The following is a 72,089-nucleotide window of genomic DNA, read 5'->3' on the forward strand; positions in this document are numbered from 1 at the left end:
ATGGGCTAATCTGAGTTCTTATAAGGCTCTGAGTGGGCTGATATGCGGTCTGATGAAAAAATAAATATATTTTCCTATCTGGGGTGCGTCTTATCATCGGGTGCGTCTTATAATACGAAAAATTATAAATATTTTCCCAAATACATTTCTTAGCTATAATAGCTTGTTTTATCTGGGGAACAATTATTATGAGAAATAAAATGGCCGCCGTCCTATTAGTACATACAAAACCTGTCCTAATTACACAGGAGGACAAGTTACTTCACAACACTAAGCTAAAGAGCTGCCTCATCCTCCTCTCTGCTCTGCTTGTCAAGGATTATGATCCTGAATACAGTTTAATATGATCTTCAGCTAAATCTTTGTAGGGATAGAGTTCATGAGGCGACATGAAGTACGGAGAGGAGGTGGAGATGTGATAATGAGCAGCAGCACTTGTAAACAGTCTCCATTACCACAGCCCAACATTACCACAGTCTGTCCTGTCCATCATCTCTGTACTTCATGTCTCCTCATAAACTTTATTCCTACAGATTCAACTAAAGATCTTATCGGCTATATCATAATCCCTGACAAGTAGAGCAGAGAGGAGGATGAAGCAGCTCTTTACCTCAGTTTTGTGAAGTAACTTGTTCTGCTGTGTGCTTAGGACAGGTTCCGTGTGTACTAATAGGACGACGGACATTTTATTTCTCCTAATTATTGCTCCCTATAAAAAACAAGCCACTATAACTGATGAAAGGTATTTGGGAATATATTTATAATAAAGTAATATTTAAGTATTTTCATTTTCTTAATTCCTGGAGAACATTTAACATCACGGGCCTCCTAACTACCATCAGGCAGGAGCTTCCAGAACCAGGGTGTTCCCTGGGGGAAGAAAGGGTGTGCCTATTTTTTCTGCATGGTCCTAGTCTGAGGGAAGCCATTGTAATCAATAGTGATAGCCAGAACCACCACCACTCCCGCAATCTGTTTCAGCTCCTCAGGGGCTCGCTGAATATGGTCCATCTCTGCATGTGAATTAGTGAGAAAAAAATCATAACATAGCGGCGGTGCTGGGACCAGCACGCTCCCATTCACTTCTATGGGAGAGGCGGGGTTTAACGCTTGATGGTGGACGGACCCCGGGAAATCTGGGGTCCTCCAGCCACAGCGCTCCTTGCTCTGTTCTTGATATAGGTGCGGGTCCCAGCGGTGGGACCCGCACCTATCAGAAAATGGGGGCATATCCTAGGGATATGCCCCCATTGTCTAAGATGGGAATACCCCTTTAAGACAGAGACACAAGGTATCCCACTGATATGACTGGGGTCCAGAGGCTGCTTTCATGCACAAACCCTCTTCTCTCGACTGCTCAGCCTTCTTAGGGGTGATGACCTTCACACTCTCTGCAGAATGCTCCCTGGCATCTCCCCCAGATCCTTATATGTGGACTTTAGCTGCCACAGGACTGACAATGCTATAGCTGCTCACACCTCAGCGGCCAGCTCTCGACTCTTTAAAGGGGTTATCCAATAATATATATATGCCAGGCCCCTCACAGTGAATATACTTACCCCGCTCTCTGCGATGCTAGGGAGTCTCGTCCCCATCCTTGCCTGCCATTGGCTGCTCCCCCCGTCCCCCGACACCAGATGTTTTCATCCGCGCACGGAAAGAAGCAGCAGCGGCGGTGCGGGGACCAGGAGCGGCACAGGGAGCGGGAAGCCAGATAAGTATATTCACTGTGGGGGACATTTTTATAGTATTGGATAACCCCTTTAACTATTTACAGGAAAGAAGAAAGCCCCCCCCCCCCCTTCCTAATATAATGTCTAGTGTATAAAAAAGTAACCTTGTAAACCAGCTGTAAAGTAAACAGCATAAAACAGTTTGCAATGAAATATAACCATAAAACATATGAAACATCACAAATCTATCAAATTGCATCTCTGCTTCTCCATTAGCAGTGACACACTGGGGGACATTTATCACCTTGACCTCCTGCTCTGGAGTAATATGTGCCTAATTTATTAAGAGGCAGATGCCTCTTAATAAATTAGTCGCATCTCTGGCATCCGAATCTGCGCCAGCCAGGAGCTGGCATAGACTTGAGCTATAACTTATGCCAATTTCTGGTGCAAGTTATAGTAAATCTGGTGGGTGTCGGGAAGCCCTGTCCCTCCCACTAAGCCCCACACCTCAAATTATGTTGCAGGTATGGCTTTTTTATGTCACAATAGTAGCGTGAAAGCTTTAATAAAAGCCCCCGACTGGGTCACCGCAATTTTCCAAGTGACAAATTGCCTTTAAATGCGAGATTTTCACCTAAAATGGCTTATCTTATCGACAGTACTTCTCTGACACTTAAAAAAAATTCTGATTGTGCTTTTCCTAATTTCCTTCAGCAGCGCCTCCTATAATAAATGTACATCCGGCATTGTATATCTCCCCTGTAGAACGATTTTTATTGTTCATCATATCTGATCACTATAATTCATATTGACTCCTAAACTCATCTCCATACATCATTCACTGTAAAATGGAGTGAGCCGAGATTCCAATTAACCTTTCCAGGATAATATTAACTGTCCTTTTCCGAAGATTCGAGAGTTTGAGAAATTTCCAAATGTATCCTTAGTTTGAGCCGATATTTCTTGTAAATGCATTTCTGTAAACAGTGAAGTGGCGGAGGGCGGAATTATTCTCTGAACACACAGGAATCGTTCCAAGACAAGAATTCCATTAAGATAAGACTTATTTATCCGTGCAGGAGAACTCCCCTTTAACCTCTGCCGCGCTGACAGGATTAATAACGCCAGCCTGAAATGATATCAGCCCCAATAATTGAATAAAGTCAGATTTAGTTGCGGTTTTAGTTTTCTCTCAGGTTATTTATTCCTGGGCTCTACTCGCCTGCCTCCTGACAGCTACTGAGAAGATGGATTAGCTCCAAGCCAAAAGCGCCATGAATAAAATAAAAATACATGCATCTAGCAGTTTGTTCCACGGTCTCCCCGCTTTCCCATTCTGAGCCCTAAACATCTGTTCTATGAGTAGACTTATTGTACAGCATTGATTTCTGAGACACCTAATGATCTGACATCATGATACCACCTCCTCTATCACTTATATATGCTGAGACACCTAATGATCTCACATCATGATACCACCTCCTCTATCACTTATATATGCTGAGACACCTAATGATCTGACATCATGATACCACCTCCCCTATCACTCATATATGCTGAGACACCTAATGATCTCACATCATGATACCACCTCCCCTATCACTTATATATGCCGAGACACTTTATGATCTCACATCATGATACCACCTCCCCTATCACTCATATATGCTGAGACACTTAATGATCTCACATCATGATACCACCTCCCCTATCACTTATATATGCTGAGACACTTAATGATCTCACATCATGATACCACCTCCCCTATCACTTATATATGCTGAGACACCTAATGATCTCACATCATGATACCACCTCTCCTATCACTTATATATGCTGAGACACCTAATGAACTCACATCATGATATCACCTCCCCTATCACTTATATATGCTGAGAAACCTAATGATCTCACATCATGATACCACCTCCCCTATCACTTATATATGCTGAGAAACCTAATGAACTCACATCATGATACCACCTCCCCTATCACTTATATATGCAGAGACACCTAATGATCTCACATAATGATACCACCTCCCCTATCACTTTTATATGCTGAGACACCTAATGAACTCACATCATGATACCACCTCCCCTATCACTTATATATGCTGAGAAACCTAATGATCTCACATCATGATACCACCTCCCCTATCACTTATATATGCTGAGAAACCTAATGATCTCACATCATGATACCACCTCCCCAATCACTTATATATGCTGAGACACCTAATGATCTCACATCATGATACCACCTCCCCTATCACTCATTTATGCCGAGACACTTAATGATCTCACATCATGATACCACCTCCCCTATCACTTATATATGCTGAGACACCTAATGATCTCACATCATGATACCACCTCCCCTATTACTCACATACTGATATTAGGTTTATTCCACAAAGGTTTATTTCATGAAGGTAGCCACATCCGTTTCCACTGGAAGAAAATCAGTTACCAATCCTCAATAAGCAAAGTAACAAGCAATTTGTAACCTGTTCGGTATATAGAACAAGTGCTTAATTTTCACAGAGCAGAGATTTAAGTGCACAGTTTGAAGGTATTGTTGTTCTGCTCTCCTTTTAACGCCTGGAGGTTAAGAGAACAAATTGTGTAATAAATTGAGCCATGCCAATGTTTCTCAGCTCATATGCCAAGACTTCTCCAGCTAAGGATTTTTCCCAGCAAGTACTGATTTGAAGGGGTTTTGAGGGAGTACAATTTTGGTAGCCTATCTTCAGATCATTAATGTCAGATTGAAGGGGGGGGGGGGGGTATGACTCTCGGCAACCCCATTGATCAGCTGTTTGAAAGGGATGAGCGCTATACCCACCTGACAGCATACCAAGCAAAGCGTTGTACATTGTATCACAACTGTGCTTGCTCTTGATGTCAAGGCTCATTCACTTGAATGGTACGGAGCTGCACATAGGCCATGTGACCAATTGACATGATGTCACTGGCCTAGGAAGAGGCTGAAAGACTCACCAAACTGCTGATTGCCAGGGGTGCTTGGGAGTCAGACCATTCACAGATCAGATATTGATATGTCAGGTCACTTAAATTCCCAGAATATGAGGTACTGGTCCGCTGAAAATCCCCATTTAACTCATGACACACCACTTCATGACTAAAAAAATGGTGCTTGGTGCGGAAGTGTCAGGAACACGAATAGTGGGCCCAATTTTCTTCAAATCAGCTGTGAATACCGCACTTTACCTGGACATCTTTGAACAGTTTTACAACCAACTAACACCAGAAAAATTTCCTGCTTTTTCCAACAAGATGGGGAACATGCCGCACCTCACTGACACAGAGGAGCGAACTGTGAGCAAGGGGCTATGGCCACCACTTTCCCCAGACTTTTCCACATTAGATTTTTGTCTGTGGGGAAATTTAAAACAAAAAAGTGTGTAGTGTCCCACTAGGTAAAGGTGGGCACTACACAAAAAGGGGTTAATGTGTTTTATTGCATTAAATGTCATGTGCATGTGTTTCCCTATGTTAACTGGGTGTCAGGCCTGTCAGGGTGCAGTTTAGCCTCCCAGATGTTAGAGGGAGCTAGAGAGCCCTAGTTATATATAGGACAGCCCAGGCAGGAGAGTAGTAGTGTATTCCAGGGGACTAGAGGAGTTACCCCGCCAGCCTGAAGCTCCTGAGGCTAAGCTTAGCTCAGTTGAGATACCCCAGTAGTAGGAGAGCACCTCCTGGGAGCAACCTGCAGTTTCCCTACCAAGAGAGGAGAATACAAGCAAGTACAGATAAGTAACCTGATGGACAGAAACACTATACAGTGAAGAGCAAGGGTCTATACTGGAGGAAGGAATTTATACCAAGGATTTAGGCCAGCACTTAGGCATCCGGGCCTTGGGATCCAGCCAGCTAGAATAGCTGAGGGGATAGAGCAGCATTGCACTGCAAAGCATTAACTGTTTGCCCTCCAAGTATCTTGCATGATTTATACCTGCCATCATTGTGAAGTAAGCCTGCTTGGGACATTGTGTTCAAGGGACTGCATCATCATCTGTAACTTTTGTAATAGACTGTACAAAGTTGGACTGTTTAACGTTTACCAAGTAAAGCAACGTTTGGTTCACCATACAATCTGTGTACCTCAATTTCTATCCCTACCAACCGGTGTGCCACCGTTACAGGCACTGGCGTCACGATCCTTAAAGGGACCTTGCCTCAGGCACTCTAAACACCTGCAACAACCAGGGCACCTCACCCAACATCAGGCCAGGTCTCTACACCCAGAGTGTGCCCCAGAGGAACTAGTGTCTGCCTCTCATTCACTGCTGCAAGCCTGCCCAGGGTCCTCCAAAAAGTGAGTAACCCTCGATTGCCCATAACTGTGACCTCACTATCGCTATACCCTACAGGTCTGGCGTGCTGCATAAATTGGCGTCACGAACAGGATACGATCATTCCTGCGCTATTGCGGATACAGAAACTGTGTGCTGTTAATTGCCTTAATGTGACAAGCCCTAATTGTTTTATTGAAAATTGTTGGGCCAAAGTGAACTGTGATAATTGCGGTGTGAAGATTATATTGTATGGACTGTTTGCTGCCGATTTAAGCCACCGCTTGCTGTCAGTGAATAGACAGCGATTTTGCCCACTTAAACTTATTGGATTACAAGTGCGCCTTGTGGAACTGTTTGGCGCGAAAAAGAGGACTTTGGCGCGAAAAGAACCAGGCGGAGTCATCGCCCAGCCAACAAGGAGGAAGAACGCCGCCCTGTCTGGAGGAAAAGGTGCCGCCTACCTGAGTCCCGGAGCTACGAGAGGCCGCGCCCACCTGCTGACGCGGTACGCAGGACGCTCAACACCCGTAGCTGCGCATCTCGCGAGACCTGGAGCGAGCACCACCGGAGTAAGTTTAGACTTTAAACTTTTGCCGGCTTCTCCGTTTACCTTACCGGAAACTTCCCGACCCCTGCCAGGGCACCGGAGGGACCCCCGTGAGTGACCAAAGACTTTCCTGAAAAAAAAAAAATATGAAAAAGTTGTTACCATTGCCGCTCCGGTCCACTCCGCTACATTTAAAGGGCCATACCCACCTAGCAACGCCATGTCCGCATCTGAGGAAATCGGACAGGCGGCCCCAGTCGTGCCTGCTGAAGTACCCACAGCCGACTCTAGGGCCCCAGCTGCCGCGGCACCGCCAAGCCTGATGCCGCTAACCATGCCGTACTATTTTGGGGCCCCCTGGTTCCCACGTTATTCAGGGGAGGCCCACAAGTTAAAGGACTTTAGGGAGCAGATACTGGCCTTGTTCCGGCTTTATCCCATAACTGCTGAACAACAAATGGAGATCCTCCTAGCTCAGTTAGAAGGGGCCGCCCGCAGGGAAGTCATGTCCTGGCCCCGTTCTGAGAAAAGTAGCCTGGAACAGATCTTTGACCGCTTGGGCACAAGATTTGAGGCCAGGACGGTGTCGGAAGTTAAAATGCGTTTCTTCAGCAGAAAGCAACAGCCTGGAGAGTCGCTCCGCGATTTTGCCCTGTCCTTACAAGAGACGCTGAGAGCTGTAGTCCAAGTGGATCCCAAAGAAGCTGAGGACCAGGACCGGACTCTTAGAGAGCAGTTCATTGCGGGCATAGGTACTGAGCATTTAAAGGGCCAGCTACGCATGTTGTCAGCTCAACACCCCCACTGTACCTTTTTGGACTTCAAGGAATTGGCCATCAGTATATTAGGCCAGAACCCTGCTCCAGGGCCAGCAGCCTTCCCGGAACCTCAGGCTTGTCAGCCAAAGACTGTTAATGTGGGGTCTGCAGGAGTCGGTCAGGCCACCCAAGCTCCAGTCACGGATGTAGTGGCAGCACTAATGGAGCAAGTGAACTATTTTACTCTAAGTCTAGAGAAGGTGTGCAAGGAGATAGAGGAGTGGGAGAGACCATTGCTACTAGAAGATGAAGGTCCTTTTCCTCCAAGGCTCCCACCTGCATACGGAGATGTATATCCAAAAGAACCTGATGGGCGACTGAGGTACCGGCCCAGAAGTAGAAAACAGCCTGTCTGCCACCACTGTAAGAAATATGGACATACTGAATCAATGTGCTGGCAGTTAAACGGGCAACCCCTGAGGCAGAGGACCGCTCCTCGGGAGGTAGAACAGTAGGTCCAAAGGATCCAAGATGGATGCCTAAGTATGTAGGATCCCGTCCGAAAATTAATATAAGTATCAACGGGATACCCTTTGAAGCCCTGTTGGACACTGGGTCACAGGTCAACACCATTCAACGGCCTGCCTTTGACAAATTCTGGGATCCAAGTCTCCTCACCCAGCCACCAGAGTCCTGGCTAGATATCATTGCCAGCAACGGTAAGCCAGTGAAAGTGCATGGGTATTGGGAACCTACCCTTCAGGTGGGAGAAGCCACCCTGCCACAGCAAGGCGTAATTGTGGTACAAGCAGGAGATAAAGGAGGACAGACACCCTGTGATCTTAGGGACTAACGTTCTTAACAAATTGTTACTCTGAAGTGCTTGAAGCATTGAATCATATCTTCAGCCTCACCTGCTTCCAGAAGATTTATTCAAAAGATTATTAGTGTGCTGTGTGCTCAACAAAGGTTTGCCAACAAGAAAGGAGAAATTTGTACTGTCCGGATCCGGGATAACCGGCCGGTAATTCTGCCTCCAAATTCCCAGATCATCCTGTGGTGCCGTGCTGTATTAGGGATCCAGGGCCAGGACTACCAAGCCCTAGTGGAACCTATTCCCATTGAAGATCATCCCTTCATACGAACAGCCAAGAGCCTGGTGACCGTGTCTCAAGGTAAAGTGCCTGTCCGTTTAATTAACTTTGGTGATCATCCCGTTACTCTCCTTAAACACTGCCCCGTTGCTCAGCTTTTCCAGGTGTCTTTCCAGGATGTGATCCGTCTGCCTACCACGGAGGCGTTTCAGACCACACAGAGCAGCAGCACCCCTACAGCATCCTGGTGGGAAGAACTACATGTGGGGAACGAATCCACCCCAAAGGAGCAAATAGAGGGAGTCCTGAAGCTGGTGAAGGAGCACCACCAGGCTTTCATCAAACACTCCACGGACTACGGAGAGGTCAGTGTAATCAAACACACTATACCCACTGGCTCTCATCCTCCTATTAAGGAGAGGCACAGACCCATACCACCTACTACCTATCAGTCTGTGAAAGAGATGATACAAGAGATGAAAGACTCTAATATAATCCGGGACAGTCATAGTCCCTGGGCTGCGCCCCTAGTACTCGTCCGGAAAAAAGATGGCAGCATAAGGTTCTGCGTGGATTACAGGAAAATTAATCAAATCACCCACAAAGATGCATATCCCTTGCCACGCATTGAAGAGTCCTTGACTGCCCTGGGGTCATCAGCCTATTTCTCCACCTTGGACTTAACCAGTGGGTACTGGCAGGTACCCATGGCCCCAGAAGATCGAGAAAAGACTGCTTTCACTACACCTATGGGCATGTTTGAATTCAATTATATGCCGTTTGGACTGTGTAACGCTCCGGGAACGTTCCAGAGGCTGATGGAACGTTGTTTAGGCCATAGGAATTTTGAGACTGTACTATTATACCTGGATGACGTCATTATATACTCCAAGACGTATGAGGACAATTTAAAGCACCTGGGTGAGGTGTTTCAAGTTCTTACTAAGTATGGCCTCAAAATCAAGCCATCCAAGTGCCACCTGCTGAAACCAGCAGTCAAATATCTCGGGCACGTTGTCAGTGCCCAAGGAGTACAGCCTGATCCTGATAAACTTGCTGCTGTCCGTAACTGGCCTACTCCTACGACCGTGAAAGAAGTGAGAAGCTTTCTCAGTTTTGCAGGGTATTACAGGCGTTTCATCCCGCATTTCGCACAAATTGAGGATCCCATCCAGAAACTCTTGAGGGGGCATCCAAAGAAGAGCCAAAAGACTCCTATCCCTGTTGAATGGAATGAAGAGCGGGAAATTGCCTTCCAACTCCTAAAGAAGAAGTTGACTGAACCCCCTGTTCTGGGTTACCCAGATTATCAGAAGCCATTCCACCTCTACACCGATGCCAGCAAAAGATGCCTGGGGGCTGTGTTGGCTCAAGTGCAAGATAACAAAGAAAGGGTAATTGCTTACGCCAGCAGATCCCTGAAGGGAGCTGAGAAGAACGACCAGAAGAATAGCAATGTAGCGGGGGCGCAGACCTAGCGGAATGCGTATTGACTTGGGGGGAGACTGCAGGCAAAGGAAGGGTTAAGAGTTTGGGAACGTGTAAGAGGGAAGGTAGGTAAGGGGTGGAGCTGTAGGACGGTTTGGCGGGCATTATAAAAAGGAAGTGAGGGGAGGGGCTCGGGGTAGTTGCAGAGAGCGAGGAAGTTCCCTCCCACCCGCCCTGGTTTAGGAGTTATTTCTTAGCATGCTTGTTCAGGGGTGCGTTTTGAGTTTGGCCGGGGCAGTTTCTGATGGGGGATCCTGGGGGGCAATTCATGGTTAAGAGATGCGCTAGATGGTGGAATGCGCGTCTATTGGAGTTAAAATAAGCTGGTTAATGCGCTTCCTGTTCGGCCTAAGTTGGCCTAGGGGAGTTGTATACTTGGAATTGGTGGATCTGGTGTCCTTGGGTCGGTGAATGCGGCCAAGGGCAAGGAAAGTCAGGAAAAAGGAGATCGGGAAAAAGACGTGTTTTGGGGTTGCCTCCCAGGATCTCTTGGAGGGTTAACAGCGGAAAATGTTAAGATAATGTGTTGATATTATGGTTAAATAATATGCATGTTTGGAAAAGTTGTAAGTTATATGTTAATTTAATAAAGGTGGCCTGGTACGGCCATATTTTACCAACAAGATTGTGGTTGAGTATTATTAACGAAGGAGGGGGTCGTGGTAAGGGGTACGGGGTAGCCGGAAAAGGTTCTTCCATCCCATTAAGTCATTACAGTTCTTTCAAGCTGGAGTTTCTTGCCTTGGTGTGGGCTGTGACCGAAAAGTTTAAAGACTATCTCGCTGCCACACCATTTGTCGCCTTCACGGACAATAACCCCTTGGCGCATCTGAATACAGCCAAGTTAGGGGCACTGGAGCAAAGATGGGCCTCCCGCCTTGCCAACTATGACTTTACTGTGAAATACCGGGCAGGCCGCTCCAACGATAACGCTGATGCTCTGTCACAGCTCCCCACTACAGAAGCCCCAGATGAATCAAAAGATGCCTGGGAAGAGGTGGAGATGCCAGCGTTCTACAATAAATTTACCCAGCAGGATAATATCCGTACTGAAGATTCCCCTGCTGCTGATCCTTCCTCATCAGATGGTCCTGAGTCCAGAGGCGATCAAGAAAGATGGATTAAGCTCCAGTCCGAAAGTAGAGTCCTCGGTGAACTGCTTGACTTCCTTACCAGTGGGAAAATCCCTGAGAGGATCCGCAGGAAGAGTGCAGACCCAGAACTAGCGAGACTGTGGAGACATCGCCACCAACTATTCCTTCAAAGAGGCCTGTTGCTCAGAAGGAGTCTGGATCCAGTGTCCTATGATAGAGTGTACCAAATTCTCCTGCCACGTCGGGATGCCAGCCTGGTGCTGGATATGTATCACGACCAGTCCGGACACTTCGGTGTGCAAAAGACTGAGGCTACCATTCGCAGAAGATTCTATTGGATTGGGATGAGAGAAGACATCGAGAAATGGTGCCGAGAATGCACTGCCTGTGCTGTTGGGCGAACAGAACGCCATGACCAGAGGGCGCCCCTCCATCCTATCGTAAGTAAGACTCCGTTAGAACTTGTTGCTATTGATCACGTAAAGTTGGAGCCGAGTCGCTCAGGGTATACGTATGCCATGACTATAATTGATCACTTCACCAAGTTTGTCGTAGCAGTGCCTGTGAAAGACCTGACAGCTAAGACCACAGCGGAGGCGTTCTGGAAGCATTTCCTGCTGCCCTACGGCTGCCCAGAAAGGATCCTCACCGACCAAGGGTCTGCGTTTGAGTCGCAGTTGTTCCATGAGATGTGCCTGCTACACAACTGCCAGAAAGTCCGGACCACCGCCTATCATCCGCAAGGTAACGGACTCTGTGAAAAAATGAATAAGACTCTCATTGAAATGCCGAGAGCGGTACCCCCTGAGACAAGGGGTGATTGGCCTACTCTGTTGCCGCAGCTCATGTACACCTATAACAATACCATCCATTGTTCCACCGGTTACACCCCGTTCTATCTGATGTTTGGACGACAAGGGAGATTACCTGCGGATCACTCCCTGGGGGTACAAGTGCCGGATGTGATCAACCCACTGCCCAGGACTGATTGGGTAGTGGAACACCAAAGGCGTCTCCTCAATGCTAAGGAGATCGTCCAGGGACGTATGGAGATTGTTCGGGAGAGGCAGCAAAAGGACTATGATCAGGCCGCCCATGCAGAACCCCTGGCCCTTGGAGACAAGGTGTGGTTAAAAAACAACCACCGGACCAGCAAGTTGGACAGCAAATGGGAAAGGATTCCCTATGTCATTACTGCCATCCCCAATGCCATCCCCACATTTACCAAGTCTCCAGGGAAGGAAAAGGTTCCCAAATCGTTCACAGGAACCGTCTCAAGCCTTATATCGAAGGAGAACCAGCGGCAGAGGAGATGGAACCTGAGCCTTCTGAAGAGGAGTTGCCGGCTCCACCTATGGACCCTATGCAGGCTGTGGAGAACTTGATCCATGATAAAGAGCCGCTCCACTGGGCCCTCACGCCTTGGTTGAATTTACTGGTTCCTGCTCCTGTTCCTGTTAGCCCTCAACCTCAGGACACCTTACCCCAGAGAGCTCCTGAAGAAGAGCTCCAGGCGGCGGGCTCCTCTGACTTTCCTGAGTCCCGGCAGGAAGAAGCCCTGCCAGTAAGGAGGTCCACCCGTTCTACCAGGGGGCACCCACCTGTGAGGTTTGGAGACTACGTTTATAGGCCCAGGTAGTCTCTCACGGGAAACCCCTGTTTAACCCTGTTTTCCAGCCGGGGTACGGACTCATGATATCCTTTGAGCCTCCCAGGACTTTTGTTTGTTTACATTTGTTATGGACAATTTGCTCATAATGGACTATCCTGGTATTTACTGATACGCTGCACCAGGTCAGCGCCCCTGTTCCCTTATGTTATCCTCAGAGAAGAGAACAACGCCCCCTGTCACCACTCCTTTCAGTGACACTATTTGTCGAATGTCATATTGTTAATGTGGTGATTGCTGTATATGCAGGTTCTCATCTGTCTTTCAGGTTGCCGCTTCCAGATGGGCGGACCCTCCATGTTGCGCCGAGGACGGGCAACGTCATAGCGTGGGGTATGTAGTGTCCCACTAGGTAAAGGTGGGCACTACACAAAAAGGGGTTAATGTGTTTTATTGCATTAAATGTCATGTGCATGTGTTTCCCTGTGTTAACTGGGTGTCAGGCCTGTCAGGGTGCAGTTTAGCCTCCCAGACGTTAGAGGGAGCTAGAGAGCCCTAGTTATATATAGGACAGCCCAGGCAGGAGAGTAGTAGTGTATTCCAGGGGACTAGAGGAGTTACCTCATCAGCCTGAAGCTCCTGAGGCTAAGCTTAGCTAGTTGAGATACCCCAGTAGTAGGAGAGTACCTCCTGGGAGCAACCTGTAGTTTCCCTACCAAGAGAGGAGAACACAACCAAGTACAGATAAGTAACCTGATGGACAGAAACACTATACAGTGAAGAGCAAGGGTCTATACTGGAGGAAGGAATTTATACCAAGGATTTAGGCCAGCACTTAGGCATCCGGGCCTTGGGATCCAGCCAGCTAGAATAGCTGAGGGGATAGAGCAGCATTGCACTGCAAAGCATTAACTGTTTGCCCTCCAAGTATCTTGCATGATTTATACCTGCCATCATTGTGAAGTAAGCCTGCTTGGGACATTGTGTTCAAGGGATTGCATCATCATCTGTAACTTCTGTAATAGACTGTACAAAGTTGGACTGCTTACCGCTTACCAAGTAAAGCAACGTTTGGTTCACCATACAATCTGTGTACCTCAATTTCTATCCCTACCAACCGGTGTGCCACCGTTACAGGCACTGACGTCACGATCCTTAAAGGGACCTTGCCTCAGGCACTCTAAACACCTGCAACAACCAGGGCACCTCACCCAACATCAGGCCAGGTCTCTACACCCAGAGTGTGCCCCAGAGGAACTAGTGTCTGCCTCTCATTCACTGCTGCATGCCTGCCCAGGGTCCTCCAAAAAGTGAGTAACCCTCGATTGCCCATACCGTGACCTCACTGTCGCTATACCCTGCAGGTGTGGCGTGCTGCAAGTGTCCACTAACAATCCACATCCCCTGGATGAACATAAGGAGAACATCACAAACACCATCCGCAGCATTACTGCTGAAGAGATGCAAGCAGTATCAGCCAACACAATCCGACGTGCCCAAAGATGCAGACACCTGGACGGGGACCACTTTGAGCATCTTTAATTTTTTGTGGATAATTAGAAACAAATTATCCACTTGCTCGTTCATCTTGTCATACTATCACTGGAGACAAGCTACTTTTTCATGGACCACCCTGTATATGTTAAACTCTATCAATCAAAAGCCCCTATTTATAAAAAAAAAAAACTGTGATAACTAGTAGGGCTGTTGAATCAGGAATTTGGAGTTAGTTGTGGTTGGTTGGAGTTGGAGTCAAAGTGTGGAAAGACATTTGGGAATTCAGTTTGTGTGATTACATAAGTGAGAATGGGTAGAAAGCCTCAACAAAGTAACTATGAGTACAGTGTAATTCTTGTTGTCAGCGTGTTAGTTCCTATTTCTGAAAACAACTATCATCTTGGGCTTTTCACACAGGACAGTTTTGAGAATTAACTGAGAACAGTGTGACAAATGCAAAAAGCATCTACTCAGTGAAGTTCCGGCTTTTGAAAATAGCTTGTAAAAATCAAAAGACAAGGATAGTTCGGGCTCTGGGTTTGCCACTGCCGCTTTGTAGGGTGTTTGTATGTTCTTTCCCTTTTTGCATTTCTTAAAATGTAATTGTAGTCTCATTTGGCAGAATCGCCCATCCGATTTGATTCTGATCCAAATAAATTCTATCCAAAGCAAAAGTGCTCTGATTGCCTGGAAAAGTATCTCTATCTCTCCTTCTCTCATCTTTAAGTCTTCTAAATTGAATCGCACAAGATTATAATTCTAACAAATCCAATTTTTTAGAAAAATTTGGGTCTAAATTCTGAATTTCAGAATTGATTTAACTTGATTTGAAGTGCCAATTTGAAGTTTGCCACTTAGGTGAATTTAACACCTTAAGTGTCAAGTTAAAGGGTTTTTCCTGGATTTTGATACTGATGACCGATCTTCAGGATAGTTCATCAGCATCTGCTCGTTGGGGGTCTTACACTCTGGACCCCGCTGATCAGCTGTTTTGAGAAGGCACCGGTGCTGCGGTGAGCACCCCATCCTTCTCCATGCTTACCAAGCACAGCGCCACACATTGTATAGCAGTTGTGCTTGGTATCGCGCTCAGCCCCCTAGAAGTGAATGGGGCTAACCTGAGATACCAAGCACAGCCGCTATACAATGTATGGCGCTGTGCTTAGTAAGAACAGAGAAGTCCACGGCGCTCACAGGAGCGCTGGTGCCTTCTCAAAACAGCTGATCGGCGGGGGTCCCGGGTGTCGGACCCCACCGATCAGTATAAAAATCCTGGAAAAGACCTTTAATATTTGTAGGTGAAATTGCTTGGAGTTTCCAATAAAATCGTTGTAAAGTATATAGGGCTGTGATAGGAAACTGCAAATGTGGGTCCCGGCTGACACAATGGACAGTGAGAGTTAGGGTACATCCACACATAGTGGAACTGTTGCGGAAAATTTCCACAGCAATTACTCAAGAATCCAGAGGGAAATTTGCAGCCACAAATCTACAGCAAATCATGGTTGCTTGCAAATTTTACATTTTTAAAACAGCCAAGAAACAAAAATGAAAAGAACAGCCTACTTACCTCCCCTATCCCTTGCATGGCAATGCATCTCTGTCCCCCAGCAGGCCTCTACAAATACTGGCCTCCAGCATGATGTTTCGCTCCATGTGACCGCTTCAGTCTCTGATGAAAAGACCTCATCAGAAAAGACCAGGTTGTACAGAGGTTGGCATAGGACCTGGCCCACAGGAGCGCCAGGGGAAGTGAGCCTAGTGTATTTTTAAGGTGAAAATGTGTTATTTGTTGTCCTCGTTGAACTCAATAAGAAAAAATCTGCAAATCTGCTTTAGGGTACTTTCACACTTGCGGCAGGACGGATCCAACAGGCTGTTCACCATGTCTGATCCGTCCTGCGGCTATTTTGCCGTGCCGCCGGACCGCCGCTCCGTCCCCATTGACTATAATGGGGACGGGGGCGGAGCTCCGGCGGTGCACGGCGAGAGCCGCGGGACTAAAAAGTCGGACATGCACCGCCGTGCTGCGCCGGATCTCCACCCCCGTCCCCATTATAGTCAATGGGGACGAAGCAGCGGTCCGGCGGCACGGCGAAATAGCCGCAGGACGGATCCGACATGGTGAACAGTCTGTCGGATCCGTCCTGCAGCAAGTGTGAAAGTAGCCTTAGCAATTGATATCCTGCCGATTAAAAAATTTGCACGGCAGTTTTTTTTCTGTGCCGAATATTAAAGTTATGTGTGGATGATATTTGTAATCTGGGCAGAAAATCTGCAGCAAGTTTGTTACTTGATAGTTAAATCAGTCCAACGCGCTACTAAAAGTCTAGTTGTAGCCCTTGTCCAACTACTGAACACATTTAAAGGGATTTTCCAGGATTTTAATATTGAAGGAGAATCCTCAGGATAGGTCCTCAATATCGGATCCGCATGGGTCCAACTCCCTCATGTTCATCTGTCACATGGCCTAGGACAGTGATGGCTAGCCTCCGGCACTCCAGCTGTGGAGAAACTACAACTCCCTGCATGTTCCATTCATTTCTATGGAATTCTGAGAACAGCCAAGCAAGTGTACATCTTGTGAGTCATAGTTTTACCCCTGCATATGCGCTGGAGTGCCGGAGGTTATCCATCACAGGCCTAGGAGCAGCTCAAGTGAATGGAACTGAGCTACAATACCAAGTACAGGCGCTATCCAATGGACAGCACTGTGCTTGGTCAGCTTCAAGGATGGCGTGGTGCTCCTGTGAGCACCTCAATCTCCTAAAACAGCTGATCGGCAGGGATGCTGAGAGTCAGACACCCACTCATCTGATATAGATGACCTATTCTGAAGATAGGTCATCAATATCAAAACCCCAAAGAACACCTTTTAGTTGATCCAATAGAGAATGGTTATGCAGGTAGTCTGGAGAGAAACTGTGTGTAACACCAGCTTAGACCGCCTTCACATATGCGCAGGGGTGCACCTAGCCTTTCTACTGCCTGAGGCGAAAATTGAAACTGTGCCCCCTTCATGCCCCTTTCTTAACCTAACCCCTTTGCCACAACGAAAGCGCTCATTGCCCATAGCCCTTCTGCTGCCCCCTCTTGCTCCTTTACCGGTGCTGCCTAAGGCTTTACCGGGCCTTATTGATGGTGCACCCCTGGAACTCCGGCAGTCTGTTCTGGCAGAGGAACAGACTGCCAGAATTCAATTTATCCGGCATATATGCCAGTTTTCTGCCAGACTAAAAATACTAGCCACCTGAAACCCGGTATATATGCCAGAAAGCTGCTGTATTCCCCCCCCCCCCCCCCGCCCAGATCCGATTACAGCGAATCCTCCTCTGCCGGAACAGACTACCAGAGTTCACAGCGCATATGGGAACCCAGCTTTAGTTGGACTAGTATTGCTAAAACCTCAGGGCTGGTTCACATGATATGTGCCGTCCATGGACAGCCAATAGCTGCATGAATTTGAAGGTAGTACCTCCATGAACCCACAGATTTGTGTGGCCATTGACCATCCTGCGGAGACCCAGTCCTGGTTTGCTGTAAATGACTCCCACTAGGCGTGAAGCCTAATCCTTTTTTCCCATTAACTTAGTTTACATCTGGCACAAATCAAAAACGTCCATAAATATCCATTGTGAACTTGGTGAAAGGAACAAAAGTGTTTTCGTGTAACAAATATTGCTGTGCTCAATATACCGTATACAAAGCTAATGAAACTACAAGTGCCTTTAAAAAGCATCCGTGAATTTCTCCTGAACCATCGCTCTCCGAGGTGTAATAAAAGCATAATGTTTATTTACAAAGAACAAACATAATTACATGGAGATGAGATTTGCGCAATGGACTTGGTGATTGGTCATTAGTTGGTTATGTAATTATAAATCAGGTGAGACTCCCCCTCCCATCCTCCTCGGTGTACTCCACCTGTCTGCGGCGCTCAAGGAGAACTTTAAGAGGTCAAGCATTTACAGTAAGTGCTGATTAATCCTGTGCATTTAGTTGCACTGATGTTTAATTAAGATAGAAAGAGCACAGCAGGGATCGGAGTGCAGTATGGGACATAATCAGAGGCTCCCTTGGGGGTTGGAAGCCTGACGAATATTTATCATGAGCAACTAGGATTATGGGGATTACAGCGCTAAATCCCAGGGGCAATCTATAGCAATTTTTATGTTTAGAACATTTAACATACAAACTAGGCTGATCATATCCTCCAAATAAATACCTATTATCTGTCCGTCCATTATCTATCTATCTAATACAATAAACAAAGAAGAATAGCAGCAGCACAGTCAGTGGCGAGGTTGGGTGCAATCCCTCCTGGACTTCAGGCAAAAATCCCTAGACAATATCCAAAAAACAAATGATGAGACAGCACTTTAATATCTGTGAAGGGTGTTAGACCCATTTATCTCCCCAGATAGATATATAGATAGATAGATAGATAGATAGATAGATAGATAGATAGATAGATAGACACTGCTCACCCAAAAATTTTGAATATTTGACTTTCGAGTAAAATTTAATGAAAATTATATCATATCATATTATATCATGAAAGTCGGGCTTTTGAGTAGAAGCAGCAATGGTGATTTCCTCATCTCAAACAATTTATTGAAACAAAAGCCAACAACAGTGCTGGGTATACCCCCACAAAAAATGTCAGTCGTGCCTTTTTTGTGGGGGTATATGCCTTGCCTTGAGCATCAATTACAGCTTGACAACGTCTCCTACTGTTCACAAGTCGACTTATTGTCTCCTGAGGCATAGCATCCCTCTCTTCTTGGTGGCCCTCAGGTCATTGAGGTTCTGGGGTACAGAGTTACAAGCCTCTACACGGTGACTCCCATAGGCTTTCAATGGGATTCGGGTCTGGAGAAAGTCCACTTCACTCCATTTGAGGTCCCCCAGTCTCCAGCTGCCGTTTCCTAATGATGTGACCTCGATGAGCTGGTGCACTGTCCTCCATGAAGATGAAACTAGGCCTGTGTTTTTCATGCAGAGGCACAATGACTGGATTCATGATGTTCTTCAAGTAGTATGGGCTTGTCTTTGTACCATTCACAAAGCGTAGGGCAGTTCTGTATTGACTGGACACACCTGCCCACACTGTAACACCACCACCACCAAAGACACTTCTGGTGACAACAGTGGCTGATGCATAGTGTTCTCCTTGATGTCTCCAACATAGTTGGCGGCCATCATTTCTGTTCAGTGATAATCAACTTTCATCAGTTAATTGCACTTAGGTCCACTGGTCCGTCGTCCACCGTAGATGCTCCCTTGCCCATGCAAGTAGGGTTGTCACAATACCAAAATTTTGATTCGATTTCAATACCATTAAAAAGTTTGCAATACTCGATACCATTCGATACCTTGCGGGGAAAAAAACACCAAAAAAGCTACGTGCATTCTGCATTTTATGGAACATTCCGGTCATAATAGAACTGTCCTATCCTATTTTGGGGGGGGGGGGGGGGACAAGGTGACAAATAAATGTCAAATTGCTCGGTTTTTATTTTTGTTCTGCTACGGCGTTCACCGCATAGGAGATTTTTTTTATATTTTAATAGTTTGGACTTTTTTGGGTGGTGATACCTAATATGTTTATTTTTTTATTGTTTTTTATTTTATTTATGGTCAGGGCTAGGAATGAAGTCGGCGTACACAGAGAACCCTGCCCTGAACATAGTGGCTGAATTGTCCCGGGAGCCACAAGCGCGGGTACACCAAAAAAGGGGGCAAAAAACAACAGTTAGGTGCAACACTTTATTGTGAACGATTATAAAGCCAAGGAACAAAAGGCTCGAGATATTTCTAATTGAGGATTCTGTATATATCTGGTGAAACAGGAGGACCGCCATCGCCCCATGGAACGAATGACATGAGCTGGCACCTGATGCCGGGATGCTGAAGCTGCCCCTATGTGGAATGAATGGCCCGAAATTACCTTGGGGTCATAACCTAGGCTCTGGGCGAGAGCACGGATGTAGGAAATGAAATGCGAGGTATTGAGAGGTTAGCCTGCGTATGGCAGGAGCGGGCTGTCTGGCGCTGAAGTCTGAATGTGTGAAAGTAATTGATGGAGCACCTGAACCAGGCACCAATTGTTCGAAGTCGGGTAGAATTTGACCTCTGTGGGCGGACCGGTCTGATTAGTTTTGGTGGAAGGTAGTAAGAGGGTATAATTGCCAGTGCCCAATGACAAATGTTGCTTCAAAGGATAGCCTTGATGATTTGGGCCGGCTAAAACGTCCCCGGGCCTAAGGAACCCATAAAAACTGAGGTACATGGCAGCTTTCAGGATCAGGCTAGTGGAGGGCCCAAAAGGATTACCATCTAAAAACAAGGAGAGTTCTCTAAACAACTCGCTGGACACTGGTTGCCTACGGCTCACGGACCCCTTACCCTCCTTTTGAATACCCCGGAGGGTGCCTTTAATAGCCTGAATGGAGAAAATGGACCTGCTGTGTGGATTAGACAGCATGAAGTGATGTTGTAGTCCGGCTAAATAAAGTTTGATGGTATTATGCGACAGAGACAGTTGTGAGTGACAATAAGCTAAGAAAGCCATGATATAGGAGGTTTCGTTATGATGAACCCTCTGATGGATCTTAGTGAATTTATCAAAAGCTCTCAACCTGGCTTGATAATTTCTTGCGTGACAGAGATTTCTTAACCAGATTCTTGGCCTCGTCTATGAGGGAATCTAGTCCAGAGTGAGTGTGCTGAATCGAGGAACGGGCGTGCCTGACTGATCCGCGTCGGGCATTTCCTGAAACAAAAATGGAAAATTAAAACGGGAAAGAGCATCAACGGCCCTATTCTGCTCGCCTGAAATGTGAACACAGCGCATATGAAAGTTGTGGCGGAGGGACAGCCAAACCAATTTGCGCAACAAGGCCATGATCTTGAAGGATTGGGCCCTGCCTTTATTGACAATGTCCACCAGGGTCTGACTATCTGTAACAAAGTTCACAGAGGCGTTAGACCACTGGTTACCCCAAACCTGAGCTGCCGCCGCGATGGGATACAGTTCCAGAAGGGGAGAGGATTTGAGTGCTGCTGAATCTGAGGCTAATTCCGGTGGCCATCCGGCAGCCAGCCAGTGAGACCTAAAAATGGCGGCGAACCCGGAGGAACCCACAGCATCAGAAAATACAATGAGGGAATAGGAGAAATACCGTTCCAGTCGGAGAGAAAACTGTTCCACATGACGAGGTCAGCAATGGCCTGGCTGTCCAGATAGACAACGGAATCCTGCTCTGGGGCAGAGGGCAGAAGACGTAACAACCTGGAAAGTAAGGCCCTGCCCTGAGGCATAATTCTAGTAGCAAAGTTTAGCATCCCCAGCAAGGATTGCAGTTCCACCTTGGTCAGGGAGTGGGACCGAACCGTCTGGGAGATGGCAGAGCGGATCCTGAGCAATTTCTCGCTGGGAAGGCTAGCCTCCATCTTAATGGTATCTAAGATGATGCCCAGGAAGGTGACCCTGGTAGCCGTGCCCTCCGTCTTAGCGGAAGCCACTGGAACCTGAAGACGGGAAAAAATGGCCAGGAGAGTGTGGGGAATAGATGGAACCTGCCTGGGCCTTTCAACGAGAAGAAAGTCATCCAAGTAGTGGACGACCATGGATAAACCGCCGTGATGGATGAGAATCCAATGCAGGGCTTTGGCAAGTTGTTCGAAAAGCCAAGGGCTACTCTTAGACCCAAAAGTGAGCCGGTTGGCAAAGTAGAATTTATTCGCCCACTTGATCCCATAATACTTCCATAGCTGCGGATGGATTGGAAGCAACTTGAAAGCATCGGCGATATCTACTTTGGCCAACCAAGCCCCAATACCTGCTTGCAGAATGTACCGAATAGCCTCATCGACTGAAGAATATTGCATTGAATATTCCTCAGACGGAATTAGCGAGTTGAGACTGGGGATGGAAGACATATGAGGCACGGAGAGGTTGTAGATGAGACGCTTTTTATTAGAGGATTGCTTCGTGTCATGGAACCATGAACCAGACGTACAACAAGAGATAAGTGGAAATAAGAAGGTTTTATTGAAAATCAAGCTGTAAGGCAAAAGTCCAAACGGATGGCTAAACCGAAGCAGGGTCTTGCGAAGCCAGAGGTCAGGAACCAGAAGGGTAGTCAGACGAAGCCTGGATCAGGAACCAGCAGGATAGTCAGACGAAGCCTGGATCAGGAACCAGCAGGGTAGTCAGACGAAGCCAGGATCAGGAACCAGAAGCAGCAGCAGTCTTAGAAGCATGTGAACACAGGAGGACCAAGCAAGGAACTGAAGCCACAGACCTCCTATATACAGACGTGGACAAAATTGTTGGTACCCTTTGGTCAATGAAAGAAAAAGTCACAATGGTCACAGAAATAACTTTAATCTGACAAAAGTAATAATAAATTAAAATTCTATAAATGTTAACCAATGAAAGTCAGACATTGTTTTTCAACCATGCTTCAACAGAATTATGTAAAAAAATAAACTCATGAAACAGGCATGGACAAAAATGATGGTACCCCTAGAAAACACAGAACATAATGTGACCAAAGGGACATGTTAATTCAAGGTGTGTCCACTAATTAGCATCACAGGTGTCTACAACCTTGTAATCAGCCATTGGGCCTATATATATGGCTCCAGGTAATCACTGTGTTGTTTGGTGATATGGTGTGTACCACACTCGACATGGACCAGAGGAAGCAAAGGAAAGAGCTGTCTCAAGAGATCAGAAAGAAAATTATAGACAAGCATGTTAAAGGTAAAGGCTATAAGACCATCTCCAAGCAACTAGATGTTCCTGTGAGTACAGTTGCACATATTATTCATAAGTTTAAGATCCATGGGACTGTAGCCAACCTCCCTGGACGTGGCCGCAGGAGGAAAATTGATGACAAATCTAAGAGACGGATAATCCGAATGGTAACAAAAGAGCCTAGAAAGACTTCTAAAGAGATTCAAGGTGAACTTCATGCTCAAGGAACATCAGTGTCAGATCGCACCATCCGTCGTTGTTTGAGCCAAAGTGGACTACATGGGAGACGACCAAGGAGGACACCATTGTTGAAAACGAATCATAAAAAAGCAAGACTGGAATATGCCAAACTACATGTTGACAAGCCACAAAGCTTCTGGGAGAATGTCCTGTGGACAGATGAGACAAAAATCGAAGTTTTTGCCAAGGCACATCAGCTGTATGTTCACAGACGAAAAAATGAAGCATATCAAGAAAAGAACACTGTCCCTACTGTGAAACATGGAGGAGGCTCTGTTATGTTCTGGGGCTGCTTTGCTGCGTCTGGCACAGGGTGTCTTGAATCTGTGCAGGGTACAATGAAATCTCAAGACTATCAAGGAATTCTAGAGAGAAATGTACTAGCCAGTGTCAGAAAGCTTGGTCTCAGTCGCAGGTCATGGGTCTTGCAACAGGACAATGACCCAAAACACACCGCTAAAAACACCCAAGAATGGCTAAGAGGAAAAAATTGGACTATTCTAAAGTGGCCTTCTATGAGCCCTGACCTCAATCCTATTGAGCATCTTTGGAAGGAGCTGAAACATGCAGTCTGGAAAAGGCACCCTTCAAACCGGACACAACTGGAGCAGTTTGCTCATGAGGAGTGGGCCAAAATACCTGCTGAGAGGTGCAGATGTCTCATTGACAGTTACAGGAAGCGTTTGATTGCAGTGATTGCCTCAAAAGGTTGCGCAACAAAATATTAAGTTAGGGGTACCATCATTTTTGTCCATGCCTGTTTCATGAGTTTATTTTTTTACATAATTCTGTTGAAGCATGGTTGAAAAACAATGTCTGACTTTCATTGGTTAACATTTATAGAATTTTAATTTATTATTACTTTTGTCAGATTAAAGTTATTTCTGTGACCATTGTGACTTTTTCTTTCATTGACCAAAGGGTACCAACAATTTTGTCCACGTCTGTATATGAGCTAGGCATCCAGCTCCTCCCAGTGGGAAGGAGAAGCCGCAGGGTGGGAGGCTACAAGAAACCCAGAAACCAAGATGGCCGCCAGCACATGTCAAACGAAGGAGAACAGCAAGAAGGTAAGACCATGACACTTCGTAACAAGGCCAATGGGATTGAAGCGCCAAGACTGGAAGGGAATCTCTAGAAATGGACCAATAACAAACCCTTTGTCGACCTCTGATTGGATGAGGGTAGCCACCACCTCGGGGTCACTGGAAGTGGATAGCAAATTGGGGCCTACCCAGCAGCCCTGGGGAAGCGTGATGAGACTGGTATGGAAACCTTCTCTGAAACCATCCAACAAGAAGGTGACGAAAGGTCGGTCAGGGTGGTCCCGCAGAAAAGCAGCCAGTAATTCAAAATTAATGTTGGCTAGTCAGGAATCCTTGGCTGCCTTCCTGGGACAGGAGGAACGGGGGTGGGCCCAAAAACACAGGGAAGAGACATGAAGTGCTCGGCAAGCATTGAAGGCACAGCCCTTAGCATTGAAATTATTGCATACCTGGCTACTACCGAGGTACACAATTGGCCTGCCCAGCTTATCCAGGGAAGATGAGGACCTAGAAGACCTAGAGAGACCTGGCGTGGACACTGACTGAGGGGAATGCAGCGGGTTAGGGCACCACTCAGATGAATGAAAAATAGACTGGCATATGGCACAAAGAGGGGCCTTGAGACCCGCAAAGTGTCGACAAAACAGCTCCATATCCAAATCTGCCCAGTTTGACACAAAATGAAACTGGTTTAGGACAGCAGCGGCTTTGGCAGAAAATGAGCGGTGATAGTCATAGAATGCCGTGCCGCCGTACTTGTGCCCCAAATCCGTAACCCGGTATAAATAAGTGTCCAACTCTTCCCTACAACTAGGCTGAGCTGAGCACACAACATCTCTATAAAGGCTGAAGGCCAGAACAAATTCGGAAATAGATAATTTCCTGTTGAGACGAGCATCCTTAGCCTTCAACACCACAGAGTCCTCTCCGCAGTTGATTACCCGGTTCTCAGAAATATCCTGGCAGGCAATAAGAATAGATGCCAGATTCACGTCCTTGCCTGCCAGGATATCCTTTTTGATATGATCCGGGACGAAATGAGAAGGTGCAATTTGGGGAGTGGCAGAAGGCCTACCTGCAACGTCCTGAGGAATGGCAGGGGTGACTGCCGAACCCGGAGATTGCGGCGAGGCCGCTGGCCTGGTTTCCAATACTGCCACCCTAGACCGAGCTAGTGGGACCACTGATGGAGGTTTGGATCTGAGCTAGCGCGAGCTGTATTGACCCGAGATTGGACTGCTCAGCTGTCGGACCCAGGGCCGTCATCAGTAGACGGTACAATTCAGCCTTGCGGGCGGACGCGGGATTCCAAATCCCCCGGCGATTAAGCTCTGCAATCAGCTTTGGCACAGTCCAACTTCTCAAAGATGTGCTGCTGTTGTGTCCTGAGACGGAAGTTCCTGGCATGGAGAGGTTGTCATCCATATCGGAAACGTGGGACATGCTTGACCTGGCGTGACACAAACGGACTTGGAAACACGGCTCCAAAACGCCAAGCGCTACGTTGAAACTGGGAGCGCCTCAGGATTTGCCTAAGCGATTTATAGGAGAAGAGAACAAATACTGCTCAATCTAAGGAAGGAACAAAACAACATCAGAACTGGAGATGATGACTAGGTACCACAAACGAGAAAACAAAAAGAGGAAAAGACCCAGAACACGTAGACACCCTGGGCGATCCACTAGACACAGACACCCTGGGCGATCCAGAAGACACTGACACACTGGGCGATCCAGGAGACACTGACACCCTGGGCGATCTAGGAGACACTGACACCCTGGGAGATCCTGACCGCTGGAGTGGAGTATAAGTTGCCAGACGCCGCTCCCACAAATACAGGCTGGCACCAGCCTTACCTATATGTAAAATTGGTAAAGGAGTGATTTAAAGTTTGAATATTTTAGTGTTTTGTTTCAAGTTTATTATTTTCTTTTTACTTTTTATTTAATAACTATTGGCCCCCTTAGGGGCTAGAGCCATTATCCTATTCACCCTAATAGAGCTCTATTAGGGTGAATAGGATCTTACACTGTCCCTTCTGCCCTATGCATAGTGCACACAGCAGCAGGGAGCTTACCATGGCAGTCAAGGCTTCAGTAGCGTCTTGGCTGCCATGATAACCGTCCTGGATGCCATGGCTCAGATCGGAAGCTGCCAAAGTGATATATGATGGGGTTAACGTGAGGCACAGGTCCAACCATTCCTAGTGATAAAATCCCCATGTGCCTCATAATAACCCTAGAAAGTGTCCATATCCTTGTATAATGGGCAACATGGGGTTAATGCATGAGCTACATGAACGGTCACTTGCTATTGGTACAGTCTTATGAATTTTGACTTCCAATCAATGTGCTGTATTCTGTAGCTTACAATAACCCCATGTTGCCCATTATGTGAGATGGTACTTTGGGGGATCACTTACTATTACTGTGAGGCACATGGGGTCCAGTCCAAAATCATGTTCCCAGCCTGACATTAAAAATAAGTGACCCCAATTATGTTTAAAACATGGCAGTTGCAAGATTGGTGTTAATGAGTCACATTAACCCCAATCTTACTGGCTACGTGATACATCATTTATTTATATTTTTTTGCCTGCCTTTACTTTGAGGCAGGCTAATCACTCTTGCACTGTGTGGGGGTGGGGTACCTGCTATGCTGGCTGCTCAGTGCACTAATGCACACTGACTCTGGGGCTGAGGCCCAGGCTGACACCGAGGAGCACAGGACAGGACACTCAGGAGGAGGCTGCTGCCGCTGTTCGCCGGGCTCACTAGCTCAGACGGCGCAGAAGTTTATTCCCTCCCCCGTCCTTCCTCCTGCTTTAATTAGCAGCACATTCATTGGTGGCAGTGGTGCGGGCAGCTTTAGAGCCCACACTTTTCACTGGTTTCATGGCAGCTGCATCATAGGAGGGAGAGACTCCCTTCCTCCCTACCACCCTCCCTCCTTCTCCACTGTCTGGCCGGAGAGAACATAGCGCGAGCCGAGCGCGGAACACGCCGTGTTCTCTTATAAGAGGAGATACTAGGCTGCGCAGCCTAGTATCACAATAACACAAATCCCAGTACCGAATCGATACTGGCACACAAGTATTGATTGAGTATCGAAATTTCGATACCCGATGCAACCCTACATGCAAGACGATGACACCTGTGCCTGGTGGTGTGGTCAGGGTCATCTAGCAGGCAGGCCACGTTATTTTAATTGGTTTTGAATGGTCTGATGTGACACTTGGATGCCTCTCACCTCCCTTAAATGTGCCTAGAGTTGTGTGGCATTCATCATCAGGTTCCGCAGGACATTGTCCACAATGAAGCAGTCATCAGTGTGGCATGTGGCCAAAGGACGTCCACTTCGATGCCTTTCTGTGACTCTTCCAGTCTCTCTGTATCTCTGTTGCAACCTGCTGATGAAACTCTGTGACACTCTAAGCTCAGTGGCCACTTCCGTCTGAGAACATCCTGCTTGAAGCCTCGCAATGGTGAGGTACCGTTGATCATTTGTTAGGTATCGTCTTGCTCTCATGATGTCAAAATGTGAAGTACTGAAACATCGAACAGTTGGATATGTGCATTCAAAAGTTTAGAGAAGGTCACATTAGATTCATCTGTAAAGGTTAGAGTGCATTTTAGGTTTATCCTGAAATTTCACCCACAAGACAAATATTCCTAACTTTTTGTGAGTAGTGTAAATAAACCATGATCAAGTTAGAGCTGTTTCTGCTCCATATTTAAATACTAGAAACCCTGAGTGTAGTATTCCTGGGCACTTAAGAGGCATCTGAGATTAGTTCTGGTCAGTATTCACATACAGCATACTTTATAGCTCTCTGGATGTCTAACACATCGAGGGAAGGGAACATACTTCAGAGGGAACACCCACTAAGCTCTGAACTTGCAGCTCTACAAGGAGGCATATCAGAGAAATCACGTCTTGAAAATGCAAGAAGTAATCTAGAAATTAGCTATCTAGATAGACAGATGATGTATTTATTGGACAATCATTGTGTTTCCAAGGAAACCATACAGCTCTTAATAAGTGTTTATGACTGTGGTCACTGTGTGTGAATTTATAAAAAACATCTGACAACAAAGAAAATTGATAACATACCCAAACCATCAAAATCGCTGCCAACATACCCAAATTTTCAATTTCTTTTAGATGATACCAAAACCCACCATCAGCCAACATTTATATCAATATAAACATAACATGTTGTGACTGTAACAACACATGGCAGAGTTAGCATGGTGAGTAGAAAATAATGGAAAAACATGAAAAGGGTTGCATTGGAGAAGATTTTTCACCTGGTAGGAAAAAAGTTTCCAGAATGGTAGAATTATAAAGGAAATTCAAAAATGGAGGCCACAGTAGGTATCACAAAACATTTGGCTAGATGACTAAGCAGGATAGTATTTACAGTTATGTATGGAATTAGCTTTGGTGTAGAGTAATTTATTGCACTCACCATCACCACCTCCTCAGGCAGAGAGTTCCATAGTCTCACTGCTCTTACTGTAAAGAATCCTCTTCTATGTTGAGTATCATCTAGTGTCTAATAGTTTTTAAAGTCTGGTGGCTATTATGTGAGAGTGTATACAGTTACAATATACAGTATGTCCATTTTGCAAAGATCAAACGCCATCATATTGGTATCTTATAAGGTTTTTGGCAATGTAAAAATATATAATAGCTGGAGCACCACTTTAAGAGTAATAGTGTGATATTCAGTAATCTTTTCACTACACATGCTCCATCTTCTGAAAGAATCCTTCAAAGGGTTTTCAAGGATCTTTTTGCTGATGATCTACAGTATCTTCTCGATATGTTATCTGTATCTGACCAATGGGGGTCCAACACCCGGGACTCCCTCGGATCAGCTGTTTGTGAAGGCACTGGTGCTCCCAGTAGAGCGCGGCCTTCTCACAGCTTTCCTTAGGCCGTGTGAGGTCACATGGCCTAGACACAGCTCAGCCCCACTGAAATGAATGGGGCTGAACTGCGATACCAAGCACAGCCGATATCAAATCTCTCAAAAAGCTGATAAGTGGGGGTCCTGGATGTCAGACCCCCACCGGTCAGATACTGATGACCTATCCAGAGCATAGGTTATCAGTAAAAAAAAACAACTGAAAACCATTTTAAAGCTTTACTGACATGAGAGACTGCAGTCATACTCAGGATCTGGTGTGGTTCCAGCCACAGAAGAAGACATCAGACTTTAGACTTCCCACTTGATGCCCATGAGCTTCAAGTTATGCCTCTGTATACAGTCTAACAAAACAAAAATGACATTATATTGCAGGGTAAAGCAAGAAAATATCTAGTCAGTGACTTATTGAGAGGCAAAGCCTGGTGGTAGAGGGGCAGATGGGGAGCTTGCACTAGGAAGAGTTAGGGTACAGCCAGGGGTGCACCACCAATGAGGTGAGGTGAGGCGATCACCTTAGGTAGGAGCAAGATAGGGCAGTGAAGGGCCATGGGCAATGAGCACTTTCACTGGGGCATTTCAGTTTTCACCTTAGGCAGCAGAAAGGCTAGGTGCACTCCTGGGTACGGCCACACGGAGTGGATGTTATACGGTTGGTTTCCGGCCATACTGCAGACAAGAACTGCTGAAGACTGCACTGTATAGTTGGTGCATGCTGCTATTGTTTGTGTGTGTGATATAGCAACACTATGGACGTGTGTGTGGTATATAGCATTGTGTTATTTACATTTTATAGGAGGGCAACTTTATCTAGCATGTGTGTGGTGGTGGAACCACACTGAAGCTTTGCCTTGGGGGCAGAAATGCCTTTCATCTGCTCTAGGTCTCCATACATTGGACAAAATGAAATTGATGTATCTTTCTGGTCATATGTGTCATATATTCAACATGCTGTTCCTCACAAATCCTCCTTTAGCTCCAGGTAATCTCTTCTATTACTTCGCATAACCTTCCCTCATTACTTCTATATCCAATCCCATTAATAATTTGTTCCTCTTTGATAATGCTATTCTCCTCTGCATCCCTTCTGCTTTTATGGTGAAGTTATTCTCCTGGCGTTCTGATTTTGAGTTTGTACCAGACACAGGAGGTGCTAATAATTAGTGCAGTGGTGTGGTGGGGGTTACTAATTATGTTCCTATTTTTGGCCGAAGCAGAAGGCTTATAAATACAGAGAAAAGTCCAGGTCTGCAAACTACATCAGAACCTATAGCTTTGGGATAATTAGTCACTTTTCAGTTCCACAGCCTGTTATAGGACCCCCAGCTCAGGGGATCGTTATTCCCTTTTCATTTTTTCTCTTAGGGGCTTGAAGGTGTGCTGTTGATTGTGGGAGTACTGTGTTGCCTTGGCAGAAGCTCAATTTTTGTTGACTTTCATCCGATTCGCACTATGATTAGCTTTTTTTTTTTTTTAGCAATTTTAGCTTTTTAGCTATTTTTTTGCATAACTTTATCCAGCAAAAATGATTGTGAACTCAGAAGCACAACACTGCGGTCTCCTTTTAAGAGGTTAATCTTTCTCTGTCTTGATTGTCCTCAGACCCATCAGATCTAATGCTGCAAGAATCAGCAGGAGCTCAAGGAACTGATGAGTCTTTAATTAGGCAAACATACTATATGTGGCAAAATTAGCACAAGAAATCTCTCTGTGTGACAACAAAAAGTATCAGCAAAATGAAGGTAGTCATCATTGGAAAGTTCGGTATGCTCTTTTAGTTTATTCCTAAAATACTAAAAAATGCTTTAGGGATAGACCCCTTAAAGAACATCTGTCACCATGATCAACCATACATGCTGCTTGGTAAGGATGATTATGGTGACTAAAATGAGTACTTTCTCTTGGCAATCAGTATTACCAATGCAGAGAAGTTTTTACTTTTAGTTATATGTAAATCAGGTGCTGGTAGCACTGAGGGACAGGTCTAGCCGCCCGGAGCACCTGTTCGCCTGACTCTCCCTGTTGCCACTCTTCCATCCTGTGAGATTGACAGGGGCAGGCATCCTTACTGCTCCAATGATTGGCCCTGAAATGTTGCTCATGTGTGGGCGGCAGTATCATCGGTGCATGTACAGTAAAGATCTCAGAGCAGGATGATCACCATGATTTTCTTCACTGCACTGACAGATGGGTGAGATTTTAGGCACAGGAGTTGGAGCAGTGAGGATGCCTAGCCCTGTCATTCTTACTGGGATTGGGAGTGGCAGCAGAGAGAGACTCAGGTGAAGCAGTGCTCCGGGGGGCTAGGCCAGCCCCTCAGTTCTTCCAGGACCTAATCTGCATATAACTACAAGTAAGACTTTCTCTGCATCGGTAATACCAATTGCAGAGAAAAAGGGATCATTTTTGTTCACATGATCAACCCTAACAGACAGTCACCCTAATGATATTAATCTAGGTGCGCAGGCCACCAAATCCATCCAACAGATCGGAAGTAACTTTGAGGCTTGAGCTGGTTTGTAATGTCTCATAGTGCACAAGGCTGCCATTGTAAGGTATGTTGACTCAGCCTGTCATCTGTCTCATGGATAGATTGATGGCTTGCACATACCTAGCCTTTGGCATATAGCCTTTGTGTGGTTGTCTATTGCAGTGTTTCCCAACCAGCGTGCCTCCAGCTGTTGCAAAACTACAACTCCCAGCATGCCCAGACAGCCTTTGGCTGTGCGGGCATGCTGGGAGTTGTAGTTTTGTAACAGCTGGAGGCACACTGGTTGGGAAACACTGGTCTATTGTATGTCGTAGATAATAGGAGTCCAAGATGCATCCAGCTATCCTCTTAATGCTGTTTCCAAACCATTTTGATGGGGTTTCCATCAATTTCTAACCTTTTTTTTGTGGACCAGACACCCTCTTCTCTTCAGATCAGGGGGTGCCTGGTTTGATGCTCGGGTGACACTAAACTGTGTAAAGTAATTGACACGGAAGAGGACAGTATACTGCTACAGAGGGATCTGGATAGATTGGAGGCTTAGACAGAGAAGTGGCAGAAGAGGTTTAACACTGACAAATGTAAGTTTTTGCACATGGGTAGGAATAATACAAGTCACCCGTACATACTAAAAGGTAAAACACTGGGTAACACTGACATGGAAAAGGACCTAGGAATTTTAGTGAACAGCAAACTAAGCTGAAAAAAACAGTGTCAGGCAGCTGCTGCCAAGGCCAATAAGATAATGGGTTGCATCAAAAGGGGCATAGATGCCCGTGATGAGAACATAGTCCTACCACTTTACAAATCACTAGTCAGACCACACATGGAGGACTGTGTACAGTTCTGGTCTCCTGTGAACAAGCCAGACATAGCAGAGCTGGAGAGGGTCCAGAGGAGGGCAACTAAAGTAATAACTGGAATGGGTGGACTACAATACCCAGAAAGATTATTAACATTAGGGTTATTCACTTTAGAAAAAAGATGACTGAGGGGAGATCTAATAACTATGTATAAATACATCAGGGGTCAGTACAGAGATCTCTCCCATCATCTCCTTATCCCCAGGACTGTGACTGTGACGAGGGGACATCCTCTGCGTCTGGAGGAAAGAAGGTTTGTACACAAACATAGAAGAGGATTCTTTACGGTAAGAGCAGTGAGACTATGGGACTCTCTGCCTGAGGAGGTGGTGATGGTGAGTACAATAAAGGAATTCAAGAGGGGCCTGGAGCATAATAATATTACAGGCTATAGCTACTAGAGAGGGGTCATTGATCCAGGGACTTATCTGATTGCCTGAATGAAGTCGGGAAGGAATTTCTTTTCCCCTTAAGTGGGGAAAATTGGCTTCTACCTCATAGGGATATTTTGCCTTCCTCTGGATCAACTTTCAGGATGACAGGCTGAACTGGATGGACAAATGTCTTTTTTCGGTCTTATATACTATGTTACTATCTTATTAGGGGAAAGCAGCATCTTCCCTCTCCTTCCAGCTGCCTGTAGTCTCCTTTTCGTTGAGTGCAGGCTCTGTAAATGTTCTGGAACCTCCTCAGTCAGTAAAATAATTCCATCTTATGTAAAACAGTATATAATAGGGAAAGAGGGGGATGCAGCTACCGCGTTTCCTGTATAGGGTGGGAGAGAAAAGTGGAAGCACATCTGATCGGGTCCCAACATTACATCAGGAAGAGCTCACCAATTCAGCAAGCATGGAGAGAGAGGATGTGCATGGACAGAAACCAACAAAAGGAATGAAAAAGACTATATACAGGTTACACTCAATATTTCTTTTTCCAAGTATACATATTTGTCCACTCTTACATTTCCAACAAGTTGATTGAAGACTATTATGACGCATAGTCAAAACAATCCCACAATAGGTTGGCAAAATCCTCAACAGGCTGCAATTCACATCACGACCACTGGGTGTCCACATATAGAAACATATAGTGTATATATATCTGCTATACCAATGTTTCCCCTGCAAATGGATTTTATGTGCATTTTTTATGTGTGTGTTGCATCAGGATCAAGAATGTGATTTATTATGTAATTTTGCATTTTCCAGTTAAGAACAGTCAATGGCTAACAGGCTTTATTAACCAGTTGCTAGGTGGGGCTGCTGTTACACTCCCAACAGACACTGGTTAGAAAATTCAGTGTACAGGCAGTTGATGTCTGTGTGCTGTGTAGGCAGGCATGGGGTTCAGCCAGTTCCCTCAGGTTCTCCAGATCCGGTTGTTAAAATGACAGCGTCAGCTGGAGATGAGCGCTTCTATTCCATAGTTTAGCTCCTTAGGCTTTTTTAAAGTTGGGTGGTATGTGTATGTGTGTTGCATATATATGGTGTATGTATATGTAAACATGTGTTGTGATGCTGCGTGTCCGGCGTTGAGTAGGGAACATGTTGTTAAAAATTTGAATCCCACCCCTGTGTGTAGGGATGCAGCAGAACACAGCCCTGAGGAAAACTAGCTCACAAGAAAGCTTATACATCAACTAAAGTAGACAGAAAATAATTTATATATTTGAATAGCATACCACTGTCAAGAGGAGGTGGGGACAGAATTCCTGTGGAGATAAACTGCTTAACCCGATACTTAAAGGCTATGTACACCTTTGGGGATTTTTTAAAATTGTTTCAGTGTACTCATTTTGAGCTAAAAATCATTTTTCAATTGATCTTTATTAAAAACTTGGAGTCCTTTTCTTTGTACAGGGTTGAGATTCATGATCTGTATTTTTACTCTTTCCCAGCTCAGCTGATGTCTCCTTAATGTTTGATCTCTGACATTCTAAATACTTATTATGGTTCAGTTCTTGTTTTACCGATAAGGGCTCATGCATTCGGTCATTGCCCAGCTGTGCCCGTATTGAGGTCCGCAAACATTGGGTCCTTCCTTAGGGCTCATTCCTATAGTGTGCAAGCAAGGCCATCGCTGATGAATTAAAGCAGGCCTCCTCAAACTGCGGCCCTCCAGCTGTTGCAAAACTACAACTCCCAGCATGCCCCGAACAGCCTACAGGTATCAGCCTACAGCAGGGCATTGTGGGAGTTGTAGTTTTACAACAGCTGGAGGGCCGCAGTTTGCGGATGCCTGAATTAAAGAGTGGTCATATGGAAATGTACAGTCGTGGCCAAAAGTTTTGAGAATTACATAAATATTGGAAATTGTAAAAGTTGCTGCTTGAGTTTTTATAATAGCAATTTGCATATACTCCAGAATGTTATGAAGAGTGATCAGATGAATTGCATAGTCCTTCTTTGCCATGAAAATTAACCTAATCAAAAAAAAAACCTTTCCACTGCATTTCATTGCTGTCATTAAAGGACCTGCTGAGATCATTTCAGTAATTGTCTTGTTAACTCAGGTGAGAATGTTGACGAGCACAAGGCTGGAGATCATTATGTCAGGCTGATTGGGTTAAAATGGCAGACTCGACCTGTTAAAAGGAGGGTGATGCCTGAAATAATTGTTCTTCCATTGTTAACCATGGTGACCTGCAAAGAAACACGTGCAGCCATCATTGCGTTGCATAAAATTTCGGATTGTTTGGGGCATCAGGAAAAAGGCTTGTCCGGAGAAGAAAAGGTGAGCGCTACCATCAGTCCTGTGTCATGCCAACAGTAAAGCATCCTGAGACCATTCATGTGTGGGGTTTCTTCTCATCCAAGGGAGTGGGATCACTCACAATTTTGCCCAAAAACACAGCCATGAATAAAGAATGGTACCAAAACACCCTCCAACAGCAACTTCTTCCAACAATCCAAGAACAGTTTGGTGAAGAACAATGCAGCACCGTGCCATAAGGCAAAAGTGATAACTAAGTGGCTCGGGGACCAAAACGTTGCCATTTTGGGTCCATGGCCTGGAAACTCCCCAGATCTTAATTCCATTGAGAACTTGTGGTCAATCCTCAAGAGGCGGTGGACAAACAAAAACCCACTAATTCTGACAAACTCCAAGAAGTGATTATGAAAGAATGGGTTGCTATCAGTCAGGAATTGGCCCAGAAGTTGATTGAGAGCATGCCCAGTCGAATTGCAGAGGTCCTGAAAAAGAATGGCCAACACTGCAAATACTGACTCTTTGCATAAATGTCATTGTTGATAAAAGCCTTTGAAACGTATGAAGTGCGTGTAATTATATTTCACTACATCACAGAAACAACTGAAACAAAGATCTAAAAGCAGTTTAGCAGCAACCTTTGTGAAAACTAATATTTGTGTCATTCTCAAAAGTTTTGGCCACGACTGTACAGTGTATAATGTGATGGAAAAATGTCTCAAGCCAGCAAAAGAGGCAATATGGACATTCACAATACATTAGTAAGTGCCTTGTGTTAACCTTCTCTAGGTAATAATTGCTATTTCAGAGACAACCCCTTTAGAGGTCAGTACTTAACAGTAATTTTAAGAATGTCAGCGAGAAAAACTACTGGGAATTCAAACTTATAACATTCCAGTTATTGATACAAGGACTCAATCGAATACCTAGATTTAGGACCCACTACCTGGACACAATCCTCCTCCTCATTAGTCTAACTCCAGATCCAAGTATTTAAGGGGTTGTCCATGGTTTCTTCTCATGATAGGCCACTGCTAGCATAATCAGCTGGTCTGTGCAGCTTTGTTGATAGAAGTCAGGATCCAATCTACAGGGCACCAGCAATATTGTATCAAAAGGAGCTTGTTACTACAGTGCTGCTCCATTGAAGTCAATGGGAGTAGTGCTGTGGTAGTGAGCTTCAGCCATTACAATGTCAACAATGCTGTGTAGCTCCAGCACTGACTTCCTTCAATGGAACTACATAGAACAGTTGGTTGGCAGGGGTGCTGGGTTTTAGGAGATCATCTAATCATGGCCTATCCTGAGGAGATCAGCTAATCATGGCCTATCCTGAAGAGATCAGCTAATCATGACCTATCCTGAGGAGATCAGCTAATCATGGCCTATCCTGAGGGGATCAGCTAATCATGGCCTATCCTGAGGAGATCAGCTAATCATGGCCTATCCTGAGGAGATAAGCTAATCATGACCTATCTGAGGAGATCAGGTAATCATGGCCTATCCTGAAGAGATCAGCTAATCATTACCTATCCTGAGGAGATCAGCTAATCATGGCCTATCCTGAGGAGATCAGCTAATCATGGCCTATCCTGAGGAGATCAGCTAATCATGGCCTATCCTGAGGAGATAAGCTAATCATGACCTATCTGAGGAGATCAGCTAATCATGGCCTATCCTGAGGAGATCAGCTAATCATGGCCTATCTGAGGAGATCAGCTAATCATGGCCTATCCTGAAGAGATCAGCTATTCATGGCCTATCCTGAGGAGATCAGCTAATCATGGCCTATCCTAAAGAGATCAGCTAATCATGGCCTATTCTGAGGAGATCAGCTAACCATGGCCTATCCTGAGGAGATCAGCTAATCATGGCCTATCTGAGGAGATCAGCTAATCATGGCCAATTCTGAGGAGATCAGCTTATCATGGCCTATCCAGAGGATAAGCCATCACTTAAAAGACCCTGGACAACACCTTTACCTATTGCTGGTCCATCTATAACAAAAACCTCAGTTTTATTGCTCCAGCTTATCTTAATGATGTCCCATCATCTATATGTTGTGCTTTTGTCTCGGTCACTCATTAGTAATCTGGCCTGATGAAGGTCTGTTCTCTAAGGCTGGCAGATATGATATTTTTTCCAATAAATGCATCACTGGCTATAATATGTGTGTCCTTTTTAACACAAAAATGTTTAACATCACATAACAGTGTCCTTCTTTTCATCAACTCCGTCAAATCAAAATTTCAACTCTTATACAAAATTACCGCACATAATTAGATATGACTGAGAATCAGTCATTATTTCCAGGTGTTGTCAATTTAGTTCATTTGTAATGATTGAGATTGATTTATATTTGTACCATTCCTGATCTCTCAGCAGTCTGACACAAAAATATGGTTTACAAGGAACATACTGTACATCATGAAGTCCAGGCGGTTTGAACGGTTATTTAGGGCCTGTTCACACTATGCAAGTTTGGTGTAATATTTGTATTTACAAATTTCCACAATCCTCAAGCAATCGATTGACAGTCTTGCTCTTTATTGATACATGTTTAAAAACATCAAAATCGTCCCCGCTGAGTTGCTTCCTGCGTTTTAGATTGTGTAGATACATCTTTACTCTTAGAGCACATCTCCTAGTGAATACAGACTTAAAAACTCTGGGGGAAATTTATCATAGACCGGTGTTTAGACAGCCCCATGCACTGCCGGAGGCTGCACCGAATTAATGATGAGAGGTGCGTTTCGTAAAATGAGGAGCAGCCTGATGCAGTCTGTGCGCGTAAACTGAAATCTATGCCAGCCCCTAGCTGGCTCCAGATAAGATGACTGTGCCAGGTCCTCTGGCTCTGCCCCACCTCGCCCTTGCCACTCCCCCTTTTCAGGAAAGTGGCGATGGAAGTGGAGAAACGCCACTTGTGCAAACATTTTTAAGCAAGTGATGGGAAAAAAGATACAAACACAGGGTTCTTATAATGATTAGGGCTCATTCAGACAGCAGTATGTGTTTTGAGGTCCGCAAATTACAGATCCACAAAACATGGACACCGGCCGTGTGCGTTCCGCATTTTGTGGACAGGCACATGGCCGGCGATATATAGAGAATTATTTTCCGTGGCTGTGGACAAGAATAGGACATGCTTTATATTTTTTTGCGGGGCCGCGGAACGTAACAACGGATGCGGACAGCGCACGGTTTGCTGTCCGATTCATTCGCGGCCCCATCGAAATGAATAGGTCCGCACCCGTTCTGCAAAAATGCGGGACGGGTGCGGAACAAAACATACGGCCGTCTGAATGAGCCCTCACCTTGCAGATAAACCATTCTCCGATAAGTCATAAACTGAGATTATTTTGTTCTCCCGTAGAGAACCTTTATCTCTCTGAGATCATTGTTATAGAAGGACAATATTTAGCATTTATTCTAAATGGCATAGTACTGATAGACATTTGTTTATTAGTGGATACAAGACATAATAGAAGCCGTCATAATACGTTCCTCGTCTTCTAGGCTACTGCAGATTTTAGATAAAACAATGAATCGAAAACTGCATCATAAACTGCCATTTGTGAATCCGAACAAATGATCCTTATTGAGAAACTCCAATTCTAGTTGTTTCTTACCTTATTTGTGGTATCTAAAGGTGTAGATAGCCTGGGGTGATTGCCAACGGTTTGAACGTGGCGCCTACTTACACCAACATGGTCATTGCCCATATGGAGTAATGTCATATCTATGTGTCCCATAGACATGTACCAAGGAGATACAGAGATGACATTTTTATTATTTGGACAGGTACTGATTCTGAATGGCATGAATTTCATGCTTTCTTGAATGGTATCCATACGGATATACAATTTACTTTGGAATTCTCACATGAAAATATACATTTTTTGGGATATGAATGTCCGTTTAAAGGGTAAGGAATTGTGTACCAACTTATATATCAAACCCACTGATAGGAATACTATTTTGAAATGCAATAGTGCTCAGCCACGAAAAATGATACAATCTTTACCTTACAGCCAATTCACTAGGGCAAAAAGGATTATTATTAATGACCCTGTAGAATTGGAGGATACTATAGACAAGATGGTGATTGCATTTAGGATAGGGTGTTAAATGCACAGGGTACACGTTTACACCTCAAAGATAAACCCCAATTACTTAAAGGGGTTCTGCACTTTCAATTAACTGATGATCTATCCACTGGATAGATCATCAGCTTCTGATCGGCGGGGGTCCGACACCCGGGACCCCCGCCGATCAGCTGTTTGAGAAGGCAGCGGCGCTCCAGCAGCGCCGCGGCCTTCTCACTGTTTACCGCCGGGCCGCCCGCCCACTGACGTCACGACTTGTATCAATTAGAGTGGGCGCGGCTAAGCTCCATTCAAGTGAACAGAGCTTAGCCGCGCCCACTCTAGTTTATACAAGTGGTGACGTCAGTGGGTGGGCGGCCCGGCGGTAAACAGTGAGAAGGCCGCGGCGCTGCTGGAGCGCCACTGCCTTCTCAAACAGCTGATCGGCGGGGGTCCCGGGTGTCGGACCCCCGCCGATCAGAAGCTGATGATCTATCTAGAGGATAGATCATCAGTTAATTGAAAGTGCAGAACCCCTTTAATAAAAAGGTACTGAAGATTAAAGCACAGAGGATACCATTTGTGTCCACTTATACTGAAGCAAGTTTACAAATAAGTAATATTATCAATAAATATTGTCCAATTATGTCGAGTGGACATTGTGACATAGATGATTTCAAACTGAAACCACTTATGTCATATAGGAGATCACGTAGTTTGAAAGATTCTTTAGTGAGGAATGACATTGGCCCTCAGAGACCTTTCTGGCCCCTAGGAAATTGGGTTGTTAAATTTATGCACAAAGGTGAACAGTTTGTACATCCGGACACCAATGTCACATATAAGATCAGATATTCTCTGACGTGTGATTCATCATAGGTCATCTATGTATTATGGTGTCCTTGTCATTTGTTATATATGGGTGAGACTACTTTTGACTTTAAGACCCGGTTCAATCAACATGGATGTTCTATTAGAGAAAAAACGATGTGACCTGCCGGAGCCCAAACACTTTTCAGTTATGGGACACAGTGAGAGTGATCTCAGATTTATGATCCCTCCTCAGAGAATAGTAGGGAATCTTACTAAAGTACTCAGAAAACGTGAATCCGAATAGGATATTGTAAGTTGAAAATGCGTAAACAGCATGGGTTAAATGTCGATTATAGACCTTGGCTTTATGCATGAATATATTGTAATGGCATTCCCCTGACATTTACTTTGTGATACTGTCCTTGTTTGTTTTTCATGTGGGATTACTTTTGATATATTTTTTATTTACTATTTTATTTTTTAGGGTTGTGTCTTTTGGTGGACGAGGATCGAATTGCCTGGAACCGCTTTTCTATTTTTCTTCTATTAGAATTATAGAGTTTGGTAACACTGTCTTCTAATACTGCCTTTTGACAAACATTGCCTCTTGACACATAGGTGTCCATTTACTTTATATGGGTGGCAGGCTAAATAGCCATTTACCGCATGAGTAGTTCACACCATGCGCTTGGCACTGGTGCCTGTGATCACCCTGTGGGTATCCCGTTCCGGGATTCTTTATACGATATAATACTTCTATGGATTGCAGCTCTGGTTTTGATGTGAGTCTATTTCTGGTGTGCACAGTTGTCCTGGTGATCTGTATACATGTCGGGTAATTGATAGGTTATTTGATGTGCTAGGTCGCCAGCGCTGGGATCGGGTGTTGCGCGTAGCTGCTGCATTATCCTTTGCTTTGTGCTTTAACCAAATAGTTACTGCTATTTCCAGGAGACTAGGTCCTTCCTTGAGATATCTATGGTTTGGTGTATCCGCTATTTTATTTACAATAGCTATGTTCTATGACTGTGACTTACATGTGCAGTGCGCGGTTTTTTTTAAACGCCAAGTCGCCATGTGTAAATCCTGCTGTGCAGCGGTATACAGGTTAGCGATCCACGTAACCCGTAAACCACCTCCCTCTACACTTTGGAGAGCAATTCACTGGTGAATATCTATTTACACATTGTGCTGATATATATTTTGTGTTATTTATTATAAGTATGCACTGTGCACTTTATATTATTGATATGAAGGGGATACACCTGGACACAGTGTCGCGTGTTGTATATATTGAATTTCTTATATATCAAATGAATTGCTTATTCTATATGCAAATTATGTCATTCTTTAAATATCGATCACGGACTGATGTTCATTTGCTTGAGAATAGTCCCAGTAAGAGGACTGAAACATCGCTGCTGGGGTGAATAAAGGACACACATTTTTCACAAATTGGAAGTGCTGCGGTTCGGCTTTTTCTATTGATCGTTAATGTTGGTATACATCTGACTGCGGGCACTCCGGTTACTAATTTACTACTGATGGTGCTGCTCTGATTTCCATTTTTGTATCTATCTATCTATCTAACTAGTGCACTGAAACATGCAGGTATTCAAGTGCTATAGTTAACCCTTTAAAGGGGTTGTCCGGGATCAAACTTATTTTTTTTAAAACATCTTACTCACCATTAGTAACCAAGTCTATGTTCCCAAGGTGGTTTGAGGTGTCTTTTACACTGGAGCATGGCTCCTACAGCCCTGAACACATTGTTTACATATCTGTTTATCTGTTCCTTCACTTCCTGCCGCACTGCATTGTGGGTCTCAGTGCAGGGCAGCATCTGCTGCTCCTGTCTAACATCGTGTCCCTGCACCCGCCCCCCTCATACATATTCATGCTTCCTGCACAGCCTCCACTCCTCCTTCAATCCGCCCCCTCATACATATTCATGCATCCTGCACAGCCTCCACTCCTCCTTCGATCCGCCCCCTCATACATATTCATCCTCTTGCCTCATATTCCTCCCCCATATGTACGCCCATAAACTTCTCCTTACTCTATCTCTGGCATCTGTCATGTGCTCAGTGTTTGCAGAGCTTAGAGACAATCGGACACCATCACACTGTAAGGGGCACGCTCCCACATGCATCCATAAACATACCGGACACCGTCACACTGTAAGGGGCACGCTCCCACATGCATCCATAAACATACCGGACACCGTCACACTGTAAGGGGCACGCTCCCATCTATATCTATATTACATCCATGTCCATGTCATCCTGTGGTGCTGTGGTGAAAGGAATTCCTCCATTCTAAAGCCTTCTGCCCCATTAGCTAGTAATTCTGATGGGAGGAGTTTTCTATGCTAACAAGCATAGTAATCCTTCTCCATTCATTGTAATGCTGAAGGCCCGGTGACGTCACCAAATGGGGGCGGGGCTTATCGCGATGGCGGCCGGACAAGTAACCACCCCTCCAACCTCTCTGCATTATCACCTAGACTGCCAGTGACGTCACCGACTGGGGGCGGGGCTTAGCGCGATGCCGGCCGGACAAGTAACCGCCCCTCCAACCTCTCTGCATTATCATCTAGACTGCCAGTGACGTCACCGGGCTCCGTGAGCAGAGGAAGAGGAAGCTTTGCTCGCCTGCCAGGGACCCGGTACGTCACTGAAGATAAGAAAATACTCACTTCCGGCCATGAATTGAAAGCAGGAAAACAGGGCTTCAGCAATATGCTCTAAAGGTACCACATGCATGTTTGTAATGTTTATGTTATTAGATTACTAATAGACAAATGTCCCTAATCCCGGACAACCCCTTTAAGGAAGCAGCCTGATTTGGTACTTAGGGCTCAGTGATTTTTTTAATTTTTTTATTATCACATTACAAAAGCCATGTTTATTTTTTATTTTTCTGCTGACATAGCTGTTTGAAGGCTTGGTTTATGTGAGGTAAGTTGTATTTTTTTAACCCCTTACCAACATATTGTCACCGCCAGTTCTGTGAGAAGCTCTGGCAGACCTTCTCCTCTACCTCTTGTATGATGTTCTTTGTTTTGGTTTCACTTTCTCATCTCCTTTCCTTCTGCCAGGTGTCACTTATTTAGACATAATCATCTTCCTTTATATTCCCTCCCATACTGCCTCACTTTGCGGTTAATACTACTTCCTGGATGAAGTGTTCACTGCTGGAGGCTGCGTCTGCTGTTTGCTCAGATAAGTCCTTTATTGTGTTTGCTTGCTGGCTTGATTCTAGGTGACCCTGACTCCCTCTGTACTAAGTGCAGGGAGCCGATGGTCATGTCCCCTCACTATTATAGGGTTTTCAGGTCTCACACAGGCTTAGGTACATGGGCATGCAATCGTCTACCATCGAGACCCTTGTATGTGCATATCAGTCAGGGAGAGCTCTTAGGGTTTTAAAGGGCTCACCTATAAGCTCCTTAGTTTGGGATCAAGCCAGTCATTCGTTTATTTATTAGTTCCAGCTATCTGCAAATCTCATCCTTGACACATATATGACAGATGTCGTCTCTTTATAGATGTCGCCCACTTCAGAGCTGGCTCCCTCCCACTGTCTAACTTCCCGGTTGCTACAGCCACTAATGACCACGGCATTCGAAAGGTTAAACTCCCAGGATTTGAATTATCTCCGATTCTAGCAGTGAGAGTCAGGGGCCTGCTGCATAATACAGCTGGCACCTGCAAGCGATGGCCGAGCTCATAGCTATGACGTACTGTGCAACACGCAGTGCTAAGTACCATTGCTTTATAATGTAATAATACGTCACAGCGAGGGAAGGGATTAACACGTGAAGACAAAAAAGTAACTTTGGAAGAGTTAAATAATCTTTAATGAATATAACATAAAAAATAGCAAAAGTTAAAATAAAATCAATTGTTTTTGAACAAAGAAGCCACAAATAACATACAAAGTTAATCTAAGTGATAAATTTAGTAAACCCATATTTATATCAACCCACCTAATAAAGTGAGTCTGTTACTTATGGTTGCACTGTAAATGCGCTACAAAAAAAACACATTGCGGAGTTGTTTTGCATTGTTTTGCATTCCCCGTTTGACACAATTAGTTTAAATCACATTCTACATTATATTACTCAAAACTGGTACCATATAAATGCAACAAGAACTTGCATGGCTACATCAGCAAAAATTATTATTATTATTATTTGATAGCAACGTTAATTCTATGGTGTTGAACATCTAAGAGGGAGTATACGTACAGTACCTAATAAATTATAAAAGGTGTTGCTGCATTCTCAAAGGCGTTGAGATCACAAAAAAACAAGCTATGAAAATGTCATTTCTTAATAGAAAATGCGACCACTGGCAAATAGTCAAATTTTCACATTATTAATCATCTCTGTTTGGAAGATAAATTAAAGAACCTCTATCATTCTAACTCGTTGATTCTATCTTCTCATTTGCCCTTTTTTGTCCCCTAGTACCCCGTCCAGCTCCATAAAAATAAAATTAAAAAAACACTGAATACTCACTAGTTTCCCTATGATTGGCACATCCGACGCGGTCACACATCGTGCTGCTGGCAAGTGATGGAGCTTAGCAGAACAGTGAAGCAGGGAGTGGATGGCTCCCTGCTTCACCATGTCAGTCATTGAACTGCCTGGATGCACCCCCAAGTCTATGCATCCGAAACATGTGCCCCAGCTGCCCACCTGGCTATGTCCCTGGGTAAACCCCCCAATGGGCCCTTCAGCCCCTGCACAAGTGGCATATGGCACAGTAGACTGACTGCCCTACAGATAGATAGGTAGCATTCAGCATCTTAACCAGCCTAAATTCATATAAAAAACTGGGTAGAGTATTTAAGAGACTACCTGGTTATTAATATAGATGCATAAGGTGGCTGAGATGATTTGTAGGCACAGAGGCCGGCCAGCTACAATCAGGGTTCCAACACCAATGATGCCAGGTGAGGCGTAAGCCTCAGGCAGCACCAAGAAGGGGGCAGCAGAAGGGCCATGGGCAATGAGCGCTTTCATTGTGGTAAAGGGGTTAGGTTAAGAAATAGTCTGAGGGGGGCGTCATTTCAGTTTTTGCCTCAGGCAGCAGAAAGGCTAGGTGCACTCCTGGCTACAATCCCCTTTCATTTAGGGAACTGATTTCTCAAAGTCACTGCAGGGACCCCGATAATCAATTATCTTGCCCGTCTTGCTGCAGCCTTTCTCTGTAAGCAGATAATATTTGTATGAAGCTTTACACTGGGCCCCCAGAATATTACTAGTGGACCCAAGGTACCCCAGTCCAACACTGACCCAACATGTGTCATTCGCCCTGAAAACATTAAGCCCTTGGAGAATATTTAACTTGATTAGACTATATCACTCCCCGAGGAGCCTTTCCCTTTAACATATATGACCAATCATTCTAATTTGGTTAGCTTTCCCAGTTTGGAACAGACCATTTCACCTGTAACATAAGTCACTGTCATTATTGCCATTTTACTTGCTGGAATGTATCATCTGCTCAATTAAATACACTGGGGTCATTAAATGGGTTATACCATAACTAATGTAAAAAAAATGAAAACCAGGCATCATATAGAACATGAAAACCTCTTTCTAACAAAGCTAGAACCAGCCCTGTACCACACATGGATCCAGAGATCTCCCCATTCACTGCTCTGCTGGCAGCTCAAGGGGAGTGTCTTTTCTGCTGTAGCTAAGGGGGCGTGTCTCAGCTCTCCCTATCACAGCTCGGAGGGTGTGTCTCAGCAATCCCTATCACAGCTCAGGGGGTGTGTCTCAGCTCTCCATATCACAGCTCAGGAGGCAGTTGAAGGATGAGACTGAGCATGTGCGACCATCTCAGTGAGCAGGACAAAGAAATAAGAAAAAAAACTGCAGATGGCACTATACAGATACATATTATTGAATAACTCAGTGGCTGTGCTAAATTTTACATTAAATGGAATTACAAAATAATGCAGATCCAGGTGCTGGTTTGAAAACTGTAGAATATTTTCATGGGACAATTCCTTTAACCCCTTAAGGACACGGCCCTATTTCACCTTAAGGACCAGGCCATTTTTTGCAAATCTGACCAGTGTCACTTTAAGTGCTGATAACTTTAAAAAAAACTTTGACTTATCCAGGCCATTCTGAGAAGTTTTTTCGTCACATATTGTACTTCATGACACTGGTAAAATAAAGTCCAAAAAATTTATTTTTCTGCATAATAAAATACCTAATTTACCAAAAATTTTGAAAAATTTGCAAATTTCAAAGTTTCAGTTTCTCTACTTCTGTAATACATAGTAATACCCCCAAAAATTGTGATGACTTAACATTCCCCATATGTCTACTTCATGTTTGAATTATTTTGGGAATGATATTTTATTTTTTGGGGATGTTACAAGGCTTAGGGCTCTTTCACATCTGCGTTCTTTTCTTCCGGCATAGAGTTCCGTCGTCGGGGCTCTATGCCGGAAGAATACTGATCAGGATTTTCCTAATGCATTCTGAATGGACAGTCCGTCCTTCAGGATGCATCAGGATGTCTTCCGTTCCGGAACGTAACGTTTTTTGGCCGCAGCAAATAGCGCAGCATGCTGCGCTTTTTGCTCCGGCCAAAAATCCGGAACACTTGCCGCAAGCCCGGATCCGGAATGAATGCCAATTGAAAGGCATTGATCCGGATCCGGCCTTAAGCTAAACGTCGTTTCGGCGCATTGCCGGATGCGACGTTTAGCTTTTTCTCAATGGTTACCATGGCTGCCGGGACGCTAAAGTCCTGGCAGCCATGGTAAAGTGTAGTGGGGAGCGGGGAGCAGCATACTTACCATCCGTGCGGCTCCCGGGGCGCTCCAGAGTGACGTCAGGGCGCCCCAAGCGCATGGATGACGTGATCGCATGGATCACATGATCCATGCGCATGGGGCGCTCTGACGTCATTCTGGAGCGCCCCGGGAGCCGCACGGACTGTAAGTATGCCGCTCCCCCGCTCCCCACTACTACTATGGCAACCAGGACTTTAATAGCGTCCTGGCTGCCATAGTAACACTGAAAGCATTTTGAAGACGGATCCGTCTTCAAATGCTTTCAGTACACTTGCGTTTTTCCGGATCCGGCGTGTAATTCCGGCAAGTGGAGTACACGCCGGATCCGGACAACGCAAGTGTGAAAGAGGCCTTAGGGCCGCTTCACACGAGCGGATGCCGTGCGTGGCATCCGCTCCGTGAAAGAGTGCCAAGACCCGCTGCAGACTGCAGAGGCACGGAGCGGTAACATGACTGTTAATGCTCCGTGCCTCTCTGTGATCTCTTTACTACGAAATCACAGTGACAACTGTGATTTCGTAGTAAAGAGATCACAGAGAGGCACGGAGCATTAACAGTCATGTTACCGCTCCGTGCCTCTGCAGTCTGCAGCGGGTCTTGGCACTCTTTCACGGAGCGGATGCCACGCACGGCATCCGCTCGTGTGAAGCGGCCCTTAGAAGTTTAGAAGCAAATCTTGAAATTTTTCAGAAATTTACAAAAACCCAATTTTTAGGGACCACTACAGCTCTGAAGTCACTTGGCGAGGCTTACATAATAGAAACCGCCCAAAAATGACCCCATTCTACAAACTACACCCCCAAGGTATTCAAAACTGATTTTACAAACTTCGTTAACCCTTTAGGTGTTGCACAAGAGTTATTGGCAAATGGGGATGAATTTTTTTTCACTAACAAAGCAAGGGTTAACAGCCAAACAAGACTGTATATTTATTGCCCTGACTCTGCCGTTTACAGAAACACCCCATATGTGGCCGTAAACTACTGTACGGCCACACAGCAGGGCGTAGAGGGAAAGGTGCGCCGTTTGGATTTTGGAAGGCAGATTTTGCTGGACTGGTTTATTTACACCATGTCCCATTTGAAGCCCCCTGATGCACCCCTAGAGTAGAAACTCCATAAAAGTGACCCCATCTAAGAAACTACACCCCTCAAGGTATTCAAAACTGATTTTACAAACTTTGTTAACCCTTTAGGTGTTGCACAAGATTTAATGGAAAATAAAGTACAATTTCAAAATTTCACTTTTTTGGCAGATTTTCCATTTTAATATTTTTTTTTCCAGTTACAAAGCAAGGGTTAACAGCCAAACAAAACTAATTATTTATGGCCTTGATTCTGTAGTTTACAGAAACACCCCATATGTGGTTGTAAACTGCTGTACGGGCACACGGCAGGGCGCAGAAGGAAAGGAATGCCATGCGGTTTTTGGAAGGCAGATTTTGCTGGACTGTTTTTTTTACACCATGTCCCATTTGAAGCCCCCCTGATGCACCCCTAGAGTAGAAACTCCAAAAAAGTGACCCCATTTTAGAAAGTACGGAATAGGGTGGCAGTATTGTTAGTACTAGTTTAGGGTACATATGATTTTTGGTTGCTCTATATTGCACTTTTTGTGCGGCAAGGTAACAAGAAATAGCTTTTTTGGCACGTTTTTTTTTTTGTTATTTACAACATTCATCTGACAGGTTAGATCATGTGGTAATTTTATAGAGCAGGTTGTCAAGGACGCGGCGATACCTAATATGTATACAATTTTTTTTATTTATGTAAGTTTTATACAATAACTTCATTTTTTAAAACCAAAAAATTGTTTAGTGTCTCCATAGTCTAAGAGTCATAGTTTTTTCAGTTTTTGGGCGATTATCTTGAGTAGGGTCTAATTTTTTGCAGGATGAGATGACGGTTTGATTGGCACTATTTTGGGGTGCATATGACTTTTTGATCGCTTGCTATTACACTTTTTGTGACGTAAGATGGCAAAAAATGGCTTTTTTTACACTTTTTTTTTTTACGGTGGTCACCTGAGGGGTTAGGTCATGTGATATTTTTATAGAGCCGGTCGATACGGACGCGGCGATACCTAATATGTATACTTTATTTTTATTTATGTAAGTTTTACACAATGATTTTATTTTTGAAACAAAAAAAAACATGTTTTAGTGTTTCCATAGTCTAAGAGCCATAGTTTTTTCAGTTTTTGGGTGATTATCTTGAGTAGGGTCTCATTTTTTGCGGGATGAGATGACGGTTTGATTGGTACTATTTTGGCGTACATGCGACTATTTTGATCACTTTTATTACCTTTTTTGAGAAGTAGTGGGCAAAATTTCAATTTTCTCATAGTTTTTATTTTTATGGCGTTTACCGTGCGGGGAAAGTAACATGACCGTTTTATAGATCAGGTCGTTACGGACGCGGCGATACCTAATATGTGTAGTGTATTTTATTTTTTTAATGTTTATTCAGTGATAAATGTTTTTTTTTTATCTTAACTTTTTTAATTTTTTTTTACATTTTTTTGACCTAGACCCACTTGGTTCTTGAAGATCCAGTGGGTCTGATGTCTGTAAAATACAGTACAGAACCCTATAGCGTTCTGTACTGTATTTTACTTACACTGAACAGATCTATGCTTTTAGCATAGATCTGTTCAGCACCATGGACAGCAGGACGCCTGAGCAGGCGTCCTGTTGCCATGAGAACCTTCCCCGTCTGCCACAACTTCGCAGACGGGGAAGGGTGAGGACGGGGCTTCGGGGGGCTGCCTGGGGGCTCTCTCCCTCTCCATCGGGGGCTGCAAAGGCTCAGCAGCCCCCCGATGGGAGAGGGAGGGAGCTCCCTCTTACTGTTAACTTTTTCCATACAGCGGTCCGTACGGACCGCGGTATGGAAAGGGTTAAATGGCTGACATCTGCACAGATGTCAGCCGTTTATACCAGGGTGTCAGCAATGTGCTGGCACCCTGGTATAACCCACTAGACGCCAACGATTATTCAAGGGGAGGCGGGCAGGGGATCGCGATCCCGCCTGCCGCCTCCCGCAACGCCCCCATCGCCTCTAAATTAGAGATTTTGCACCCCCCCTGCACCTCTGCACGATTTGATGGCGGCGGGTGGTGCAGGGGGGTGCAAAATCTCTAATTTAGACACTCTAAAGTTTCTGATCCCTGCGGTCCGATCAGAATCTGCAAAAAGCGCAGCAAACCGCAGGTCTGAATTGACCTGCGGTTTGCTGCGATCGCGTTGTGACAGGATGCCGGCTGAATGATTTCAGCCGGCATCCTGTTCAGATTAACCCCTGGGGCGCCGGAACGCCGGAAATTTAAAGTTAGGACGTACCGGTACGCCCTATGTCCTTAAGGGGTTAAGCCCCTGATCTCTGGGTTAGGTTCACCTTTTAAAGAGAAAATAATATTAACCCTTTGTTCAAGAGAAGTTAAGGTATTTATTTTTTTCGTTTTCAGGATATGTGATGTAAATTCTCATATAGATCTTCCAGTTTCAGCCCATGTAAAGCCTCCTGCCTCCCCTACAGACAGCATGATTAATAGTACTACTTAGTGCACATCTCCCACCTGAAGGAGGTTGCGGCGAAGATTGATTTGCATGTTTATCCCAAGACTTATTTTTGGAGCTTCGTCCAGACCCCTCGACTTATCTTGCTTTTGTTGAGAAATTTAAAATCAGAAAGATAAGGAAGTATATACAAGAGGCAAGAGTGCTGTACACAAGTGTAGGGAGCAAAAAAAAAGAATTGGCAAAGATGAGAACATGCACAGAGAACAATACTCATAGTACACAATACATTTTTCAGAGATGCTCAACCTGTGGCCCTCCAGCTGTTGTAAAACTACAATTTCCAACATGCCCTGCTGTAGGATGATAGCTGTAGGCTGTCAGGAAATGCTGGGAGTTGTAGTTTTGCAACAGCTGGAGGGCTGCAGGTTGAGCATGCCTGCATTATATGACACATGACAATGCAGGGTTGTCTCAGTTCTATCAATATATCTATACCGACACATATGCACTAACTACTGCCATACAATACTGAATATTTCTATAAACTGTCATGATACTGCCATGTACAGAAGCAGCAGAGTTAACACACAGACTTGGTGAGTTATCACATCAAATTGCGGAAGGCACACGGGTGAGTTATCATATAAAATTGCGGAAGGCACACGGGTGAGTTATCATATAAAATTGCGGAAGGCACACGGGCGGCTTCCGTTTTTTGCGGATCCGTGGTTTGCGGACCGCCCCAAAAAACGGCCCGCAAACCACGAATCCGCAAAAAACGGAAGCCGCCCGTGTGCCTTCCGCAATTTGCGGAATGGAACGGGCAGCACATTGTAGAAATGCCTATTCTTGTCCGCAAAACGGACAAGAATAAAACATGCTATATTTTTTTTGCGGGGCCAAGGAACGGAGAAAAGGATGCGGACAGCACATGTAGTGCTGTCTGCATCTTTTGCGGCCCCATTGAAGTGAATGGGTCCGTACCCGAGCCGCAAAAACTGCTGGCTTGGATGCGGCCTCGAACTACGGTCGTGTGCATGAGGCCTAAGGCTTCAAGTTTTCCGCACGGGTGCAATGCGTGAGGTGAACGCATTGCACTCGCACTGAATCCGGACCCATTCATTTCTATGGGGCTGTGCACATGAGCGGTGATTTTCACTCATCGCTTGTGCGTTGCGTGAAAATCACAGCATGCTTTTTTTTTGTGTGTTTTTCAAGCAACGCAGGCCCCATAGAAGTGAATGGGGTTGCGTGAAAATCGCAAGCGTCCGCAAGCAAGTGCGGATGCGGTGCGATTTTCATGCATGGTTGCTAGGAGACGATTGGGATGGGGACCCGATCTTTATTATTTTCCCTTATAACATTGTTATAAGGGAAAATAATAGCATTCTCAATACAGAATGCTTAGTAAAATGTGGATTGAGGGATTCAAAATATTATTTTTTTTACTTACCTCCTCCTCTTGATCGCGTAGTTGCCAATCTCTTCTTACTTCTTTAACCATGAGCTGCCGGCTAAAGGACCTGTGGTGAAGTCACATCACATGGTCCAATCACATGGTCCATCGCCATGGGATTGGACCATGTGATGAGCTCAGTGACGTCACCACAGGTCCTGAAGAAAGAGCAGAGACCGGTAGCTATGGAGGAGGTGAGGTAATTTTATTTAATTTTTTTAACCCTCAATTGACCTTCTACTAAGCATTCTGTATTAAGGAATGCTATTATTTTCCCTTATAACCATGTTATAAGGGAAAATAATAAAATCTACACTACAACTAACCCAAACCCGAACTTCTTTGAAGAAGTGGGTACCACATTCCGTTTTTTCTCACGCTCGTGCAAAACACATTGCATTCACGCGGAAAAAACTAAACCACGCAACGCAATTGCAGTTAAAACTGACTGAAATTGTGTGCTCACTCGCACGATTTCCCCGCCACGCACCCGCATCCTATCCGGCCCCAATCTGTCACCCCATGTGTGAACCCAGCCTTACTCTGCTACATCCGTAGTGTCCACTCAACACTGCCCCATATCTCCCATAGAAAGCAGCTATTCAGTGGCAAAATAATTGTACTAAAAGGTGTCTATATAACACTGACATATGCAATATTACGAGATACTTATCCATAATACAGTATTATCAGAGAGAGGTCTGATTGGCTCCAAATGTATTCTGCAGCAGGACAATGACCCCAATTATACAGTGAATGTCATTTAGGCTACTTTCACATCTGCGTTTTTCCTTTGTGGTATTGGAGAAAAACGCTTCAGTTTTGTCCTAATTCATTGTCAATGGGGACAAAGCTGAACTGAACGGAACAGAATGCATTCTGTTCTATTTGGTTGCAAACAGAGTTTTTGAGTGCGTCATGGGATGTGGATCAAGACTGATCCGGCATGAAACACAATGTAAGTCAATGGTGCCGGATCCATTTTCTATGATTTTGTTGTATTATCTCTAAAATAGTCTTGACGGATCCGGCACTAAAACCATTGTAAGTCAATGGGCGCCTAATCTGTCAAGGCTATTTTAGATATAATACAACTGGATCAGTTCATAACGGATGCGGCCGGTTGTATTATCCCTGCCTGATCAAGCAAAAATGCAGATGTGAAAGTAGCCCAAGAATTATCTTCAGAGTAAAGAAGAACAAGGAATCCTGGAAGTGATTCTATGGCCTCCTCAGTGTCCTGATCTCAACATCATTGAGTCTTTGTGGGATTACATGAAGAGGCAGAAGGATTTGAGCAAGCCTACATCCACAGAAGATCTGTGGTTAGTTCCCCGAGATCTTTGGAACAACCTCCCTTCCAACCAACCTTCCTTCAAAAACTGTGTGCAAGTGTACCTAAAAGAACTGATGCTGTTTTGAATGCAAAGGGCGGTCACACCAAATATTGATTGGATTTAGATTTCATTTTTGTTCATTCACTTTGCGTTTTGTTAATTGATAAAAAATAAACTATTATGAATCACTCGAAATTCCGACAACAATGGCACTTATGGCAGAAGTTCAGGCACCCGAGCTACATGTAAAGCTCTATTCCTCACTTTGCCCGAGTTAGATGACTTATACCAGATTAGGATTGCCACAAAGGGAATCTAGACACCTCGCCAACATCCCCATCTTTGCTTCTACATGTGGCCCTTGCCTCTAGTGTTAAACTAAAATTGGCCAAACAATGTTGTTACAAGGTTTCTAGACACATTATAATGAAAGCTTTGTTCTTCAATATCTGCGACTGCCTATCTCTTGCATTGTCCAATCTACCAAGAATGACACGTTTGTGTGGTCTGTGACCTTATTTCTTTTGTATGCTATGAAGTGCATTATATGTAATGACATCTACATTCCTGCCACACACCTTGCATGATGTGTAAACTTGTATTAATGTACCTTGTTACGTTACGTTATGAAAATAAAAATTCTTAAACAAAAAAAAATAAAAAATAAATAAAACTATTATAAGGGGGAGTTCATATCACCATTATGTTTCCAATATTCTGACCCTTCAGAAGAACAGAAAAATAAAGAAAAAAAAAAACGGATCCTGTAAAAAAAATTCTGTACATCAGTTATACACATTTGGCAACCGTTTGAGCCATTTCCGTTTTTTAGACAGAAAAAAAGTACTGCATGCAAAAAATGGATCTCACGCTAGAATGGCTCAAATGGATGCCAGATGTGCATAACTGATGCAGAAAAATGGAAAAATAATGTTGATGTGAACTCTCCCTAACACTTCTATTTTTGAAAGCTTTTTTAATTTGCATAATTTTTCCACACCTGCTAAAACTTTTGCGCATTCCTGTTTTTCCCGCACAACTATTCAGTGTCCAAATAATATTGCCATATAGTGTGTACATAACACTGACATATATATTTCTCATATAATATTAGCATAGAGTGACCCCATAGCACTGTCATTTCCCATATAGTCACTGTATATTTCCCTCATATTACTGCTCTTCAGTGTCCAAACAATACTACCATACAATGGCAAAAATAATACTCTGGTACAGTGTCAAGATAATAGTACATATTCAGTCCACATAATGTTGCCATATAGTGTCAAAATAATTATTCCATATACAGCCCACATAATGTCACTATATAATATATAATATCACCATTTTATATTTAAAGGGGTTCTCTGGGCTTAGAAAATTATTTAATCTTCTCACCTGTGGATGAAAGATTGTTTCCTCAGTACTACGTCTCCGCTGCAGCCTCTTCTGCTCATCTCTTGTCTGTATGTGTTCTCAAGTCTTCTTCTTCAGCTGCACTGGTGGCATCAGTGGGATGACGGATAGGTGAGTACTGAGAAAACCATTTTTCATCCACAGATGAAAAGACTCTGGGATTTTCTAAACAAAAAGTAGAACAATTGTAGAAAATAGATGTCATTCTTTACTAAAGTGCAGAATTAGAGTTGTAGTACATCCAACTGTATCAAACACGGTTCTAAACAAATCTTCCCAGATAGCGATGTATAGATATATGTCAGGATGGGGATTGTAGTACTCCTTCCCTCTATTTCTCCAAAGGTTTTCTCTGTGGAATCTAAGGCTGGCAATATTACTCTTGCAGTAGTTCTCAGCTGAGGGGTAGAGGATTAAGAATACGGTTGGCCAGACCATGTCCAAGTGTGGAAGGGTGTTTTAGCAATGGCCCTCTCACTGCAGCAAAGTCTCTCTCAGTCTTAAACAGCAATACCTTACTGACTGACTCCAATTCTCAGCTATGTAGATTCTGGACCTTCTAGTTCTCTATTTCCGGTGTAGTAGAGATGGTTTTCTTTCTGCACATTTCTCATAGTAATTCATCGGGATGAAGGCCAAGCACTCTGAGGGGTGAGCACATGTAGCTTCCTCTCACTTTCTCCACTAGCACACTACTAACTGTCCCTCTCTGTCCCTCTCCTAACTTCCTACAGGGCCAGAGTCAGGATTATTAACCCTGACTGATCCATACAGAGACATGATGGTACATTATGAAGCATTAATACCTTAAAGAGTAACTAAACTTTTATTGAAAGTCCCCATTTCTACCGCGCTTTCAATTTACTATATTCTCACATCGCTGACTTCTCAGCGGTGTACAGGGTTTAGATTCCTTGCAGTGTAGTAATGGGGCCCACAGTGAACGGTGTACGTGTAGAAGCACATGAGGCATGAGGAATAAAAATAAAAAGGCTTAGTAGAAAGAGGCAGCATTTGTGTCTATCCTTTATGAGAAGGAAATGTCAGGCCAGTGCAAAGCATTTTCAGCAATAAACACAATTCAGCTTTACTTCTACTTATTTCTCAATGTATGCCCACTTTTAGGGCTCCACCACATACGCACACGCTATATTTTCAGCTTTTTCGAGTTTCCAGGTGTCTGGTGTTTTTTTATTTTGTAATATTTAAAACATTTTTTTCTAGGGTTTTTTAAGTCCTATAGAGAAGACTGTGGGAAAAATGCCAGAAAACAACTCTTATTTTTTTTAAAGTCTGTTTTGCAATTCTATTTACATACATTTTTCCCAGAATCTTACATCGTTTTTTAGTGCTATGGTGCATGTGCTCTATAGGCTCAGCTCACGTTCAACTGACATATAGTGCTGAGCGTGAATATTCGAATCGCAAATTTTTATTGCGACTATCGCCAAATATTTAGGATATAGCGCTATACACTCACCTAAAGAATTATTAGGAACACCTGTTCTATGTCTCATTAATGCGATTATCTAGTCAACCAATCACATGGCAGTTGCTTCAATGCATTTAGGGTTGTGGTCCTGGTCAAGACAATCTCCTGAACTCCAAACTGAATCTCAGAATGGGAAAGAAAGGTGATTTAAGCAATTTTGAGCGTGGCATGGTTGTTGGTGCCAGACGGGCCGGTCTGAGTATTTCACAATCTGCTCAGTTACTGGGATTTTCACGCACGACCATTTCTAGGGTTTACAAAGAATGGTGTAAAAAGGGAAAAACATCCAGTATGCGGCAGTCCTGTGGGCGAAAATGCCTCGTTGATGCTAGAGGTCAGAGGAGAATGGGCCGACTGGTTCAAGCTGATAGAAGAGCAACGTTGACTGAAATAACCACTTGTTACAACCGAGGTATGCCGCAAAGCATTTGTGAAGCCACAACACGCACAACCTTGAGGCGGATGGGCTACAACAGCAGAAGACCCCACCGGGTACCACTCATCTCCACTACAAATAGGAAAAAGAGGCTACAATTTGCACGAGCTCACCAAAATTGGACTGTTGAAGACTGGAAAAATGTTGCCTGGTTTGATGAGTCTCGATTTCTGTTGAGACATTCAAATGGTAGAGTCCGAATTTGGCGTAAACAGAATGAGAACATGTATCTATCATGCCTTGTTACCACTGTGCAGGCTGATGGTGGTGGTGTAATGGTGTGGGGGATGTTTTCTGGGCACACTTTAGGCCCCTTAGTGCCAATTGGCCATCGTTTAAATGCCACGGGCTACCTGAGCATTGTTTCTGACCATGTCCATCTCTTCATGACCACCATGTACCCATCCTCTGATGGCTACTTCCAGCAGGATAATGGACCATGTCACAAAGCTCGAATCATTTCAAATTGGTTTCTTGAACATGACAATGAGTTCACTGTACTAAAATGGCCCCCACAGTCACCAGATCTCAACATAAAAGAGCATCTTTGGGATGTGGTGGAACGGGAGCTTCGTGCCCTGGATGTGCATCCCTCAAATCTCCATCAACTGCAAGATGCTATCCTATCAATATGGGCCAACATTTCTAAAGAATGCTATCAGCACCTTGTTGAATCAATGCCACGTAGAATTAAGGCAGTTCTGAAGGCAAAAGGGGGTCCAACACCGTATTAGTATGGTGTTCCTAATAATTCTTTAGGTGAGTGTATATTCGTATTCACGTACAGTGTTGAATGTTCTTATCACAAATTTATTGCAAATTTTTATCGCGAGTATATTACATTGCTGATTTTCGCAATCAAGTAAACAATGACTGGAGATCACGAATTTTCAAATTTGCTAATTTATGGTGAATATTCGGCCAAAAATTCACAAAATATCGCAAATTTGAATATTGCCTATGCCGCTCATCACTACTGACATAGTGTGTGCTCTCCCTGCTCACTATACTTTCACGGTACGTAATACTATAAACTGTATGTGATAAACCTTAAAGGGTCACTGAGTTCTCAGAAAAGTTTTCAAATGTGATAGAGGCATAACAAATGTTTTAATCGGTGGGTGTCTGAGTGCTTTGACCCCCACCGATCGCTAGAATGAGGTCAGAGAAGTGCTCGCACATATTGCTCTTTGTCCTCATTGCAAGAGACAGAATCAAGGCGAGCCCATAGACATTCCATTGAATCCATCTCTGTGACATATCAAAAGTTTTCCGAAAATTCTCCACACAACAACCCCTAACCCTAAGATAAGAAGGCACCATGGACGGTGTCTTGTGTAGGCATGGATACTGTACCTAACTGGTGTGGATGTTGGGTGACATGGAGGGATCGCTAATTAGGGCCACTGTTTACCTTAATTACTAATTGGGGACACTATCCACACAATTTAGGGACTGGATGCTCCAGAATTGCTATCACATGGGAAATGCAAGCAGTTACTAAAACAGACAAATGACAAGAGAGGCAGCAGGTCCTGTTTGACATGAATTTAGCCAGTAGAGCACATGCTAAAGTACTATTGGTTTTTAGTTAGATTCTCTTTAACAAGAAACAATTTGGTAAGAAACAGAAAAGGTAACCAAGGGAAGACATAGAAAAGGTAAGTATGAAAATCTAATTTCCTGATGTGCTGTCTCCTTAATAAGTATACAGTTGTATTCCTAAGGATTCCTTGTCCTGGAAGTCTCCTGGTATTCATTCTTTAACCCCTGTACAGGGATCTGGACTTCACTGCAGGGGAACCACCAGACCGCTACCTCCTAGATTATTCTCTGTGCAATTGACAGCTGACCCACAGGGGCCAGAGACACTAGTGCAGAGCATTGAGGGATCAGGCAGAATTTTAGTCAGGGGAAGGCCAATATCAGGGCAGGCAGAGAACATGCAATCCGATAAACAATCGGAGGTTAGTACATACAGCGAAAGGTTGAACTACAGGAGACGGGCAGAAGTTGGTACATGGGAAGACAAACACATACAGCACACCATTTCAGGAACTAGCATCTAGGAACCTGTTGCGCAGGCACTGTTGCATAGCGGAAGGTGGCCAGCCATTGCATGGCATGAATTAGGGTGCTGCAGTGCCCCCTTTAAGAGCCAGGATAAGCATGTGCCCTACAGGTAGAGAGAGTGCAAGAGACCCTGCCAGGAAGAAGCAGGCTATTACAAGGAAGCAGAGGAAGGTTGGCAGGTCTAGACCACAAGAGGATAAGTGGAAGGGTGAGTGGAGTGGCACACATGTCTGTCCAGGAGAGCGGGATGACCGTGGGCACGGGCTGCCAATATAGCAAGAAGTTCTCGTGTACAGATGTAGTAGAGTTAACACACATGCTTTTTGAGACATGTTATCTAAACTAAATGCGTTAAGCAAACACCTTCAATTGCTTTTCAATGGCTTTTCTTTCAAGATAATGCAATGAGTTAAGAAATTTGAGTTAAGAGTTTGTGTGTTAACCCTGCTACATCTGTATGTGCATTGCCCACTTCACTGAACTATGGGGCTTGTGAAGCTGAGTACAGTGCTCTGTTATCTCTGGCTGTCTCATTGAGTTTGAATATAGAGGTAGGGCAGATACTTGCCCATTGCGCCATTTAACCTCTGTTTTTGTGATCACTGGGGGTCTCACTGGTTAGACGTCTACCAATCAGACACATATCACCTATTCTGTGGATCAGTAATACATTGTCTTTCTGGTATTACTGCTTTAATGCTGTCACTATTAGGAGGGTAATACAAGTGAAAGACAGTTCAAATAGTCATGTCCAGGAGAAGAGATCCAAGTGATTGCCAGAATGAGGGGGCTGTGGTGATCATCAGAAAATTGTGCCCCTTCAGGTTCTATCAGCCACATTGAAAGAGCCCACAAGAGCAATATAGACCTTTTGTGAGTGCGAGCGCATACGGTACAACCACACAGCGCAGCCGTGAGCAGTTCATGGCGCGGCCAGCTGCGGTTGAGAACTGTGTAGCCAATTAGGCCATAGCTGCCTCTTATTTAGTCTAGTGAAGACCGCACCGTATAGCTGGTTTCCACTGTTAATGGCTGCACGGCACTTCAATGAACAATGAAAACCAGTGCGGTCTTCATTAGTTAAATAATAGGCATCTGCGGCCTAAATGGCCACGTGTTTCTCAACCGCAGCTGGCCGCACTCCAAAACGGCTCACGGACGCGGCGTGTGGTCGTACCCCTACTGTAGGTGATTTTATGCGATCGTAGATTAAATATCTGTTATTTAGCGGCAAGTTCTGACAGGGCTCCCATTTCACCACGCGACGTGTTTACAAAAAGCATCTCTATAGCTTTAAACCCTAAATGAAATAATTTTGCGTGTGACAGTGTCTCAAATTATTACTTTATATCTATCAGACAAAGTGAAATTGGAAATTAAAAAATCTTCGGTTATCCAATTTCAAGTTGAAGTCTACATCTGGAGCCATAATATTATCCATCAAGTATAATTTATCTTTTCTTGTGGGAACAGAGAGACGGATCAAAATGTCAGTATTTCAGTTAATTGCAATGGTCCCGACTGACCAATAGAAGACCATTAGGCGAGGAACGGAGACCTACGATACCAGTAGCGTCGGTTGAGTTTTCATGGGGTCATTTAAGGACCTGGTTCCAGCTGTCTATATAGCGTAGCTTAGTTCATTCTTTATTCTTGTCTCCTTTCTAATGTCAAATCCACGACTTAACCTTCATTTAATGCGGGGAGAGATTTGCGCATCATAAAGTGACATTTAGAAGTACCTGTTCTTCACCCCTTCACGCACCTGAACGTTACAGAGGTGCCGTGTTGCCTGTGCCGTAGTTTGACTCCTGGTTCATGCTTAACTCACTCAGCGCCTGGCTCATAAATCTCCGGCTCAGCCGCAGGTTTATTTACATGTTTATCTCTCTATATAATCTTTCCCTGTGCTGCATTTCTCTCCCCTTTAATTAAGAGCTAAATATAGAACTTAATTAAGGCACTGATGAATTTAATTTAGACTGGTATTACAGACTCGCAGTGAGCTACAGCGTAGAACATACAGCTGGAGAGTCTCTCCGACAATGGGAGGTGGGGGGGGTTTAGATACTGAATCATAACTAAGGCTGCGTATGTCTCCTATCAGGTCTGATGACTGCGAAACCAAATCCCACCTATTGTCGTTCTTCTCCTTTGCAAGATGTGAAGATAGGAGGCGATCAAGGATATGGAATATCCTAATGAATGGACAATATTAGGCAGGAGGCCCCTTGATACTGCCACCTAAAAAGTGATGACATTTCGATTACTCGATGTGCAAGCTTTTAACCATTGGTAGTGTTTTCTAGAGATTTACAACATGCAGGGGCAGATTTGGTCACCACACAAACCACAGAGTTACGTGGAGCCCTCTGGAAGCTGGGTTCCCTCTGCAGTGGTACCGCTTCCGCCTCCTCAGCTCCCTTCTCCACCATTCACTCTGTGACTGGCAGTGTGGTGCTGACCGACATGAGGCAGAGACGTCATCACGTCTGCAGTGCCTAGCCACCAGACAGACCAGAGCCGATATGTAATAAGAGATCTACTCCATTTGTCGTGAGAACATGGACCATTACTAATGACGCACCAAGCATCTGAAATGTGTAAATGCAGTTTTTCTGTTTGGTCGTAGCAATGTTTCAAAGCTCCAATAAAGACTCATGAATTTTATTCTATGTTCCTGGCTGGGACGTTCGTTGTTTCTGCAGATAAGGATGAATTATAATGTGTGGGAGCACATGAGGTCACCATATTAGTGGTTTTATGGGGTGGAGCTTAGTGGTACCATATAACTTAGAGGTACAAAATAACTTTCTCTGGGGCCCTAGAAATGCCAAATCCTCCCTGACTACATGTGGTCAATTTGACCAACCCTTCTCTTTTTATTTATTAATGGGAGCACTTCCCACCCTCTGTACTTGGATAGTCTTTAGAACATCAATGTTTCAAAGAAAGGGCAGGTGCTGTATCGTATTAACAGTGTCAATGAGACATCTTCCATCTATAATTAAATGAAAAGACTTAGGATTTTATAAATAAAAAAGAAGACAAAAAAAAACAACAACATATGATTTGGCGATACTCTGCCAGTAGATGTTTGTTCTATATGTGGCCACTCTAGCATAATGTATTGAATGTGAGAAACTGGAGTAGTTAATGACCTTTCTATGTGACTATATAAATATAAACACCAGATGTCCATGTTTCATGCAGAGAGCATGAGGTCACTTCTAGAATCAGGCTTGGACTGGCCCACAGGTTAATCCCCTGCTGGGCCCCTGAGCAAGGTGGGCCCCTAGTCCAAAGTGGCACATAACAAATTAGACTTACTGCACTCCATACATATATTCAATGTACAGCACCTCAACCAGCCTATGTTCATATAAAAAAAACTTCGGTGGGCCCCCAAAATACATTTTACTGGTGGGCCCTAGGCACCCCAGTCCAACACTGTCTAGTATATGTGGATATGAATTTTAAATTCAATGAAGAATTCCAGAGTGCAGACGATATGTGTATAACCTGAGCACTGGAACCATACGCCCCCGTCCTGTCCCCACCACTCTCCGATGGAGAGGATGGCATAAAAACATTGAGTGCATCTTAATTAAGGCACAAGGCGATTTATGCCTAAACTGATGTAGTGGGTCATGATAAATGACCCCCAATCTTTATAAACTGACACCCAATTTCTTCCCTCTCCCTCCATTTGAAAGTGCTGCTTCCAAAAGATCTCCATTACTGCATTATTGAGCTCTTTTTTCTTAAATATATTTATAAATGATCTTGTAGCGCACCTACACAGAAGAGAAAACCAATTTTGCAGATGTGTAAAGTAATTAACACAATAGAACACATTGTACTGTTATATGGATGTGGATAAGTTTGAGGCTTGGGCAGAAGTGCCAAATAAGGTTTAACTCCTTGGTGCCGTAAACAATTTTTATTGTTTTAGTCGTTTTTAGCTCCCTTTACAAATTGTAATTTCCCATTAACATAGCTGTACAAGGGTTTTGTTTTTTATTTTGTTTTATTTTTTATTTATTTTTTTGTAGGACAAGTGGCACCTTCTAATGGCACCTTTAATATACGAGGTGAGAAATATAATTATTAATGGGATGGAAATAGAAAATGCTGCCCGTGTTACCGATTTGGTAGATATGGTATTCATGAAGTGATAAAAATGATGTTAACTTTATTCTGCAGGTTGATGTGATTACATCATTACCAACTTTAAATGGTTTTAATTTTTTGCATCATCCTATTCTGACAACCATATTTTTTTTTTATATTTCTGTTTACAATGCTGTGAGGGTGAGCTGTAGTTTTTATCAATACCATTTTGACTATTTGATTATTTTTTTGCCAGGCAAAGAGACCAAAAAATGGTTATTAGTACACGAAGAATACATTTATATTTTGATAGTTCGGGGGCATTTTAAAACACTGTCATTAGGGATCAGCGAATCGACTTCGGAAAAAACATCCAAGGTTGATTTGCATAATACTTAGTTTGGATACTGTACGGCGTCAGTGCTCCATACAGTATTAGAATGTATTGGCTCCTATGAGCCGAAGTAATTACTTCGCGAAGTCTTGCAAGACTTTGCATAATAACTTCATAAATTAATTTGTACTGTAAAAAAACATTTACCGAACTTGGGTTCGGTTACAAGTGGTACCTTGGAACTATAATGGGGGCAGGGGTGGAGTTCCGGCGGCAGCACGGCAGCTCACGCCGAGAGGCCGCCGGAACTCCGCCCTCGCCCCCATTATAGTCAATGGGGACGAGCGGCAGTCCGGGGGCACGCGTGAACTAGCGGCAGGATGAATCCGACAGGCTGTTCACCCGGCGGAACAGCCTGCCGAAGTCACCTGCCGCTAGTGTGAAACTACGCTTTTATTGTTTACATTAATATCCAATTGATAAAATTGCTTAGCATGTTTAAAAAACATTCTATGTACTTACAATTTAAATTAGGTGTAATTCCCATTCCCATGATATTCAGCTTCCATTCCAAAAGGAGATAGGGACAGTTTTGCCCATGTTTAACATGTCTTCTAGGGCTCAGAAATCCAGTAAAACCAAATTAAAGGGAAAAAAAAAATCACAAAAGCTAAAATTACAGTGAGTACTACTCACCCCTACTCCACTATTTACTACTGTTGGCCGCCGACGCTCAGCTCACCTGCTCCGTTACTCCTGGCTTTGACGGCATGGATCCCATGGCCTCTTTCCATTCCTTTCCAGGGGTGCAGTGACCTGACTAGCTCTGTCCCTCTACGCAGGCTGTGGCCTGCTTTTAGCTGGCTAGTCCTCTCTCTCCCTGCCCATAGGCGCATGCTCCATATGGCCCTTAGAGGGCCAGCTTGTGCACCTTAATCTTCACCAGCCTATAGTTGGCTAGCTTGGGGTACTTAAGGCAACCATCCACAAGGCAACAGGTCCCAGTTTTCTACTTCCTGCTAAAATGTGCTGTTTATGTTAATTTGTCTGTGTGCCAACTTCCACCTATTTCATGGATTTTGACCCTTGGCTGCCTGTCCTGATCTCTGCCTGATCTCTGTATTGATCCTGAGCTGCTTGCCCTGACCTTGGACTGTTTATCGGTGTGCATGTACTCTACCCACCATGACCTTGGCCTGTCTGTGACTACAGTTTTGCCTGATACCTCGGTGCTCCTCACCAGTGTCTCTTGACCCCCTTGGGTCAGCAATTATTTGAACAGAGACTACTCCGAGAGGTAGAAGCTAGTGGTTACCCTGCAGAATAGTCAAGATCTCTATATAGAGTTTAAAGGGTAAATACCAGAGGAACTAATTAGATAACGCCCGTGGGTGTAGCCCCAAGCCAAGTCTGTTCAAGTGACGCAGTGGGTCCATACCTGCCTCATAACAACTCCAATACACAAGTACCATAACCATAAGCCTATCAAATATAACTTGTCATGGCTCCTTTAATAATTACTAGTAGGGGCTCATTATTGTCAGAGTGAGTCCTTATGCACAATACATGGCTCCCTGGTGGGCCAGTTCTACAATGTGCCAAAGTAAACAGTGTCATTCAAAATCTGTTATGAAAAGGAATTTTAAATGCGACGATGTCTCCTACATAATTTGCAGCATAAAGCAAGTAGATAAAGGCTATGCACACCTGAAATGGAAAAATCATTTTCACGTATTTTAGTGGTTTCCTTAAAATGTTGCTCTAAAAGTCAGGCTCAAATCTTCACTCCTTTATTCATTTACAGAACTCCTGATATACAGTTTGGAGCATGATCCTAGGATCCGTCCTTCCGTCTAATGGATTCCATTATTTTCCGTTATAACGGAAAGCCATAAGGGAATCCCTAACGCTAGTGTGAACCCAGCCTTACACACACGCTACATCAGGAAGATGGTAGGGGAAAAAAAAACTGCAATGGTGTCCATAGCCTGTAAGTTATGAGTGTTTGTCAATATGGTATCTGAGTGTGGCGTTTAGTAATCTGCTCATTACTGGAGCTATAGCACTGACTGTGCTGTACATGAAGGAGACGGCATGCAATGAATTGGTATAATAACTCTTACACAATAATGCAATAATGTATATACTAAAATGACATTTTGCTAATGTAAAGAGGATTTGAAACAATTATGCATCTGCTGCTACTTTTTCAGTTAAATTATTATTGTGCGCTTTTCACTTATTTTGTAGGGCTGTACTTAAACAGACTTTTAGTTTTTTTGTACTCAATAGATAATTGCTCTAAAAGTGTTACAAAGGGATTTGTCATCAGAAATTATTTTCTAGCAACAAAGAAAAGTTATTATTTTTAACTTCTCTTTTTTGGCTTAAGGAAAATAAATGCAGATGTGTGAAGAGTGTGCATACACAGAAGAGAGGGGTAATGTATTAAGACCGCCATTTTAGACGCCGGCCTTACTAACACCTATATCTGGTGGTGGATCTGCCGACGTTGGAAGAGGCTGCAGTACTCTATAACTTCCATATTACACTACAATAGTTTATGGATATTTTTTATGTCCATTAACTGACATATAATGTAGCTGCCATAATAAATACACCCTGCGGTAAGGATGCCTGTGTCTACAATATGGACTTCCCAGGGTTGTTTATAAAGGTGTCATATGGTTGTCCATGATCTTTTTGAGATATGGCCACAGTCATAACTACAGGTACACGTTGACCAAATTTTATACTACCAGCATCCCATATGCTACAGTTCAATGGTGGAGGTTCTGTAGTTTCTAGTGTCAACATAAAGGCATTGACAGTACTTGAGACTGCATGTCCAAATGTTCTGAAGAATCTCTAAACGACTTCTACTTCTATAATTTCCTCATTTTCACTTATTAAAGGGCTTTGACACGTGCAGCATTTATGACCAATTCACAGAATAGAAAAAAAATGGATGATTGCTGAAGGTCTGACAACTGAGACCACTGACTACGATAATTGAGGTGCTCATGTTCCCTGTGTGAATTTTGACTTAAAGTTACTTTTATTCAACCAGCAAGTAATTTTTTGATGGGAAATGACATAGGTGTCTCCCAAAAATAAGACCATGTACAAGAGGCATTATTGTGGAAAAAAAACATTTCTCAGCTTTTATTTATATTTGAGCAAAAGGTGTCCAGTCCAAAATTATTCATACCCTTCTCAATAATCAACAGAAAAGCCTTTATTGGCTATTACAGCAATCAAATGCTTCCTATAATTTTAGACCAGCTTTTTGCATGTCTCCACAGGTATTTTTGCCCATTCATTTTTAGCAATGAGCTCCAAATCTTTCAGGTTGGAGGGTCTTCTTGCCATCACCCTGATCTTTAGCTCCCCCCACAGATTCTCAATTGGATTCAAGTCTGGACTCTGGCTGGGCCACTCCAAAACGTTAAAGTTGTTGTCTGCTAACCATTTCTTCATCACTTTCACTTGTGTTTTGGGTCATTGTCATGCTGAAATCTCCACTGGTGCCCAAGGCCAAGTTTCTCTGCAGACTGCCTGATGTTGTCTTTGAGAATCCTCATGTATTGCTCTTTTTTCATGGTGCCGTTTACTGTGATTAGGTTCCCTGGTCCATTGGCTGAAAAACACCTCCAAAGCATTAGGTTCCCACCACCATGTTTGACAGTGGGGATGGTGTTCTTTGGGTTGAAGGCTTCTCCTTTTTTGCGCCAAATGAAGGAAACATCATTGTGACCAAACAATAAAATTTTTGTTTCATCTGACCATAACACAGAAGACCAGAAGTCTTCTTCTTTGTCCAGATGAGCTTTTGCAAAGACCAAGCGAGCTTTTGTGTGCCTTATCTGGAGAAGTGGAACCCAGCAGTGTGCAGAATCCGTTGGATTGTCTGCCTTGAGACATTGCCACCAGCAGAGCCCAGATTCACTAGGATGGCCTTGGTGGTGATCCTTGGATTCTTTTTCACCTCTCTAACTATCCTCCTGGCCAGCACAGGTGTCACTTTTGGCTTCCGACCGCGTCCTCTGAGATTTTCCACAGTGCGGAACATCTTGTATTTTTTGCTCAAATGTAAATAAAAGCTGAGAAATGTTTTTTTCCCCAGAAAAGTGCCTCTTGTACATCGTCTTATTATCTTATGGGAGACACCTATGTCATTTCCCGTCAAAAAATTACTTGCTGGTTGAATATAAGTAACTTTAAGTCAAAATTTGCCAGGGGTATTAATAATTATGGGCAGCACTGTATGTATGTAGTGCAGTAAATCTAATGTGTTATGTGCCACTTTAGCAGGGGGTGGGAGACTAGGGGCCCACCTTGCTCAGGGGCCCACCGGGGGATTCTCCTGTACCCCTGTGGGCCAGTCCGAGCCTGCATACAGCACTTAACTTATCTTTGGCAGTCTTATAGACGTAAATGGAATGGTGGTCATTAGAGTGGAGCAAATCGAACTCCACAAAGTGAAATTCTATCTGAATTTGAGGGAAAATTCAATTTGCCACAAAGCCAAATTTCCTTGTGCTCCGTGTTAGTGAAACGATTTTCCTTGAATGGTGGTAAAATATTAAAAAAACATAGTTACCTCATTCATTTGAGCGTGAAGAGCCGGCCGTCGCCATCTTGAGTGAAGATCTTACACGAAATGCTGTGTGCAGTGACGTATGATGTCAGCATGCCGGCCAATGTGATGATGTCATCATGGGCCGCGCAAGATTTTGCGCTAGATCTTCAATCAAGATGGAGGCGGCCTTCGCAATCAAAAGGTTAAGGGTAAGTAAGATTTTATTAATCTGAGGGATACAATGACTGGGGGCGGCCCAATCGTCACTCCCTGTCATTGCATCCACTACTTACAAAGGACAAAATAATGAATCACAAAGCAAATGGTTTTGTAAAATTTGGCAAAGCAGCCGAATCGAAATTTTTCAATACTTCGCTCATCACTAATGGTCAGTCACGCATCTAAGAGGGTCAGTCCTTACAGACGGAATCTTTTTGGACCTGAGTGGTATGTATGGCTCCCCACTATAGGATGTCAGAAGGAATCAGGTTGTAATAGTTACAACAGTCTTTGGATAGGCAACAAGCTTAATAGTTACAGTCTTTGGCCTCATGCACACGAACGTATTTTTTAACGTCCCGCAAAACGTGGTTCCGTTGTACCGTGATCCGTGCCCGTTTTTTCTTCCGTGGGTCTGCCGTGATTTTTGGAGGATCCACGGACATGAAAGATGAAAAAAAAATCTAAGTCAAGTTTGCCATTGAAATGATAGGAAAAAACGGACACGGATCACGGACACGGATCACGGACACGGATGACAATCTTGTGTGCATCCGTGATTTTCACGGACCCATTGACTTGAATGGGCCCGTGAACCGTTGGCCGTGAAAAAAATAGGACAGGTTATATTTTTTTCACGGCCTCGAAACACGGGTCACGGGCGCGGTGTAAAAACGGTGCACAAGCCGAGTTTTCTACGGCCCCATTGAAAGTCAATGGAGCCGCAGAAAAAAACGGAAAACGGCACAACGGCCACGGGTGCACACAACGGTCGTGTGCATGAGGCCTTTCAAGGAGGGCACAGGGTTAGTTAGACGTTCAGTGCTGGTCTCCTTAGAGTGGCAGCAATTATGAAGGGTGTACGGATGTAGTAGAGTTAACACTCAACTAACTAAATGAGTTAAGCAAACACCTTCAATTGCTTTTTAATGGCTTTTGTCTCAAGACAACGCGATGAGTTAAGAAATTTAAGTTAAAGGGCTTCTGTCACCCCACTAAAGTCATATATATTTTTTTGGGCCTTATACTGCGATATATCAATATATAATGCTCTTACTCATTTTCCTTCAGCAGTTTCTTCAAAAAACGGACTTTTATAATATGTAAATTACCTGTCTACCAGCAAGTAGGGCGGCTATTTGCTGGTAGCAGCCGCATCCTCCTTTCATAAAGACGCCCCCTCCTCATTTTGATTGACAGGGTCAGCAAACGCGCTTGTCCTCTGCTGGCCCTGTCTGTGCTCAAAATTTGGTGCCTGCGCCGTACCTGTCTTCAGTCGGCGCAGGTGCACTGAGAGGAGGACGCTCGCTCGGCCGCTCTTTCCTCAGTGCGCCTGCGCCGGGTGTAGATGTGACATCATTGGCGCAGGTGCATTAAGGATGGAGCGGCCAAGCGAGCGTCCTCCTCTCAGTGCGCCTGCACCGACTGAAGACAGGTACGGCGCAGGCGCCATATTTTGAATGCAGACAGGGCCAGCCAGAGGACGAGCGCGTTCGCTGGCCCTGTCAATCAACATGAGGAGGGGGCGTCTTTATGAAAGGAGGATGCGGCTGCTACCAGAAAATAGCCGCCCTACTTGCTGGTAGAGAGGTCATTTACATATTATAAAAGTCAGTTTTTTTAAGAAACTGCTGAAGGAAAATGAGTAAAAGCATTATATATTGATATATCGCAGTATAAGGAATTTAAGTAGCCAAAAAAATAATAATGACTTTAGTGGGATGACAGAAGCCCTTTAAGATCTTGAGTGCTAACCCTGCTACATCTGTATCTGCAGTTATGACCACAGCTTTCTCTTCCACATGGCGTAGTACTGCAGTGTGCACAGTCCCAATTAGTCGCAGTATGCTATTCCCTACGACACACAGTACTGCACACAATCTCTCACACAGGGTTGCCTATAGGTAGCAGTCTGGCAGGTCTTGGTCACAATACTAACTGTCATACAATCCTTGGTTGCTTCCAGAATAGACAGACAAGCTGGATTTTTTTCTGCTCATGAGCTCTGGTCTTCAATGCTCAGCTGCTCTGTGGCCTGAGGTGTTGTACTATTATTACTAGTACCAATCATCTACACTAACTAGCTAGGGTGCATTCACATCACCGTTTAGCTTTCCGTTTTTCTGGTCCGTCAGAAGAAGAGAGAGAAAAAAAAACAGGATTCAGTAAAAAAACTGATAATGTTGCATCAGTTGCCATCCGTTACATGCACGAATTCTGCTGGCTTAAGGATACTTTCACACTAGCGTTATTTTTTTACGGCATTAAGTTCCGTCCTAGGGGCTCTATACCAGAAAAGAACTGATCAGTTTTATCCCCATGCATTCTGAATGGAGAGCAATGCGTTCAGGATGCATCAGGATGTCTTCAGTTCAGCCTTTTTGACTTTTCAGGACAAAGTTAATACCGCAGCATGCTACGGTTTTATCTCCGTCCAAAATTCCAGAACACTTGCTGGAATTCCTGATCCTGCATTTTTTCCCGTTGAAATGCATTAATGCCAAATCCGGCCCCGAGTGTTCCGGCAGCATTTACCTCAGACCGCAAAAAATAAAAAAAATAAAAAAAATAAAAAAAAGCCGGACCCGTTTTTCCAGATGACACTGTTCCTACAAACCTTTACCTTACAATAACCACACCGACACCTTCTTTCTTTGGAGAAAATGACCATGACGGCCGAACTTTATTATTCATATACAATGATAATAATCACAATAATAACAACAGACACTTTTACACAACCTTCAACGTCATGACCTGCTGCACCATAACAAGGATCCTGGAGGGCATCCCAAACAAGCGTCATCTTCCTCAACCGTCTCACCATATACTTCAAGCTTACCCCTGGCCGCACTCACCGACCCAAGAGCACCAAATCCTTGAAGTATCCACGCAACTCCTCCTGTAGGCCTTTTAGCCCAAACAGGAGCCCCATCCTCAGCATTGCCAAACCACATGAAATGCAGGCTCCAACATGTCCCGCATCTCTTAACCATTGTATTGCTCCCCAGGATCCCATATAACTCAGCCCTACATTAAACACAATCCAAGGAACCCAGCTAAAAAAGGGGCGGGAGGGTGGGAAACGCGCTTGCTTTTCCTAAGACTGCCTTAAGCCCCTCCTATACCCACATCTATATACTGCCCGCGAATCTGTTGACCCTCCTCTTCCTCCCTTAAACCGACCCCTAGCCATGATTAACCTTAACCCTTCCCATCCTGCGGTCTTCCCCCTAAGTCAAGCCGCACTCCATTATGGCTGCGCCTCATTCCGTCGCTTTCATGACTTAATAGGATGGAAGAACTTCCTCCGTCTGTTCCTACAAACCTTTACCTTACAATAACCACACCGACACCTTCTTTCTTTGGAGAAAATGACCATGACGGCCGAACTTTATTATTCATATACAATGATAATAATCACAATAATAACAACAGACACTTTTACACAACCTTCAACGTCATGACCTGCTGCACCATAACAAGGATCCTGGAGGGCAACCCAAACAAGCGTCATCTTCCTCAACCGTCTCACCATATACTTCAAGCTTACCCCTGGCCGCACTCACCGACCCAAGAGCACCAAATCCTTGAAGTATCCACGCAACTCCTCCTGTAGGCCTTTTAGCCCAAACAGCAGCCCCATCCTCAGCATTGCCAAACCACATGAGATGCAGGCTCCAACATGTCCCGCATCTCTTAACCATTGTATTGCTCCCCAGGATCCCATATAACTCAGCCACAGAAGACCACAGGTGACACCTCACCTGTGGGCGTCCTGCCACACCCTATGGGCCGTCTCCAGACCCTCCTGAATGCCCAACGCCCACATGTCCATCCCAACATCATTAAGGTGCACTCCATCCGCTCTCAAGAACTGAGGCGACGCCGCCACCAATTCCCTATGACGCACCACTATCCCACCTTGCCTGCGCACAAACCGTCCAACCTCCTTATTCAGTTTTGCCCGAGCCTTATTAATCCGCTCCACCGACCTAGCAAACCGCCAGCTACTCCTCGCCACCACCTCAGACCATACCAACAAAACATCCGGAAAATCCGCCAACAGCCGCAACACATCCAGCTTAATATCCCGAATGACATCACGCGAACGACGTACCCCCAAATCATTCCCACCAACGTGCAAAACCAAAATATCCGGAGGCCGATCCAACTGCACATTCAAATGAAACTCGGGCAAAACCCGCCCCCGCAAACCAATCCACCTAATCTGCAGCACATCCGCCG

This window comes from Bufo gargarizans, chromosome 2 (assembly GCF_014858855.1).
Source record: "Bufo gargarizans isolate SCDJY-AF-19 chromosome 2, ASM1485885v1, whole genome shotgun sequence".
Lineage (NCBI taxonomy): Eukaryota > Metazoa > Chordata > Amphibia > Anura > Bufonidae > Bufo > Bufo gargarizans.